Source organism: Epinephelus lanceolatus, chromosome 14 (genome assembly GCF_041903045.1).
Source record: "Epinephelus lanceolatus isolate andai-2023 chromosome 14, ASM4190304v1, whole genome shotgun sequence".
NCBI lineage: Eukaryota > Metazoa > Chordata > Actinopteri > Perciformes > Serranidae > Epinephelus > Epinephelus lanceolatus.
The window spans coordinates 43,472,886-43,533,833 of record NC_135747.1 but is presented as its reverse complement, the minus strand read 5'-3'; the positions used below and the strand labels follow the sequence as shown (position 1 = coordinate 43,533,833).

The window sequence follows — 60,948 nt, the reverse complement described above, 5'->3', positions numbered from 1 at the left end:
GGCACTATCGCCCAGGTATTATGATACAGGTTACAGCGCCCACATCTGACAACCTCCGCACATTGTGGGTCACTTACATCCTATATGAGCCGGTTTTATGGATTTTAATTATTTTTATCGCTGTGAGTTAAATGTGTTGTACGGCATGAAAAAGCGCTGTGTCAGTGTTAGAAAAAGTGTAAATAAATAATGTGTAAACTCATCATTATTAATATTTATCTCCTGGTTTGTTGGCCAAAATTGCCCCTCTGTTACAATTCAGGGAATTCCTTTTCACATGCAATCAATCCGTTGATGGGTGGGTATAAAAAGCAGTGTTCAAACAAAACTTCACACAATGTGAAGTTCAAGTTCTTTTTTGGGAGGTTAATAACAGAAAGACAATGTTGTTTGGTGGACTCAATATGGCCATTACTAAGGCTAAAACTGCAGCGGAGTGGCAGCTGGTGGAAGATGCTGTAAATGCTTCTACCTTAGACTGTGTCAGAAGTCATGAAGAAGAAATGGTCAGATAATAGGGTGTTAAGGCTATTTGCGGTGATTTATTTAGACAGAAAACCGAGCTGACTATCAGGCCGTTTCAGTGACTGTCTGAAATAAACGCTCTAAATAAGGGATACATTCCATGGTTGAAAACAATCTGATTTTCTTGACTCAAATGATTTCTTAAAATACATCTTGTTTTCAAAAATGATGCATCACATCCAGTCACTGACGCGCAGCAGCAACATTTGGCTCAAATGCCTATAGGGATAGAGGTCAAGGTCAGGGCATCCAGTGGTAGGGGCACGTTTTTTAGGTGTCCCACATTTTACAACACAGCACCGGCACAGCTTGGTTCCTGTGGGTGCTTCTCTGTAACGCCAGGCCTGACACAGCGCAGAGATCCGGCAGCACTGCATTTATTTATCTGCTTGTATTTAATCTCCTAACTCGTGTTTTTTTATGTGTTCACACCAGGGACTATCAGTCAAAGACATGTTTGTTCCTTTATTCATGTTTATCCATTTTTGCAAGTGCACTCTTCATATATGAAACGTGAGCGGTCGTGTCTGTCTTCATTTTACACACTGATGTCAAATTCACAACATTTCTTCCTTTTCATCTTTCTACCATGGGGGTTGCAGTTTCTCATGTCTACAGTTTTTGTGCATACACATGGGTCAGAGCTTCCGTGCAAGACCGCACATTTTCCTGTCAAGTTTGTTTTTTAAAAATCCCAAAGTTTGTGTAGAAAGTGGCGTGCACCGCCTTCTGTGCGTTTGCCACATTGATTAATTAGGCCCCAGGAGCCTGGCTGCTTTCATTTCCGATTTTTAAAAGGATAGTTTGACATTTTGGCAAATTCGCCTATTGCTGTAATCCCTGTAGTCATATGAGTAGGTACATTACCTTTAATTGTCAGTGCCTGCTTTTTTTAGATCAGTGGGGCAGAGTTGCCTGCTGAAATGGAGGTGAACGGTACAGCCCCCTCTCTCCCTCAAAACTAATCAAGTACACCATCAAATGACTCCAAAACACTCTAGTGGACAACACATGGCTTGCGCATTCCCCACGCTATGAAATAATAATAATGTATAATTAAGTAACATTATGACACATGAAGCAAATACTTGGAACTACTTTCTTGAGTAAAGCACTGGGCGGAGTGACACAGTGCGGTTGTTATTGCTTGTAGCCTTGCATTTGTGGTATCATCAGCTGGACAATGAAACAATGGCTATTTGTGCTGGACATTGACCCCAACACGCCTGTGGAAATGGTCCGGAAAATGTTTGTTTGCTCCAATCATTTTTTACCGGAGGACTACAGTGAAAGCATGGAGCGCAGAAGCTCAGGAATGGTTCCAACACTTTCTTGCATCACTAAAAGGGCAGACGTGGCATGTGATCGTTGTGTATTTTGCTCAGCAATCTCTCTGCTGTAACGTTACCTCCATGTTGAGTAACATTAGCCTACATTCCAAGAATGGTAAATAAGGCTAAAATGCAAATGTTGTTGTGGTTATGTTATGGATAAGTGCTTGCCCAGAGCATATAGTGAAGTGACTGGCATTAGTTCTCATTGTTGGAAATAAACAGACTGCTAGGGAACATTTTATGTTGTTGTTGCCTCAGGAGTTGTGGTGATTTAGGAGTGTGGAGTTAGCATGTTCTCCCCGTGTTCCGGTGATTATTTTGAGGTGTTGTCACAGTTTCATCCTCCCTGTCTCCCCTCCTATCCCTCTGCCTCAGTAATTTTCCACTCTCCCTGCCTTTGCTCCACTCTACCTGCCAGCCGCTCCCACCTAATCAGCCCAACTACACTCACCTGCAAGCTCAGCTGCAGCTCATTCCCAATCAGCCCTGCATATAAGCCTCTCCAGCACTCTCACCTTTGCCAGACTGTTCTACTGCATCCATGCGAGACTTTCCAGCACTCATTACCTACCTGATCTCCTGTTGCCAACCCTGCCTGCCTCCGACCTGCTCTCCTCGCCTGCCTCCTGGTAAACTTACCTGCCTTCTGTCCTCGACCACGTGCTTGTCTGTTGTTTCTGCTGACTTCGACTCCTCCGCCTGGCCCCGGCTCCTCTGATGCTCGCTCCTCACCGGCACCTCTGCATCATCAGCTGGCTCTTCCGGCTCTGGACACCACGCCTCAGCTACCTCGTCTCCAGTAAGCCCCTTACGTTTACTCCTAGATGCTAAAGAACTGAACTGTACAGGTCCAAGGACTCACGCCCCCCCGCCCGGCCCTGTGGCCAGGTTCGGCTTAATCCCTTCCTCGAGCCTGAGACCCAGAGACTGTGTGGGCTATTAGCCTGAAGATTGAACTGTCTGAGTTTATTCATCTGCTCAAGTTCCTGTTTTGCTGCCAGGATATTAAAGGTCATTACCAACTGTTCCCGATTTCCAGTGAACAGCTTTTGGGTCCAAATTACACTCGTGACAGGCGTACTCTCGTCCCATCCCACCATCAACATATGTATGTAACATACAGTCACTGGCCACTTTGTTAGGTACACCTGTGTAATCTAATGCAATCCAGTAGAACGACTATACCATGATTTTTTTTTTTTTTTTTTTTTTCCCCGAAGCTTATAAATTTTCGGTTATTGTTGACATTGTCTAGAAAGTGGTGATTCTACTTTGTTTATTATTGAGGTCATAGTGAGTGGTGGTGGTGTACTGGGGTGGCCTCCTATTTTTGTCTAATTGAGGGGGACAAAATATTAGGAACACTTTTCAATATATTGCAATCCAGTACACCAGCACCCCCCACTACAACCTCAATAATAAAGTAGAATAATTACCTTTCTGACAAAAGATGAAAATGTAAAAGCTTTGTAAATGTAGAATGTGTGGCAGAGCTGTTGTATTGGATTGTATTAGATTGCACAGGTGTACCTAATAAAGTGGCCAGTAAGCTCCTCATTTACACCACCAATCCATGCCTGCTCTGGGTCTCCCCGCAGCCCCTGGTTGCTCGGCAGCCTCAGCCTCTCTTCTTGCTCTCTGTTCTTCCAAAACCTGTAACTTTTCCTCTGTATATTCTGGCTTCTTCTCAACAAACTTGTTTTGATGACGGGAGTAACTGTACTAAACATACGCTGTTTGAATCGAAGCTTGTTAAAGCGCAGTTACAGGAGCGGGAACACACACCAATCACAGCCTTCTAGCCTACTATATAAGTGGAGCTAACCCTTTCCTCAGTCTCTCGCTCCTGCATTCGTGCGTTTGAATCATTGAAGCAACTACAGAGAGAGAAAAAAAAAAAAAAACTTACCGAGATCATGGATTTCTTATCCTTATCTCCTTCTGATGACGACATCTTCAGAGGCATTCAACACAGAGGTCCATCACCACAAAGACCATCCGAAAAAGCCCTGACATCTCCAGCGATCTCTGTGTCCGAGACCCCTTCTCCTGTGCTCCGAGCTCAGCAGCGGAGGAAGGGGACCTCAGCACGCACCGTGTCGTCCACGATCCACATTCCACCTGGTTCCTCCCTCCTGGATCTGCAAAATTATAACTCCTCTGAAGACTCCTCCACACCTCCCGGTACACCACCCCCACCAGCCAAAAGAGGTCGAGGTAGGCCTGCTTCGAGGGGTTTTTCCAGCGGGCGCCGCGGTCATTCTTCCCCATCACCTGCGAGGATGACAGCCGGCTGCAGTCATCAGGTCACTGGCGTCTCCACTCGCAGCCGGCCACAACGCCACCTCGCTCCGCCGAAATCACCCACCAGCCAACTATCCTTCAGGATCTCAGACTGGACAGTAGCCTCCCTCCAAAAGGCACTGAAGGACAGGCGAGTACAATTTCAACGCTCTGACAATAAGGCTAAACTTTTCCACAAACTCATGTCTGTTTGTTATCCTAGCCACGCTGTCCACTCCGGCGCACTTCCGCATGACGTCACCACGCAATCCGCAACCAGCCGTACCCAGACGGCCCACCGCAACCAGAAGAGGGCCTCCACCTGCCAAAATAAAAGTCCACCTCTAACCTCTTCTTTCCACATGCATGGTGACAGATTACCTGCTACCTCCAGGCCTAATTCACAGCCAAACCCTCAGTCTGTGTTTCCTGGGGTGCATGATGCAGCTGCCTGCAATTATCTCCTCCATGTTCCCCAAACAGCTGGGCTAGGGGAGCCTGGCACCTGGATGCCAGGTCCCCCGGTACCTCCCTCTCACTCTGTCCAGCCGTCTTTTTCTGCAACAGCTTCTGGCACCGGGTTGCCTGCCTTTCCAGGAACCTCTTTTTCCCAGCCTCACCTTATCTCTGCAGTTTCACGTGGCACCGGGATGCCTGCTATTTCTTCTATTCCTCCTAATCCCATTTCTCTCGGGGCACCTGGTACCGGGTTACCAGGTCCCATAGCCCCTCCCTCGTACCCACCTCAGCCTTTCATTCCGGTTGAGGCTAATGGCACTGGGTTGCCAGCCCAACATTCACACCCCGCATCATCATTTCAGCCCATGCACGCAGCAGATTCACACGGCACTGGGTTGCTGGAAATATCTGCTGGCCACAATCCCACTCGTTACGGGGTATCAGGCACCGGGATGCCTGTGCCCCCCGTAGCCTTTTCCTCAGCACAATGGCCATCCGCTTTGGCCGGAGCTAATGGCACCGGGCTGCCAGGTTCCCAGGCTGCTCACTCCTATTTGCAGCATCTTCCACCACCCGTCATCCCCGGCACCGACTTACGAGTCAGCTCCACCCTACCACTTTCTCAACCGTCCATAGTTAATGCTAACTTCACTTTATCCACAGCTAATCCGGCAGCGCGTCACCCCACTTCTTTTGTTTCCCGCCCTTCTCCCGTTCCCACCAACATCCGCAAGCTACTAGATACTAGACGGTAATTACATTGATCTAGCTATTCTACTCCTTCCTTCCCTCCACCAACCTCCCGTCGCCAGAGACCTCGACGACACAGATAGGTGCCCCCATTATAAAAAACAGACGTCCTCTCGTTCTAGGGTTCTCAATCCCACAGAATTTGCTTATGCTTTTTCACTCTATAGGGACGTACTTTGCTCCCAGTTTCCTGCCCGCCGCCAGGAACTGGACGACTACTTGTCCATCATCCTGAACTTAGCGCTCCGTTTTGGTGGTTCTGGCTTCTACCAATACCACATTCATTTCGCTTCTGAAGCCGCAGCTCGCCTAAACCAGTTTAACGAGAGCACTTACTGGGGCACCCTTGACACAGAGACTTATTGTCGCATCTTCGCTGCCCGTCTCGCCCAACCTTGTCCCTTGTGCGGTGCACCTTCCCATCCAGCATCTTCCTGCTCGGTCCCCGCTCCGTAACCACCCCGATCCTACTTTTGTAGAGTTCCTCACCACCGGCTTCACGGAGGGTTTCCACCCTGGCATTGCAGTGGAGCCGTCTGTCTCCTTTACTTGCAAAAATCTACAGTCAGCCATTAACAATCCTGAATCCATTGACCAATTACTTGCTGCTGAAGTTGAACAAGGCTTCATGATCGGCCCTTTTGCTCAACCCCCTTTTCCTACTTTCCGAATAAGCCTACTCGGCATCGCCACCAGAAAATATTCAGGAAAGAAGAGAATCATTATTGATCTCTCGGCACCGCACGGTAGCCATGTTCCCAGCGTCAACAGTCTCATTCCTAGCGAGGACTATTCCCTTCATTATGCCTCCATTAACCACATCATATCCCTCATCAAACTTGCTGGCAAAGGATCATGGCTCTCAAAAGCTGACATCGTCAGCCCTTTCAAGGTACTCCCCATTCACCCAGACTTCTGGCGGTTCTTTGGCATTTGCTGGCGAGGTAGGTATTACTTTGCAGTGCGACTTACTTTTGGTTGCAAAAGCAGTCCAAAGCTGTTCGACACCTTGTCCGAAGCCCTCTGCTGGATACTGTCCAACAACCACTGCATCCCATTCCTCGTCCATCTTCTGGATGATTTTCTCCTCATCACCCCTCCCTCTTCACCACCCGCATCAGGTCTGGCCACTTTATCCTCAGTGTTTTCTGACCTTGGCGTTCCTCTGTCAAAGGAAAAAACTGAGGGCCCGTCCACCTCCCTTGACTTCCTGGGAATCACACTCGATACAAACCTGTTTCAAGCATCTCTTCCCACCGAGAAGCTCAATCGTATATGCCCCATCATCTCAAACTTTCTCCAGGCCCCTTCTTACATTAAGCGTCAACTACTCTCCCTCCTCGGCCACCTCAACTTCGCTTTGCGCATCATTCCTCAAGGTCGCGCATTCATCTCCCACTTGTTGTCCATCGCTTCTTCCGTCCCATCGCTTCTCTCCACCATTTCCCTGAACCATTCTTGCCGTGCTGAGCTTCGTTTGTGGCTCCACCTTCTCACAAACTGGAGTGGTGTCTCCTTCTTTTACGAAGACCACCTGACCAACTCCCTCGACATCCAGCTGTACACCGATGCAGCTCCTTCTGCCGGTTTTGGGGGTTTCTACAATGGGAGATGGTTCGCCGCAGAGTGGCTCCCAGAACTCGCAAACCAATGCCAAGTAGCTTCTTCTGCACTCTTTGAAATCTACCCCATAGTAGTTGCAGCAATTCTCTGGGGACACGAATGGTCCCGCAAGTCAATCCTTATATACTCTGATAACCTTGCAGTAGTCAACATCATTAACAAAGGTCGCTCTAACTCTCCTTCCATCATGCCATTCATGCGTCTTCTCACCTGGCACTCCGTCACCCACCAATACATACTTCACGCAGCCCACGTTCCCAGTAAAACTAACGCCATCGCTGACACTCTCTCTCGGTTTCTGTTTCAGAAATTCAGAAGCTTAGCTCCACACGCCGACACTCTCCCGACTCCAGTTCCTCCATATTCTGCACTGACCTTCAATCTGTAAACTCATCCCTAGTACCCCTGATCATTGATTCTCAAATTCACATCATAAATAGTTATAGTCATCCTCAACCTTGTCATCATACTGGAGTGCTTGGAATCATTTCCACAACTTCCATGATAAACATAACATTTCATTTCCATCATTTGATCTAACTACCGTGGTCTGCTTTATTAACCATGCTCATTCAGTTCTAAACATTAGAACTCACATAATCAAATCATACCTCAGTGGCATCAGCTTTTTCTCCAAACTACTCACCGGTTACCCTAGCCCAGCCTTCAGCCATCCTCAAGTAACATCTCTTTTCAAAGGCCTTCTCCGACAAGAACCAGCAAAAACCCCTCATCGCCTTCCACTTACCACCGACCTACTTCTCATCTGTATTAGTAATCTTCGCTCCGGTTACAATACTCCCCACGTCGCTCTTGCCCTCGAGGCAATATTCACACTAGCATTCTCTGGCTTCCTTAGATGTTCAGAATTCACCGCGTCCTCACCTAACTTCATTCCTTCCTGCCATGCCTGCATCTCAGACTTATCTCAATACTCCAATGACATCATGGTATTCTACCTCAAGAAATCAAAAACTAATCAATCAGGTCATCCTACACCAATCTTCTATTTCAAAAATCTATCCCCACTGGACCCGTTCCGTACTCTCTCAAACTATCTAAACTACAGGAAATCCAACAGCACGTCGCTTTCCGACCCTCTCTTCCTCTCCGAATCTGGCCAAGTCGTCACCCGTTTCTGGTTCCACCATCACCTCCGCCAAATACTTATACAATCCAGCATATCTCCCACTCACTACTCAGGACATTCATTCCGCATAGGCGCTGCCACTTCAGCTTCCCGCAATGGCATATCAGAACACCTAATCCAAGTCATGGGTCACTGGACCTCGCTAACCTACCACCGTTACATTCGTTCAGACCTTAGCGATCTCAGAGCTGCACAAGCACTGCTTCATTAAATGGAGTTTTTGGGGGTTCATCGATGCCCGGGCGCCACTACGGACCTCCAAATCTCCCCACACCGCATTCAATAATCCATCCATCCATCCAATTCATTATTGTCCAATAAATCTTCTAAAACGTATCTGATTGGTTGCGTGTTCCTTGCTCGTGAATCGAAGCTTGTTAAAGCGCAGTTTCAGGAACGGGAACACACCAATCACAGCCTTCTAGCCTACTATATAAGCGGAGCTAACCCTTTCCTCAGTCTCTCGCTCCTGCATTCGCAACCCTCCCTCCCACCCTCTTTCACCTTGTCTCCCTGTCTCCTCTCCTCTAGGACACTAGGGGTTCATCGATGCCCGGGCGCCACTACGGACCTCCAAATCTCCCCATACCGCACTCAATAATCCATCCATCCATCCATCCATCCATCCATCCATCCATCCAATTCATTATTGTCCAATAAATCTTCTAAAACGTATCTGATTGTTTGCGTGTTCCTTGCTCGTGAAATCACTCCGCCCAGCAAGTACTGTGTGTCTGGAATGTATCCGGCTGTGCATTTGGCTTCAAAACAACTGTCTCGTAATATTACATTATTATTTCATAGCGTGGTGAATGTGTAAGCTACAAGTTGTCCACTAGAGCGTTTTGATTAGTTTTGAGGGAGAGAGGGGGCTGTACCGTTCACCTCCATTTTGTGCGCCGAGCAGCAGGCAGCTCTGCCCCACCGATCTCAGAACAACAGGCACTGATAATTAAAGGTAATGTACCTTCTCATATGACTATAGGGAATACGACAAAGACATTGGAGTAAAATAGTAATAAGATTGCATGGCTTAAGCGAGATATATCCAACACAAACACTCTCATATACAGAACTGTAATGACAGTGATGAATTCCACAGTGGCTCCTGACAGACACAACCTAACTGGTTGCTTTCAGTCTATTTTAATTGATACATATGCTCTTGTGATGAGATCTGCTGTGGGCTTTGCAGAGACATGAACAGTGTAATGAAGAGTCACAAGGCTTGTTCCAGCACCACCCACTACATAATTGCATTGCTTTGAACCTTGAGCTTTTTCTCTACTGTAGTTGATTATTTATATTTATTTATTATTTAATTCACTGAAAAAAAGGAAAAAACAATATAAACACAACATTCCCAAATCTGAATGAAAGGGAGCAGAAAGAAGAATAATCTTATTTAATCTGCCCCTTTATCCCAAAAAATCACTTTACAAAGCACTTAAATTAAAACAACAAAATAAACAAAAATAAAATAAATACAACACAACACAAACAGTCACGTTAAATCAGTACCTGATGCATTCATATTATCATCACACAAATATGAAAAAATCACACTTGTTAAAGTACTGAATATGAGGAAAGATTCCTCTGATCATCAACCAAGTACGATGGATTTTATTTAAGAATTGTTTTAAAACATTGGAAGGAAAAATTATCTTCAAACTAACTCTAATCTTGTTCTATGTTCTCTGTGTGTTGTTCATACACTTTCTCAGGAAATGAGTTACAGCATAAAACCTTTAGTCTATAATATACATTCATGTAGACACATGTATGCATTAAAATGTACACACAGCATAACAACAGTGATGTTTTCACTCATTCCACAGTGTCTCTTTACAGTATCACAGCCAAGTGGGAGTCAGACTGCAGTATCTGACATGTGACAACAAGTCTAATAGTTTTTCTAAACCATGGGTAGAAAAGGGCATAGATGACAGGATTTAGACAGGAGTTAAAATACATCAGAAAAATCATAAAGACCTCAGTTGAAGAACCGATCAAGATATCGTGGCCTATGAGAGAGACGCAGTAATATGGAGAGTAACACATCAGAAACACAACCACAAGAACACCAAGTGTCCTGGCTGCTTTTATCTCTGATTTCTTAACTTGCACAATCTTTGAATGCTTGTGAGATACAGTTGCAATGTGAGACCTCATGGCTCGAGCCTGAGACACAGCCACCACAAATACTCTCACATATAGAACTATGATGATAGTAATGGGTATGATAAAACCAACAGCAAGATCAACAACTCCTGTAATGTTGACCACACATTCTCCATAGCATGAATTATACCTGCCTGGTTGCTTCAGGTTATCATATAAAAGTATAATGCTGTAAAAAACAGAACAAATCCAACAGAGGAAAACACATATCGTAACAACTTTCTGAGTGACTCTGGTGGAGTAATGCAGAGGGTCACAAATAGCCACATAGCGGTCAATAGATATGAGAACCATGTTTCCTACAGAGGCAGCGATTGTAATGATGGGTAACAGATAATACAGTGCACACATGAGATCGCCCAGGATCCAGCAGGTCTCTGTCAGGAGGATTTCAACTGGCATAACCACAAAGCCCACAAGGAAATCTGAGACAGCCAGAGAGAGAAGGAGGATGTTGGTGGGGGTGTGGAGCTGCCTGCAGTGGAATATTATCATTGTGAGCATTGTCAGCAATATTATCAATAGCACTTGTTAAAAAAGCAGAGATGGAAAAACACACAATACATCAAAATAGAACATTAGTTGTAGTACAGAAAGTCATGTGCAAAGCTGAAGCCACTTCTTCATGTAAATGTAAAGACAGTGCAACAACATTTTAGCGTATGCTGTAAAGGGTTATGTGCCTGAAGTGTGAGATGGAGAAGACGACCAGCAGGTTGAGAGCTGCTCCAAGCAGAGAGATGGAGGACAGTAGACTGTAAAAAAGCACAACGTCAGAGTTAGGAGGCTCTGGCTTCCTGCAGGAGGAGTTGAGGAGTTGTGGAAAGCAGAGCTCAACTCTTTCCAACTGCATCATCAAAGAGAGGAAAAGGACAGAAGCTGCTTAGCTTGGGCAGCGCTCTGACCAAATGTCAGATAGCTTACTTATCTCTACTCCTGATGGATGATGATGATGATGATGATGATGAATTGAGGTAATCTTGCATCATACTCTTCATCTGCATTTCATCACTTTCTCCTTGAACCCCTCCCCCTGATCTTGAAACATCATCTGGGGCCTAATCAATTAACGTGGCATACGCACAGAAGGCGGTGCACGCCACTTTCTACACAAACTTTGGGATTTTTAAAAAACAAACTTGACAGGAAAATGTGCGGTCTGCACAAAAACTGTAGACATGAGAAACTGCGACCCCCATGGTAGAAAGATGAAAAGGAAGAAATGTTGTGAATTTGACATCAGTGTGTAAAATGAAGACAGACATGACCGCTCATGTTTCATATACAGTACAGGCCAAAAGTTTGGACACACCTTCTCATTCAATGCGTTTTCTTTATTTTCATGACTATTTACATTGTAGATTCTCACTGAAGGCATCAAAACTATGAATGAACACATGTGGAGTTATGTACTTAACAAAAAAAGGTGAAATAACTGAAAACATGTTTTATATTCTAGTTTCTTCAAAATAGCCAACCTTTGCTCTGATTACTGCTTTGCACACTCTTGGCATTCTCTCCATGAGCTTCAAGAGGTAGTCACCTGAAATGGTTTCCACTTCACAGGTGTGCCTTATCAGGGTTAATTAGTGGAATTTCTTGCTTTATCAATGGGGTTGGGACCATCAGCTGTGTTGTGCAGAAGTCAGGTTAATACACAGCCGACAGCCCTATTGGACAACTGTTAAAATTCATATTATGGCAAGAACCAATCAGCTAACTAAAGAAAAACGAGTGGCCATCATTACTTTAAGAAATGAAGGTCAGTCAGTCCGGAAAATTGCAAAAACTTTAAATGTGTCCCCAAGTGGAGTCGCAAAAACCATCAAGCGCTACAACCAAACTGGCACACATGAGGACCGACCCAGGAAAGGAAGACCAAGAGTCACCTCTGCTTCTGAGGATAAGTTCATCCGAGTCACCAGCCTCAGAAATGGCAAGTTAACAGCAGCTCAGATCAGAGACCAGATGAATGCCACACAGAGTTCTAGCAGCAGACCCATCTCTAGAACAACTGTTAAGAGGAGACTGCGCCAATCAGGCCTTCATGGTCAAATAGCTGCTAGGAAACCACTGCTAAGGAGAGGCAAGAAGCAGAAGAGATTTGTTTGGGCCAAGAAACACAAGGAATGGACATTAGACCAGTGGAAATCTGTGCTTTGGTCTGATGAGTCCAAATTTGAGATCTTTGGTTCCAACCGCCGTGTCTTTGTGAGACGCAGAAAAGGTGACCGGATGGATTCCACATGCCTGGTTCCCACTGTGAAGCATGGAGGAGGAGGTGTGATGGTGTGGGGGTGTTTTGCTGGTGACACTGTTGGGGATTTATTCAAAATTGAAGGCACACTGAACCAGCATGGCTACCACAGCATCCTGCAGCGACATGCCATCCCATCCGGTTTGCGTTTAGTTGGACGATCATTTATTTTTCAACAGGACAATGATCCCAAACACACCTCCAGGCTGTGTAAGGGCTATTTGACCAAGAAGGAGAGTGATGGAGTGCTGCGGCAGATGACCTGGCCTCCACAGTCACCGGACCTGAACCCAATCCAGATGGTTTGGGGTGAGCTGGACCGCAGAGTGAAGGCAAAGGGGCCAACAAGTGCTAAACACCTCTGGGAACTCCTTCAAGACTGTTGGAAAACCATTTCAGGTGACTACCTCTTGAAGCTCATGGAGAGAATGCCAAGAGTGTGCAAAGCAGTAATCAGAGCAAAGGGTGGCTATTTTGAAGAAACTAGAATATAAAACATGTTTTCAGTTATTTCACCTTTTTTTGTTAAGTACATAACTCCACATGTGTTCATTCATAGTTTTGATGCCTTCAGTGAGAATCTACAATGTAAATAGTCATGAAAATAAAGAAAACGCATTGAATGAGAAGGTGTGTCCAAACTTTTGGCCTGTACTGTATGAAGAGTGCACTTGCAAAAATGGATAAACATGAATAAAGGAACAAACATGTCTTTGACTGATAGTCCCTGGTGTGAACACATAAAAAACATGAGTTAGGAGATTAAATACAAGCAGATAGCTTTATTTTTAAAGAATTCCTCAGGTATATTCTTCAATCATAAGATAAGACCTACTGGCCAACGGTGATGAGTGGCTTATGAGCCGGTTCCGACTGCTCTGTGCAGTGCTGCTGGATCTCTGCGCTGTGTCAGGGCCGGCGTTACAGAGAAGCACCCACAGGAACCAAGCTGTGCCGGTGCTGTGTTGTACAATGTGGGACACCTGAAAAACATGCTCCTACCGCTGGATGCCCTGACCTTGACCTCTATCCCTATAGGCATTTGAGCCAAACATCCCTCAGTTTTCTGTCTATAGCTATAACACCCTATTATCAGACCACTTCTTCTTCTTAACTTATGAAACACACTGAGGTAGCAGCATTTACAACATCTGCCACCAGCTGCCACTCAACAACATTGTCTTTCTGTTATTAACCTCCCAAAAAAGAACTTGAATTTCACATTGTGTGAAGTTTTGTTTTTTACCTTTTCTTTCTACATTTGCCGTGCTCTCCCTTGTGCTGTTTCTTGCTCATGAAAAGTAATTCAGGGCGTTTCACTGGCCATTTATAGGCATCTATGGGTGGGACAAGATGCTCACTCACCTGCGTCACATTTTGAGTTGATTGTGATTTATGAAGAGAAACAGGCGTGGGACATTTGTGCCCACTGTATTATAAATAAGGATATTATTGTGCATAAGCACTTTCTGTGCTTTATTGGTGCGTCACCTTTAGTCAGCTCACAGTTTTATAAATGTAACTATCTCGGACAAGCAACACAAGCTTTGATGGTTTTTCATTCAGTAATTTCAAACAGTTTATTTCACTTAACCTCATCCTTTACGTTTTTTTTCTTGATAAAGTAATCTCTGGGAAATCTCCCAACTCCAATAGAACAATAGAGACAAGATGCTAACATTAGCCAAAACCTAATTATATTGCTCTTACTTGATTGTATTTTCAGCTTCAGTAACGCTTTCTTTGACTTAGTTTTATGCTGACTATTATATCAAACTGATGGAGACAGATGGAGGACAGCTCACCTCCTTCATGTAGCTGCACTGCCAAATGAAAGACATGGGCAGAGAGTGGAGATTTCCAGACTGGTAACTCCAGAAGCAAGGGAGGAAATGTGTCTTTTCATTTTGAATACAGCAGCAAAAGCGACAGAGCGCAACGCGTCATAATCTGAAAGCCACACCCCCAAAGGTGAAACAAGGCCCGCTTTCCCCCTCTCACTTTCCCCCTCCGTTTCCAGCCTGTTGAGTTTTGTTCCCTGTTTGAGTTTTCCCAGATGCCGAAAAGTTGCTGTGTGGTGGGCTGCACAGCCAATAAAAACCCAGAGCTTAACTTTTATCAGCTACCGAGCAGAAAAATGGAACCTTGTAGGAGACAAAAGTGGATACAGGCAATAAAACGTGAGGCTTCAACAGGGAAGAAATATCCTGACACTCGGTATGCCTATGTGTGCAGCAAACACTTTGTCAAACCCTCCAAATGTATTTGTTAGACTAACAGTTAACTGTGTTTATGTATGTTAAGCTAAAGCATTGACAGTATGAATGCAACTTCTGTTATAATTGTCATTTTGTTGGATCATTTTTCCAAGACGAGCAAGGTAAGGAAAAGGGACACTGAGGTAGACCGGCAATATTAAGCTTATCAATATATCGAAGCCTCTCTGATAGGCATAGCGTGCTTAAATAATCCTTTGCCATCTTATTATTAGCTAATTATTAGCTAGCTATAGCTAAAAATTTTAGCTAGCTAGCTAGCAATTCAGTCGTGGAGACTTGAAGGTGCAGCTGCGGAGGCAGAATGACAGGGAACGAGCGAAGAAGCAGAGGCGAAAGCGGGCCTTGTTTCCCCTTTGGAGGTGTGGCTTTCAGATTATGACGCGTTGCGCTCTGTCTCTATATGCATTGAATTCAGTATGCAAAGTTTATCTGCATAACCTTATTTGTGTATGACGACTTAATGTCTTAGTGTGCAAAGGCCTTAATGAAGGTTACACTATTGTAACTCTAGTTCTATTAGCACAGGTGGAGCCCTCCACTAGACTCTTTTGGGTAATACTCCTCTGTCAAGAACACACATTCACACAGCTGGAAATTTAAGAGACGCCTACGTGAAAATGTGTGGACCCCATTTCAGACATCCTACACCTTCTTCAGTGAGCAGCGTAGGAGCGAGAGGGCCCCTGGGCAGATGATTCTGCTTGTGCTAATAGAACTAGGGTTAAACTGCCATAACCTTTGTGCTGTCTCACATAGGCTCTGCCCCCTACTGGACTCATTTGGTACAGTGGATGGAGCCCGCTGAATGAATGGCCTGTTGCGACATAACATCGACCCGGCCACACTGATCCTGACTGGCTGAAGTTTAGTTTTGGCGTGCTTGCAGCAAAGGCTGCAGCTCATCGTGTTGGTGTGGGGGTCATAGGTCAGCCATGACCGCGGCTGGCCAGCGTTGTCTAGTTTTCATTTTTCAATAAAATGCCGTACGACATTTGTACTCTGTTTAACTGTCTGTTCTTCCTGTCCAAATCCAACATGTTCATCTTCGTTTTTCCTCTTCTGGCGGTAGCTTCACGGCAGAAATGTGTCGCCACATCTTGCTCAGAAGTTACCATAGAATGCCCAGGGTTCTGGTAGCTGATGTCATGCGTTCCCGGCACACGTACAATAAGCCGCAAGGGTCAAAATGGTCTGACACAGCTGGCAGAAATGGTCGAAGCACATAAAAAACCCACATGCAATTCAAAATTTTCCATCGGCCACTGGCGGGTGTATGTTTTTGTTTTACATGCCAAACTAATTTTTTACCTGCCATTGGCACTTGGCGGGTGTTAATTTTACGCCCTGCTGTGAACACTGTGTCCATGTGTTTGCTTCTGTCTATAACACACTGCAGGATGTAATAAATGCAAAGTGTATTTACCAGTGAAAAAAGTCCCTTTTACATCTCAGAATTATAACTTATCACCTATGGCACTAGTCTAATAAAATATATCTATTTTAAAATTTCAGTGATGTTCTCCTTTAAGAAAAGACTGCATCATGAGTTACTGTGTTGAGGTTGCATCACAAATGTTTAGTCATGAAGGATCATGATCGCATGATCTCAGCTAAAACAAATGTTTACTTTGTTGGTCTGTTTAGCAATGATTGCATCATGTGTTGATGTTAGAGCCTTTTTTGTCTTACAGTAACACCTCTGATTGAAGTGATGTCATCATGTGACACTAATGAAAGCAGGTGTGAAAACTTTCTGAGCCACCAAGGTATACAGCCCCGAGGAGCAGCCAGTGGAGCACACACTGTTCAGAGCCCAGTGGGTCTTAAGAACACACACTGTGTGTGTGTATGTGTGTGTGTGTGTGTGTGTGTGTTTTAACACACTGGTGAAACTCTGATCTTGTTTACGGTGAATGGATATTTTTCAAACTGAAACAACAACACTGTTTTCATGGTTACATTGAACTCTGTGACCTGACCAAGAAAAACACACTTGCTTCAGTGAGTGAATACTTTCTTCACTTCATGAAAAGAAAGTATTCATTTAAGGTATTAAAATATTATAATAATAATTATTATTTTTACTTCACGTTTGTCAGTGTTTATTATGAACATCCACATTTTGAATTCAAAACTGGGCCCCAAAAGTGCAGCTTTGCTGTGTAGCAATTTTTATGCCTCCGCGCTGGCAATAGCTGTGGTTGGAGGCATAATGTTTTCAGGTTGTCAGTCTATCCGTCCGTCCATCCATCCGTCATCAAAGTCCGGTGCTTGGTCAGTGACTTCTGGCATCAGAAATGCAGCTGTTCGCCATTATTGTTAGACAGTTAAGGCTGCAAAAGCCTTATGGTAATTTGTTTAAATTTGGCACAAATGTCCACTGGACTCAATGATGAACTGATTAGATTTGGGGGTCAAAGGTCAAGTCTTTGCAACTTTATCTATCTCATTATTGGGAACATGATATCTCGAGAATACCCTGAGGGAATTTCTTCAAATGTGGCACAAATGTTCACTTGGACTCAACTATGAACTGGTTAGATTAAGGGGGTCACAACATATGCTTTTGACCATGACTCAAGAATTCATATGATAATAAGACAAGACTTGAACCAAATGTCTAACAGGATAAAATAATGAAGTGATGACTTTTTATATCCAAAAGGTCAAAGGTCAGCTTGACTGTGACATCATCATGTTTTAACATAATATCTCAGGAACAGAAGGGGAGACGTTTGGTCAGATACTGAATTAGTGACTCTAATCTTGAAACTGCTGATTGTATAAATCTTCTATGCTACCTGGGGATACAATGGCTGTGACTACCAGTTAAAAACACCAGATTAGTTTGTTTTGGAGAGGAAGAGACCTTTGAAGAGACCCTGTAGAAGCCTCCTGAACGTCTAGATCTTAAGTTATCAGAGAAAAAAAGATGAGCAGACATCAGCAAGTGCAAGGCTAATGACTCGTCTCTGACATGCCAAACAGTCCCAAAGAAACATGGATTGGTAATATCAAACTGCTTTACTTTGTGTTTTAACTGGTTTAAACTATCTGGTCCATTTGTTTTGAAGAGGTGGAGACCTCTGTGGATAATCCAGCTCACTGTAGAAAACATCTGAATTTGTGCTAAACTTATTTCTGATCCAGTTATTTGAGAAAAAAGTTGAGCACACATAGCAGGCATTGGTCGGGCGGCATGTCTGTGATGTGTCGGAGCCAGACCAGGCAGGGGAGCTTGCCAGTGAGCATCTGGTGGCCAGGCTCTGACCCAACATGGAGTGGTCCCTGTGGGCAAGCAGCAGGCAATGGCTGAGAAGTTAATCTGACTATTGTCCTGGCCTTCTTGGATTCTCTATATAATTTATACTATAATTTTACTGTGGGACTTCAGTGCTCATGTGGGAAACGATGGGGAAACCCTCGAGTGGTGTGACTGGGAGGAATGACCTGCCTTATCTGAACCCAAGCAGGGCTTTATTATTGGACTTATACGGTCGGTATGTACTGATTAGACTGTCAATTCCAACACTGGTGTGAATGTACAGCACAGACTGTACAATCTATGGCGTATCTGCCAGTGGTTCTCCAAATTCACTTCCACAGCAGTCAGAATGAGCATCTCATGTCCTTGGTTGTGTCATCCCCAGCATATTGCTTCAACCTTGGCAACATCTAAATAGTTTCCATCAAGCTGACACTCACCTCAGCTCTGTTTAAATCTGTTGACTCTTGTTCTGGGGCCCTAATCACTTAGGGTGACTCCACCTCAGAGGTGGATGGCCCACACTGAGTGTCTCCGTGCACGGCCTTCATTCAGCCATTGCTTAATGGACAACCAGCACCCCCCTCCCCCCATACTACTCATTTCCTTCCACCTGAGCTTGGTGTGTTGATACCAGCATTACAACACAGGAGTAGAAATTAGATGTGAACAGTAAGCACAAAGTTAAATTGTTGCTGCTGCAGCTTTAAACATGAGGATTTATTTACTGTGAGTTGGATAGAAATTAACAGCTCTCCAGTTCATACATTAATAGTATTTGCAAGTCACACTGGTGTTAAATAGTCACTGTCTGGAGCTGGTGACTTAAAAGAACAATGTGGCCATTTATACCTGATGTTTGCATTATAGTAATTTTAAATCAGTGGTTCAGTGGTGTGGGAGCCCTTCTGTGCGGAGTTTGCATGTTCTCCCAGTGTCAGTGTGGGTTTTTTCCAGGTGCTCCAGCTTCCTCCCACAGTCCAAAGACATGCAGGTTAATTGATAACTCTAAATTGTCCGTAGGTGTGAATGTGAGTGTGAATGGTTGTCTGTCTCTATGTGTCAGCCCTGTGATAGTCTGGTGACCTGTCCAGGGTGAACCCTGCCTCTCACCCGATGTCAGCTGGGATAGGCTCCAGCCCCCCCGCGACCCTCAAGAGGATGAATGAATGAATGAATGAATGAATGAATGAATGATTGAATGAATGAATGAATGAATGATTATGCATTTTATTTATAGGCACCTTTCAACGCACTCAAGGATGCCTGGATAAATGTTTTCTGAAAGTACTTTTCTACACTTAAAAAAAGGAAAACATTTGGTGATGTTGTTATGCAATGGTTTTCACCAGTCCGGCCAACTTGAGATTAATTTTGGCCGCATGTAGCCTGTGAAATAAAATGAGTTTGACACCCCTGCTTTACAGTATTTTGGCCTCACAGGAGCCAGGCTTCAGTATATCCAGTGTAACAATAAGTTTAACCGATTTTTGAAACCATGGATAGAAGAAGGCGTAAATCACAGGGTTCAGACAGGAGTTAAAATAGAACAAACAGATTACAAAGGCAGCAGATGAAGCGTTGAGTAAGGTGTCCTGGCCTGTAAGTGTGACACAAAAGTATGGGCAGAGGCATAATAGAAACACAACTATAACAACACCGAGAGTCCTGGCTGCTTTCAGCTCAGACTTTTTTGCAGTTACTTTCACCGAACCCTGAAGTGTGACTGCTGTAACATGAGACTGCATAGCACGAGCCTGAGACACAGCCGTCACAAATACTCTGATGTACAAAACTATGATGACAGTGACAGGACTGATAAAGGACAAAAACAGATCTGCAAATCCAGCAACATAATCAATAACAATAACACACTCTCCGGTGCAGGAATGATACCTGCCTGGTTGTTTCAAATTATCCTTCATTATGAGACTGTCGTATAGAACAGAACAACCCCAACAAAGGCAAACACAGATTCTAACTCTTCTCACAGTGACTTTGGTGGAGTAATGCAGAGGATCACAAATGGCTACGTAGCGGTCAACAGATATGAGAACCATGTTTCCTACTGAGGAAGACGTAATAATGAAGTCTAAAACATAATACAGACTACACATGAGGTCACCGAGGAACCAGCAGCCATCTATAAGCATAATTTGAAAGAACATGAGGAGGCCCACGAAGAAATCTGAGACAGCCAGAGAGAGGAGGAGGAAGTTGGTGGGGGTGTGGAGCTGCCTGGATTGAAAGAAGAGAGGAACATACTCAACATTCTCCGTATCAGTTATTACATCAGTAAATAAAAGCAGATCTAAAACATGAAAAATAGTTTTTCAGAAAATGTTTTTCCCTCACAGTCATGTCTCTCTGTGCAGCTATGCTATAAAGCAATGAAATGTGTGGCTACTTGAAGTGTGAGATGGAGATGATGACCAGCAGGTTGAGAGTCGCAGTGAGCAGAGAGATGACGGACAGCACAATGTAGATAAGCACAGTGTCAGAGTGAGTACGATTTGGCTTCCTGCAGGAGGAGTTGAGTTGTAGGAAGCAGAGTTCACTTTCCTCCACCGTCTCCATCATCAGAGATTCAGGATGAACAGGCTGATGAGCTCTAGCAGCTTTCTGATGAAGTTCAGATGTTTTATAACTTATCTAACTTCTTTTGCCCCTCCTCTAAGATCCCCTCCTACCAGGGGACTGATGTCCCTCCTATCATGCCATCATCTTCATTAGTTGCTGATGTGAATCTTAATCATGTAAACTGAATTTGCCACAGTTGTATGCAAATTAAGCACAGCGTTAGTTCAGGCAGGACATCAGATCAAGCTCAACTCACATCCCAGCTACATCAGCTGATCTCCAACAGCCCAATCAACTGATAGATCAGCTGACTGATGGAAGGGAGTCAGCTGATAAATCACATGATTCTTTTCTACGCAACCAATTGGCGAATCTCATTCAGGGCGCCCTATTTAAACTGCTCTGGCCTGCCTACTGTTGCTGGAGGCTGGTTGCAAGCCACTTCGCAACCAGTCTCCAGCCCAGCTCCTCCTTTTCAGCCTGTGTCTGACTTATTTATGTCATTTCTGTTTGTCATTGATGCTGCTCTGCTCTGTACCTGGGCGGGTCTTTCCATTAAGTCCAAAAAAATGATGCTTGAATGTCCAAAAAATATTATGAGAATATCGAAAAAAATATGTGATTTAAATATCCAAAACTATTTTGGGAAAAAAAAAATCCATCTCTGAAAAATATTATTAAAATGTCCAAAAAAAGTTGAAAAATGCCAGTGAAATACTAATAAAATGCCCAGAATAATTGTTAATAAAAAGTCCTGAAAAAAAAATCCTGTTTTTTTTTTAACCATATGAAGTTGCTCATCACCCACTGAGTCCACCGTATTGTTCTACAATAGCTCAGGAGGGACAAACCAAAAACTAGCTCAGGCAGATGGTATCATTTGTGTTTTCACGTTGTCTTCCATACTGTTACATCCTTAACACAAAGGAGAAGTTCTGTAACCGCACCTCTAGATACCACTGAATACTTCTCACTGGACATTTAAACTGATCATAAATAAAAATAAGGAGGCACCAGGAAAACTCAGGCCTGTGACAGTGTTACTATTAGGTATACCTTAAAATAAACACTACAAAGCTCATGTTACATTACCACACATCTATGATGTTTATTGATCATAATAAAGGCAGATACAGTAAAGCATACATGTTCTTTTCTTTTTAAAGCTACAGATAGAAGCAGGTTATAATGTCAAACAATCCCAACATTGTTTGATTGCAGTTTTGTCCAAACTTGGTCAGAAGAATGCCACACATTCCACTGAAACATATTCCACATAAGATTTCCCTAAATATCACAGTATCCACGTTTATGGGATCAAGTAATCCCAGGTGCTTACTTCCAGACACTCTGCCGCCGATCAACTCAGTAAGTCTCCAGAGCTGTAGAAATCACTTTCACCGTCTCAGAGAAAGAAATCCCAGAAACCCAAAACAAGACCAAACAAATTTACAGATAGAACTGATTGGTTATTAGGATTATATGTGCTGGTATACATTCACAGCAATAATAACTGATCCCAGACTCAAGAAATGATTCACTATGGGTATTTGACTTCTTGGTGAGTCTGAATCTTCATGGAAACCTAAGGAAGATAAAATCCAAGTTATTGCTAGTTCTTAATCGATAACACAGATGTGTCTTTACCAAAGCAGCAGTGAAATTAAAGAAAGGAACTGCTGATATCATTAGCTGTTAGCTATTTTGGAGATATTTGTACTTTAATCTTTGGGAATTTGTTGTTATCTGTAACAGGGTGGGTGTTTTGTCAAGATCTGGAGGTTGAAGTTTATATTTGTTTGAATAGTTTCCTTGTTGCTGATGTTAATTTCTCCCACATTTCGGATCCTATTCCTGCTGGATCAACTTTTATTGGTGATTTTCCATGATAAAAAGTTTCTCTATTCTCTGTTACAGTCATTCCCCGAGCTGAATAACAATTGCAGAACTGCAGTGATTTGGAAGACCAGGAAATGCTGACCAATTAGAGCAGACTGCGCTTTTTTGCAAGGGATGCTTAAAGAGGCAAGAAACCTTAAATACAAGTACTAACCCTGAAAGTGGGCATAATAGATCGTCTTTAAAGTGAGCTCAGAAGTTGTTGAAGTAGGAAGAGTGAATCAGCTAGAGAGTTGCACTTACCCTAAAAAGTCCAGGCCATGGTGATAAAGGCAGGATTTTCATCCTCATATTTTGGCATGGCAGATCTACGCCTTCTCCTGGAGTGGCTGCATGTCTGTGCAGTTTAAAGACAGAGAGATTCAGTTTTAGGATCGGGTCGGCACAGGTTTTTGAGGCCCAACAGTGAGAAGCAAAACAACTGATGCCATTTATTACAAATATCTGTCTTTTTGTGCCAGTATTTCTAAATTTCACTATTTACATGTTTACTATTTATGTGAATATATTCATGCATACTGGGACACAAGCATCCCCATCCCGGACACACAGCTCCAATCTGCAGTGCAAGTAGACGCCATCATTCTTGCCAGAGAACTCAAACGCATTGAAAGAAAAGGAGTTGGACGTCCCCAGTCCATTGCCCTCGATCTTCACTGTGTCATCAGCAGGGTTAGGGCAGCTGCTCAAAAACAGGAAAGCAGACATGACACAGACTTGCAGACAACAATAAAGACAGGTTTAATTACCATGAGTATCTCTGTGTGTCTCACCCTGAGATTATGAGGTCGTATCTCAGGCTTCCACTTGGCGAAGGCTGATCGGTTGCCCAGCAGGAGTCAGTCACCAGAACAACCATTTGTTCATCCAGCCCATCTGACTCAAGGTCCACCCAGATTTTCTCATCCAGTTGGATGTCAGTGCTCGACTGGATAGCATTCATACGGTCAGCGCTGGTGTAGGCCTTCATGGTCAGATTGTAAGTCCATTCTCCAGAGGTAATCTGCTGGATCACTGAGCTGGAAAGCAGAGATACAGAGATGCTTCAGACTGCAAACAATAACCAAGTTTAGCTTGGTCAACTTGCTCTTGGTGACAGAAAGGTGACAACCATGAAACTACATGATGTACGTAACCACCACACACCTGTGTTTGAGTTTGATGGCCACGGTCTTGATATCCGGCTGAGTGTAATAACAGGAGAAGTCAATATGCACTGGGCTGTGACGGTTGATTGAGCCAAACGTGGAGATGTTTCGTGTCATGATGCTGTTCTTGTAGATAATTTGACTGTTATTTGCCTACATGGTCACATGGAGAAAGACATTGTCACTGCAATTTCAAATCAACCAAACAGTTCAACCTGTTCCCGCACCCAGGTTGTCAAATACCAAAAATTTGTCAGGACCTTTGGCGTGTGATATTGATGCAACATTACAAAACAAACACATTTATTTTAACCCAAATCTTTTCTTGAAACCTTATCAAGCAGATTTGTTCTTTGAAACCAGGTGTTGCAATGTGTGCGTCACATAGATACGTTAAAGGGTGCCCTGTGTGTTGCTATCAGTGCGTTGGTATTTGATGACCTGGGGATGAGTCCGAGTACATTAACAAATATGAAGGTTTTAGGCTGCAGCAGTTACTGTACTGTACAGTGACGCTTTTAGTAAGTACAACAATAGTACTTTCATATCTTTAACTACACTCATGCAACCACATAATGACTACAAACACTAAGTTTCTACTATAAAAAGGGATTTAGTATCTAAGGATACCCACCATGACCACTGTACCACAAGTGTTGCTGCTGTCGAAGCTGAACGTGACCATGTGGGTCATGTTGTCCATTTCCCCTTTGCAGTCCTGGTCATTGAGGTGTAAGACAGAGTAGTCGATGCTTTTGTCCTCCAAGAGACAATTAGCGAGAGACACTGAAGCAGATTTATGCCTGCAGACCGTTGGCTCACCTGACCATCAGTTTAAAAAACAATATGATATTCATTTAGCTTTTGTCCACAAAAGCAAACATCAGGAACATGTACACATAAATTCAACACTGATTTTTTTTCCCTGCAGTCTTTTTTCAGTTTTGTAAAGGACCCTTTGAGAGTTTTGTGGATTTTTAAATTGTATCACTTTAACACCTATTCTTAATGCTACTGCATGTGATTTTATGGATGAAATAATTTTTAATTGATAGCTCACTGTTATAAGTATTCTGTGCCCAAAAAAATTGCCTAAACATGTCAAATGAACACCTGTCTGCTAGCTATAAGGCCAAAACACACTGGTGGCAAATGCAAGAAATGCCAGGCGCACACTCTAAGACTCAATGCAAAAATATTTTCTTTTATTCAAGTACCAACGTTTCGACTAGACCGTCTTCATCAGGGTCATCAAAAACCCTGATGAAGATGGTCTGGAGGAAAGGTTGGTACTTGAATAAAAGAAAATATTTTTGCATCGAGTCTTAGAGTGTGCGCCTGACATCTTTTTTCAAATTTGTATTTTTCTCGTCAATGGTCAGCACCTCTCCAACCCTGGTGTGCACTCCCCCTTTCTCTTCGAATGCAAGAAATGTGCCACTATTTCAATGTACAACCCCACACCGGCGGCTAGATGCCCGTCGATGCTCCTAGATATGCTGCCCCGCGGCACTTCACATTACTGTCCTATTTCCAGCCTCACTGCCCCAGGAATTAAATGCATTATCCCCTCACTGCTATCTGCTTGTACAGACCAGCTCCCACCATAGCAGGTTTTTTTTTTTAAAATCTCAGCTCCTACAGCAGCTCAACTCCTCTCCTCACCCCTGATGTATAATGAGAACTCTTTAGCTGTTGCTGTGTGCTGTGTCTGACGATGAATCGATGAGGAGAGGCTCATTGTTGAGGTTGAGAAATCTCCCAAGCTAAATGACTCACAATACTGTCATTATAAAGACAATGGCCAAACAGATGCTTTCCTGTGGAGTCACAGCTCTGGAGATCGGCTCTTTAGGTGAGGCATCAACTTTAATTATGGGCTGAGTTTAAGCTAATGCAGAGATCTGTCAGTTAATGTAGTAATAACTTTGTGTGGTTATCTGTTGACCAGCTGCAGTGTGACACATCCAGTGTGTGCTCGCAGCGGCACTTGACGCATGTCACATGATGCGTTGTGGCGTGTTTTCACCTTCAGTCTGTAAAATTAAGAAAATTAAAGCCACATTTTATAAAGTTTAACATTTCTTACTAAGTGTTATGGGAGATGACAGCAACAACCAAAAGCTACTTGATTTTTTAAAAAGGAAAAGGTTGTCCCATCCTCTGGGTCCAATCCTCGATATATGGTCTGTGAATGTTTCACATTTAGTCAATGAATCTGAAACAGCTGGCCCTCTGAGAAATCCTTCCAGCTGCTAATGAAATAGCAGTTGACACAATTGTAATGGCTCACCAAAAGTGCCTGCCGACTTGTAGTTGGAGGCAAAAAGGGCCCGACAGATGCAGCGGGGTTCCCCACGATATCTCTCACTACAGAACTCATGAGCACTGCAGAACCTGTCCTGGCAGACGGCCTGATGCACAGCAGCTGCAAACACACATCAGGAAAGCTACAGATGAGAAAACAATGGCCCTCAGTTTGAAGATGAATTCAATTCTGAAATGGGATGGTACCAAACAAAGAAATCTGCCAATTTATAAAGTGGACATAGGCAAGGTTTGTGTTTTAACTCATCATGAGGTAAATATTAATTGGACAATGTCATGGCTGTAGAATAATGACACCATTGACAGTTGGATTGGTTCCCTATAAACCTCACTTTTATCATTCTGTCTGCCACCTGGAATAATCTCTCAGGAATGTGAAAGCTCTATTTCCAGCACAAAATAAGTGCTTCAACCATTTTGCAAGAAAACAGGAAGAGATAGCGCTTCTGTTTTCTCTGGTAGCTACTGATAGCTATTCCTAGATACCAAAAACTATCAGTGTAGGTTATTTGCAGTTACTATCCCCAGTAGCAAAAACCGAAGTAACTGTGGAAAGCAAATGCATACTGTGTTGTTGGTACTGGCAAGGCTCTGAGGAAAGCACCAACAATAACAATACCACTTGGAAACCCTAGCTGGGGTAAAGCTGTCTGTTTCCACTTTTAGCATAATGACTTGACAATACAATTCTGCTGTCAAACGCTATTCAAACTAAAGATAAATTAAAAGAGCAACAGAACTTCAGAAGACGAAGATGTGGCTTAAAATAAAGTTGTCATATAATAAATTAATTTATTTATTCACAAGGTACTGTCAGGCCTATTAGGTCATGTGAACAACCACAGATACTGAAAGACAGTCTTACGGCATTTGGTCTTTGTCCTCCAGCTCTCCACCGTGACATTGCTGTGGTGGCTGCAGGCCCAGGCATAGGCCTCCAGGAACTGACACTTGAGCCCATCCACTGCAGGGTATTTGCACAAAGTGCGTGTGCAGGCAGTAATGAAGGGCTGTGGGTCGATGTGTTTATTGCAAGCAGTGAAGGGAGCCTGCTTCAGGTGATTGCACCTGTTCAAGTACGAAATGTAAAAGTCCAGTCATCAAGGACAGTGAGACATGTACCATAGTAAACAAAGTAAAGGGGGTTTTGGGTGTTTTAAGTTTCAAATTCATCCCTATTTAAAAGAGACCACAACATGTTAAATGTGGTGAAGTGTGCCCTACAGGTTAATGATGCCTGTTTATTAATCAAAATAGAGTTTAATCTGTGTTTACCATTTAGTTGTGGTGTTGCAGTTGATTGAACTGTCAGCAGGGTCATTGTACTGTGTCTCACAGCTGTGGGGCAACAAACATTAAAAGATCAAAGACTGGTCAACAACTAATACTTTATCTGCAGTGTATTCCAAAGCTATTTGCTCAAATGAGAAGAAGCTGTCATCAAGTTATTGTCTTTGAGGTCTTACCCAGCAGCCGAGTGTTCGGTAACTCTGCCTTCAATCAAAGATGCACTGGAATTGCCACATAAGCCATGCATGGGTGATGCACTTGGTCCTGGTCGTTTTCAGGAGAGAACATATGACAGATGAATAAACTTTTAAAGTGGACACTCACAGGAGCACACTAAAGGACAGCCGGTAGTCAGTGGTTTTAAAAGCTTGCTTTTGCTAAGAATATAATTAGTTTCAGTATTGCTATTCTTGGTCCATTATGGTCCTTGGTCCATTAACATGATACATCCTGGAGGAATTATATATCTCATCTGGCCTGAGAACGCCTCAGGATCCCCCAGAAGGAGCAGGACAGTGTTGCCGGGGAGAGGGGTGTCTGGAATAGTTTGCTGCGTTGGATAAGCGGTTGAAAATGGATGCTTGGGTGGATGATTTCACCCTGCATAACAGTGCTGCGCTACCCCATGATTGAATTTGCCACATCTCATGCAAATGGTAAGTTAGCAAATCAACATGAATAAAACCTGCTATTACATTAGAATGATATGACATAACATGACTAATCCTAACGTAAATGAAACTTTCATAAATGTTCTTGTTTGTGAACATGATTTCTGCCTGAGTCACATCAGATCAGCAGGGAATGACCCCACGTTACTTGTTTGATTGAGAAATGGCAGATTTTACTAACTGTGGTTTTAACACTTGTACAGAAAGTACTGACCATGGTTGAGATTTTTCTTTTGTCTCTGTCTTTTGTTTAAATCGTCACAAAATGTTTGAAACCATCTGTACGTAAGGTTTGACGTGCTACTGTTTGATTAATTGACATTATTTTGATTAGAATTGTTTTGGATCTGTGGCATGGTGGTTCAATGGTTAGCACTGACAGCTCACACCAAGAGGGTTCCTGGTTGGAGCTCAGGGTGGGGGGTTCAAACCTGGGGGTGGGGGAGCCCTTCTGTGTGGAGCTGACCTGTTCTCCCTGTGTCAGCGTGGGTTTCCTCCAGGTGCTCCAGCTTCCTCCCACAGTCCAAAGACATGCAGGTTAATTGGTGACTCTAAATTCTTCGTAGGTGTGAATGTGAGTGTGAATGGTTGTCTGATAGTCTGGTGACCTGTTCAGGGTGAACCCCGCCTCTCGCCCATTGTCAACTGGGATAGGCTCCACCCCCCTGTGACCCCCAACAGGATAAGTGGTTATGGAAAATGAATGAATGTTTTGAATCTAACTCAGACTTAAGAAGTGTTCTGCTGTTTGGCAAACACTTGTCATGTTCTGATCTAATAGTTTAAACCATAACTACTTGTATGGTTTCTACAGTTTTCTCTGAGGAGCAACAATTGGTGTTTTAACTCAAAAGAAATTTGACATTTATCATGATAGTTATTGATATCAACTAATATGAAAATGTTTTATCATGTCAACATTTTCAGCCATCTCACTCAGCCCTCACTTCACCTGCATGCTATCGCCACATTGTCTCCAACACTGTGAAATGAAAAGAAAATGCAGGAAGAGGGCAGAGATTCTACAGGGAAACAAACCACCACTCAAGACTAATGGGTCATGAGTGATGACTGAGAGGGATTACTTCTGAATGAGTCTTCACATTATCTTCTTAGGAAAACCCTGCATAGTATGCCTCTAAAGTTGGGGTGTACATTTGTCATGGAATCGAAAGATCATGTACATTCATGATTTATCCACACAACTGGTTTTAATAATATTGGCTGATTAGACTTTGCCTCAGGCCTGTGTGGATATGTAAAGACTGCTTGACTGACATCTCTCTAATTCTCCTGTTTGCTTCGTTGAACCTGTTAGAGCTGGACAGACTGGATACCTATATAATTACCAGCACAGCTTTGCCCCCCTGCAACCTGAGTAGAGGTCAAATCAGCCGGAATAACAGAAAACACCTGTGTGGGTGTGCACAGCCTTTAATGTGCCTTCTGTCTCATCTGCAAAGAGAAAGCTCCCAGGAAAACTACACCAACCAACAGTGCTCTACTAAGCAAATATATAATAGTAATATCCGTGTGAGGAAGTAAACGGATATGACATGAACCCACAATTTTATCACAGCCCCTCGACCTCCTTTAGCTTTGAGTTCATGTGTACCTGTCATGTGGATTAGTGCGGTGTAACCATCAAAGAGAACAGACACCATATGGTTGGAGGCTGATATCTTAGCAGTCACCCCTGACCGGACCCTGGAGAGCTCCACACCGTGGACCACCTGAGCTGTGGCGTTGAGCGTCAGCACTTTGTCATTCAGCTTCATAACAACAGAGGAGTGAAGTGACAGAGGAGATATTTACTCACACATCACAAATACACAGTGACACTGGGTCTGTTTACATGCACACTAATATTCCACTATTTTTCCGAATGGGACAACATTCTGAATTCAACACATTCTCACTCCGACCTCATCACATATCGGTGATTGTACGTGCACTTTCCACGTCCACATATGACATCCATTATACCCTGGATGTGTTGGACGTTCTGGGACGCCGTGTCAACTTCAGCCTGTTACATGCATTGTCTGTTTTCAGAATACACTTCTGTTTTCACAGGAAATGTACAGTTTGCATACAGTCTCTTTCAAAAAAAGGCACTACGTGGGTACAACACCATAAATTGACATAAACCACTCGCATGTGGTTGAGTTTAGGAAGAGAGAACAGGGTTTGACTCTACAATCTTACAGGAAGTGAACACCTGCCTCTTCGGTGAAAGTCAGTGGTTGTTGGACCCATCTACCACACCTCCTGCCCGCCTTACTCCGACTTCTGCAGTTCTAATTGTCGTTGTTGTCCCACCGCATTTCCCCCTGCGCTGTTACACAAAAATGACAACTGGCCGCATATCATACCATTGTGAAAGGATGGCTTTTTTCGTTGTTGTCTGATGAAGTCACTGACCAAGCGCTGGATTTTGACAACTTCTGAAGTTGCTGAATTGGATATGGATCATGTAAGCAGCATATTCCATTTGGGTTTTCAGAATTAAGCCTTTTTCCAAATGTAGCATTTTCCAATTAAGACGTGGGATATGCTGATATTATTCAGGTTTTAATAGCATTATTTTGGCACGTAAACATTCAGTAAGTTAAAGTTTAAAGTTAAAGTCCCACTGATTGTCACACACCTGAGTGTGTGAAATTTGTTCTCCACATCTGACCCATCCCCTGAGGGAGCGGTGAGCAGCAGCGGTGCCGCGGTCGGGAATCATGTGGTGATGTAACCCCCCAGTTCCAACCCCTGATGCTGAGTGCCAAGCAGGGAGGCAATGGGTCCCATTTTCATAGTCTTTGGTATGACCCGGCCAGGGATCGACCCCACGACCTCCCAGTCTCAGGGCAGACACTCTACCGCTAGGCCACTGAGCTGCTGTGCTATGCGTCTCACTTGGGGTTTTACTGCAACAGTCTGCAACACACAGTCTCATGCCTGTTTATGGTCAGCTCTGTGTGTTGTACGCAAACTGACTAGCCAACAGTTAGCAAGAGTGGGGTACAGATGCATGTCCAAAAGAAAAGCCCATATTTCTGGTCAGAGGAAGACACACAACTATTTTTGAACCTTAAGAAAGACTTGGTGACTCGGTTTATGCTGCTGTGGAGTCTGTGTGTGATGGGCTGCAGGTGAGCTGATTGACTGTGTGATTGTGCAGGTAAATCCAGGGAGCTGAGTGGTTCTGGTCTCCAAGTTTGTGATATAAAAGGCCGGTTTCCCCCAGCTGCTGTGGGCTCCCCTCTCACCACCTCCAGCCTGACTGCCAGCACAAATGCTTCTGTATAAAATGTAGTCCATTTGATAATTGTTAATGGCCCAGGCTTGGTAAGGATGGGTAGCATTTTTGTTCAACACCTTTTCTCCTGTTATCAATGTGGACCCTCTTGTAAGTCTGAAGTAACATTTGAATTGAACTGAATCTGCCTTTTTATTTTGTCTCACTAAAAGTAAGACATTGCTGTATGCAGCCTGCATTACAGGCCACACTAGAGTGCGGTCATTTGTTATCCAAGCCTGCCTGTCTGTCTGTGCCTGTGTGTTTCTGTGGGTACAAAAAGTGCAGTCTGACCACCTTCACCAGCCACTGCCTGGACTGTACTAAATGTCAGCTACTGATGATCTAAAACACATTACTCAGGCAAATGTAATAATAGGTAACTTACCCGAATTCTGCCGCCTTGTTCCAGGAAAATCTTAACCCCTGCCCCGTCCAGCTGCAGTATGACATGATCCAAAAAGCTAACATCTCTACGGCGTCTTTCCTGAAAAACCCCTAGCACCCGGAAGCCTGGGATCGATGAGCACTCCATCAGAGTGTACCCGCATCGGTCCGGGACAGAGTGAACTCTGCCGATGAAATCGATGACAGTGGAGGCGGTCACAGTGCACATGGTGTTCAACATGCAACTGAAGGGGGCAGCGAGAGACACATACAAACAGAAAATAACACCATCAGTGTTTGGTAAAGACTGGAAGCAATATGCAGCCCAGTCACCAGAAAAAATGTTGGTATTTCCTCAAACCCCAGATAAGCTACACTTGCCATTGTCATTATGTGAGATATGTTGAAACTTTACATTTCAACAATGCTGTGGTTAATGTGTGGTTAGCTTGAAGCACAAAACCCAGCTGGTTATGGTTAGGAAACAATCATGTTTTGGATTAAAATACCAATATTTGGGGGGAACAATCCCCGCTAGACATGCATGATGTCTGGTTAAAAAACTACCATTTGTCATGGCGCTGTCCTGCTGGTAACACAGCAACAACTCGCTAAAAAACAACCTGTGTTTTTGGTTTGTTGGTCTTGAACAGTGGTCTGCAGCTTGGCAGGCATCTTGCCTAGGTGTCATATCATCCACCAGCGCCTCAACCTCCCAGTGAAATCATCAGCCCACTATAGAAGAGTTGAAGTGTAACTCATTTGTGGTTTACAGAAACATACAATGCCAACATTTTCTTCTGGCGACTGGGCTGTGACATGTGGAATGGAAAATGTATAGCGGAACTAAATCCATTTCAGTGGCACAATTTGTTTATCAAAACAGCATTTCAGTGAAGAGGTCAAGGTCAAAGGTCACAACACCTAACAGGAAAGCTGTTATGTCATTTTTCCAACAATTTTTCTTTGTATTTGTGCCGTCAAACTGATTAAGACCGAAAGACCAGTATCCACAAGCTTAGCTGATTACCGTAATGTGGTTGAATATTGTTGGCAATCATAATCAGCTGAAGTTGGAGAAATTGAGCATGTTAGTTCAACTGATGGATCAGCTGATTGATGGAAGAGAGTCAGCTGATCACATGATTCCTTTCTATGCAAGCCATTTGCTGCTGCTCCCCTTGCCTTAGACTTTCCACATAGGCGCATGGAAGGGCAGGGAGCCGTGCCCTCTCTGCCTCAGGCTTCTTCGTATGCATATGGAAGGCCCCAGAACAGAGCCATACTACGAAATATAATACTGAAAATGGAAATAAAGTTTTTGTTAACTGAAGTGGTCCCGACTGAGCTGACGTTTTTGGTGTGTCATTTTTGGGGGAAATTTCATTTGTACCATTTCCTCAGAGTGAGAGAGATAGAAAGAGAGAGAGAGAGAGAGAGAGAGAGAGAGAGAGAGAGAGAGAGAGAGAGAGAGAGAGAGAGAGAGAGAGAGAGAGAAATCTTTATTGTCATTGTACAGTCATACTTGTGTAGCACAGCACAACAAAATTGGGATACTGCCCACTTTGGTGCAAAAGAAGGCGTATAAAAAACAAGATTAAAAAAAGAGTAGAAAAATATATACAAAATATTTACCTCCCATCGCCCTTGCAACGCTCCATGGGACCACAGTCACTAACAGCAGTAGCGACTCCACTCACATCACAGGTTACAGTAGAGCAGATGTTTGGGTTCCATACTGTCGTGTTTGTCTTATAAGCAGCACCTAGGAGTTAAGAAAAGTTATGTCGGTAGCTTAAATAGTCAGACATAGTTCACGGGTATATAAACTGTAGGCCAATTAAACAAAATAAAATGTCCCAAATTTGCTTTTGAGTCATACAGCTCCACTTTAGGACCTCCTGGATTTACTAACCTGAGAGTCTGCACCCACTCACGTCTGTGATGACACCTATATTTGCGTCAGCTGTCTGGAATGTCTGTTTAGAAACCGAGAGGCCACTGACCTGTGAATCGGTCTCCTAAAAAGTAAAAAAAAACAAAAACAAAAAAAAAGTCATTGTCTGTTACATCAGCTAAATGTAGACAAAATAAACAGTCCCACTGATAGAAAAAAAGCCCATACACAGATTAAAACACATAGAGGAGGCTCATCAAATGCAAAAAGAATACATTTCTCCTTTGTATAGACAATGGCACAAAATGATGGGTCATTGTTTTTTGTCTGTTTTTATCGGGGCACTAGAGCAAGCTAGTCTAGGGTTCCAAATGTGCAAGGTCCAGCACTTTAAACATTATACTTACAACAGTAGCATTTGGGTATCCAGAATAAGTCCTGATTGCCAGAATCGCTTGCGTCCCAAAGTTGCCAAGTTCAACTTGTTCAATCTGTCAACAGGAAATGGACACAAAGACACAGAGACAACTAACAAATTTTTAGAAGAGGCCGTAATTTAAAATGGACCTTTCTTATACATCATTTCATGAAAACTACAATGACTGATCATAACACTGGTCAAAACCATAGAACTGAAACCAACTCACTTCAGATTGTTGACTGTCCTTTAAAGGAATTATGTTGACACATTTCCCAGCATTCTTAAGGTTTGGCAGAAGGTCATGAACCCCAGATCCTGTGGGTATTTCTTTAGTAAGTACTGCCAGGTCACCTCTATCAGCGGTTCCTCCAGACATCAGAATACAGTCGTTTTTGATTCCAGGTTTGTATAAGCCATTGAAGCAAACTGCAAATCTGTCAGCACTGAAGGCCACCTGTAACAAAATCACAGAAGAGACACAACCAATGAAAAGGCTTTTTTTTCTTATTCACGCAGCTGAACATTTTTGTTTGAAATATTTTTTAAAATCTTTATTTGCAGAAGCAGTGTGTAGGATTCATAGGATTTTGTGATGTCTAGCTGAAACTTCATGTACAGTACAGAGCATGAGCTCACATGTTAAATTGCTATAGTGTTCATTGCACGGGGTTGTGACTGGGAGTTCTCTGCAGAGGTCTCCTCCTCTCCAAAACAAACAGACCAGGAGCTGTATTCACAAACATTATGAGCATACTCTGAGAGAGCTCCTTACTCTGCCTATTTTTACCATTTTTCAAACATCTTTGTGTTTGTGTCTGTGTGATAATTTTGTTTCTGGCGTTGTATGTGTGTATCTCTGATAAGATCGACCAGCATTTCATTTACACACTGTCATTCAGTGTTTGGAGAATATTTCTCTGACCACTTTGTGTTTTCACCATTTTCTGCTCTGATTAATAACTCACCTTTAAAAGCCCTCCATCCGATTCCTCACAATTTTTCACCTTAGGTGCTCTCTGAAGGGCTGAGAAGCTTTGTAATTAACTTTTATCTTTACCAGATCTAGCCTTAACCTTAAGTTAAATTCTTCTAAATTCTTAGAAAACATCATAATTCTAAGAATTTTGTCACTAGGAGCAACTCTTTGTAGGAGGAACTTATATGAACACGGCCCCAGGTGATTTAAACACGTTTAAAAAAACCTCAAAGGCAGTTTCACATTTAAATGTTTTTTCTTACATTGCTTGTTGCAGAGGAGCTGCTATGTTCCCCAAGGTGAAAATGCGAATTGCCCTTTCTAGAGCCAATATTTGGTTTGTCCATTCTAGGCTACTGTAGAAACAAGGCAGAGCAACGTGGGGACCTCTGTATACGAGGACCTGCTCCCTATGTAAATATAAACAGCTCATTCTAAGGTAACGAAAAGACAGCGATTCTTATCATCAGGGAAATATACAGCAGAGAAAACAAAATTAATATAATGGCAGAAATGGATGGATATAATATATCACCCTGAATTCAACATACTGGACCTTTAATGACTCCAAATGTTTGATATCACCAGTCTGATTTTGGAGCCACATCTCTATTACTATGTATGTAACATGAAAGAGTTGAAGCTCTTTAAGGACACATCAGCTTCACAGGTGGGACATTTAACATGTATGAGGAAACCCAGATTTGGCTTTGAATAAAACAAAAAAAATAAAATGTCTTAATCACCTAAATTGTCCTGAAGGAGAGCAGTCTGGCCTCCTGTCAGCCAATTACTATGCGGAAAAAAAAATCTCAGTTTTGAAGTAAGTGAAGTATTTTTACTTCACAAAAAACTTGTGTCTTTACACTATTTTATATTGTGTAACAAAAGTATGTAGCAGGTCCTCATTGTTTGGTACCTGCTGTCAAATCCCTTTTTTTCACTTCATTTTTGGCTTGATGTCACAGCTCCCCAGAGTTGAGAGTAATTCAGGCCACCTGTTGTGCAGGTGTGGGCACTGACTGCTGATTAAGAATGGAGAGCAGCTTGGTGCATTTCCATACTGGGCCAATCAGGGTGTGACCACGCCCTCTCTGAGGGCTGAAGAGAGCTGAGAACAGGTACATTGTGACTCTTCCTCGATTGAATGCAGACCTCATGTTAGCAAACAGAAACTCTGGTCTCCAGGCCTGTTTGAGAATTCAACGCTGTCTTTTGCTGTTTGAGGGGATTTTGTGCATCTTAAAACTTCAGTGGAGGGAATATTAAAGAACCCCTTAACACTGGGTCACCTGCATCTGGGCTCCTCTTGGTGTTTTTGTGCAAGAATTTTTCTTGCGAAACAATCACTTGATGCCTGCTGGCTTTATAAAATGATTTTATTCATTGTTTTACCTCACTGAGATCCAACATAACCACTACTGTATATATAATTTATTCATTATCAAAGAGGCACTTGCTTAATATCATTGTTGCAGAGGCATCTCCATGGCAAACACTTGAGACTTGTTTCTAAAAGTAAATATTTTTTATTATATAGTTAGGAGCTGCCTCTCACACTTCTTCCCGACCTGTTGAAATCTAAAGAATGAAAACTGCCATAAGTTTAGATTGTTGTCTCACATCTTCTTCAGATGTGACGGTTTTCAGCTGCTCTCACTCTACGCCGCTGCATTTACAAGTTACCCACATCTTGGTCATATATTGTGCCACATCGTGAGTCACCGGTGAGGTGTAAATGGCACCATGTTCTGGTTTATTGAATCTTGTTTTTTATGCATTGGAAAAGGCCAAACGCAGACTTCAGTGCATTTATATTACTCACATAGACTTTATCATATTGCTGTCCATAGTAGGTGATGGGACAGGAGGCGATGTTTATCTCCCCAGACCTAGTAAATGCCTGGTTTGTTGCTGCAGCACCTGAAGATATGAAGACACATTAAACACAAGGTAACATTTTGTGGAGGTTTATCTCATATGGATTAAATTACAAAAAAAAGTAATTCAAAAGGTTCCAATCAAGGACCAATTAAGAAGTGATCTCTTTGGGGTGACTGGTAGCTCAGTCCTTAGTGGGCATCCAATATACAAAGACATTGTCCTTGCTGTAGTGGCTGTGGATTTGATTCCAGCCTGCAGCCCTTTGCTGTGTGACCCCCTCTCTTCCCCTTCACGTTTAAATCTGTCCTGTCTTGTAAAAGACAAAAAGCCCCCCGAAATAAAACGGCAAAAAGCTAAATTTGTAGCTGAAGTCAGCAGCTTCTTAGCTTATGTTAGCTCAGCTTAGCTTTCAAACTGGAATGAGGGGGAAACTGTTAGCTCTGTTCAAATGTATCAGAATCTACCTTTGACAAATTGACATTTTATGGGGGTAATGCACTACACTATTGTTTGTGAGGCAGAATAACTTTGGAGACCGTTCTGGTTACAAAATGGATGCAGTGTGAAGAAAGTCGGCTATGACTCAGCTGTGAAGCCTTCTTACCCGCCAGCAGGCTGAGTCCGGCCAGGTGGAGCATGAAGCCGAACATATTGGTCTGCTGACACGAACCTGAAACACAGTAGACATAATTAAGACTTTCTATACATGCATATAATAAATGTCTGAATACTCTCATGCAAAACACGTTAATTGAAATATTTAAATCACGTTCTTCTTTTCTTTATTTCCGTCTTCAAAATAAAGTCCTTGAAAGGGGAAGTTGTTTCAAGAACACGCTGATGGATGAATGGTAAAATGTACTCTGTTAAATCCTTATTGTGTGACTGAATAAATACTTTCATACTTAGGCAAAACTTTGTCTCTAAACAGTTCAAAATAAAGCTGCTTAATGACCATGAATGATTCCTGTCATGAACTAACTTTAATGCTGAAAGATAACATATTTCACTCTCAGCCAAAGCATTTGACCAACAGATCAACTGACTTTACTATTCCTATAAGCCCACAGTGACACCCCCAAAGCCAACCTGAAAAAAATGCTGGCTCCCCCAACAGGCCCCCCTTGTGAAAATAATTAGAATTAATTAAACTAGGACAGTAGTGGTATCTCATGAAACTAGACAACTTAAGGTGTTCATTGGTACCAACCATGTTGGCATAGCTCATCGGAAAGGGGGCTAAAAAGCAAAACTTTTGATGAGGGATGCCTGCTGCTTACGGTCCGGCACCTGGTCGCTACCTTTTTTATAAAGCCCCGCCCTCACCTGAGCGCTGTGGGGTACACGCCCATAAATGTCCCAAACACAGAAAAAGAAAAAAAAAATACAGGCAGAGGGCAGTCTCTGCTGATGAAACACCGCCACACATACATTTTTTTTTTTTTTTAAAGAAAATCCTGCATTGTATATCTTTATCTGGAACAGTATTGGCTTATATACATCAGATAATTAGTAATATTTATTATAAAATAAGAAAACAAAGAATATCAGTTTGCTATTCCTTAACTCTCATACTAATGTTGTTTCCAACTAGCTTTCACACTTTAGTTTCGTTACTACTACTACTATGTTTTGGTGTGCCACCCCAAGATTTTTAGTGCCCCATCTGGCTGCCCCTATGTAAAATATTCTGGAGGCAGCAAAATGTAGTCAGTTTTTCCAAACCTATATTCAGCAGATATTGGCCTTTTTGTCTGCTATTAGTAAGTGATGAACAGCCCCTTTTAAGATGCTGTGATTGCAACAATAAATGTAAATTCATCCAGACCTAATTTTATCTCCCGCACACATGTCTACATTAAGGTGTGTGTAAGAGCACTCTTTTTGCAGTAACAGTATCCAAATTTTTGGTCTCTCCGTGTGGCCAAAAATCAATTATTATCACAATTATTAATATGTTTTGTAGATTTTGTAAATTTTTTTCTTTTTTTTCTTGTCTATATTCAGCTCTCCTAAAACCTGTAGCAAGAATCAAACTGATTTAAAAATGTGAGATGTGAGCCAAAAGTCTCTAGGTTTTCTTACCTTCTGGAGGAACTGTAGAAGAGTAGGGACGTCAAGCAGCTTTCACTGGATGTGCTCAGACTGATGTGGCTGCCTCGTCTACCTGTGCAGAGGTCACAACAGACTCTTTGTCATTGTCCACAATTGTGTTTACTCACCAGCACAGTGAAGGAATTCTCACAGATTCTTCTTTTGTCTTTTGCAGAGTGGCTTCTGTCATGGAACATTCCAGTTTCCAAACACCATGTAATTACCCAAGAGATACTGATGCAGACTATGATAAGAACTTGACAGTGTCAGGTGTCAAATGTATTAAATGATTCATGACTGTCAGTGAAAGATCCATTCTGAGGGAGCACAGAAACATATGAGGCCAACTTATTTAGAACGATTTTGAGTCTGCTATTTATCAGCTATATTAATAAAATGTCTCCTATAACTTATTATGAAGAAATGCAGCTGAATGAGCCTTTTATATATTCATGAAAACCTTAAAATATCAATATAACACATGGCATAGACAATACAGTATTGACATATAAACATAAAAAGTAGTTATTAGTTACGGAATGGGTTCAGGGTCAGATAAGTTAAACATTTCTTTGATTCACAATAGAGCGTCTGAGTTATGTCCATATTTACTTTTCAAATCCACATTGCGTGATGTGCAACTGGTTGGACATGTGGTGTGTTAAAACTGCACACGACAAAAGAAAAACATCCTAAAGCTCAAATGTTCAGTTCAAACCAAAAGAGATCTAGTCTGGAATGTAACAGCACAAGAGAGAGCCTGACAGATCTATTATAAGTGCTGTCACTTTAGTTTTACCTCCAAGGAAGAATTCTGACAGATGCAAAAGCCCAGGTGTGGCTAGGTGAGGCCAGCCAGTCAGAAGCAACAAACAATAGTTGTGGTACTTTAGAGAGTTACATCATGTCACCAAAGTGTGTGCAGATATAAATTCCAGTCCAGATTCCAGAGTGGAAAACAACACACTGTTTGCATGGTTGTATTTAGCTCTGTTTGATTCACCTGGACTAAAGCCCAGTTCGGACCAAAGGTGCATGATGAGATGTGTTGAAACAAACAATTGTCAACACTCTGTTCTGCAACGTTCTTAAAAGCTGCAGGTTCACCCTAAGTCAACCAAGTCAGTTCAGACTTATTTTGTGGCTGAATATAATTTGTAGCTTCTTAAAATTTGAATGAGGATAGTGATAGTGAGATACTGGCTACAGTGATGAAACAAAACCAGCATCAGATGGACCTGCTGCTCTTGTAAGCAAGACAAGACTTCACTAGAATAAATACAGAGGGTTTATCACAAGATGCAAACCATTGGTTAGCCTTAAAAATGGAAGGCCAGATTAGAGTTTGTCAAAAACCATCTAAAAAGCCTGTACAGTTGTGGAACAGCATACTATGGACAGATAAAACAAAGATCAACTACCAGAATGATGGGAAGACAAGAGAAGGAAGAAGGGAAGGAACTGCTCATGATCCAAAGCACACCACCTCATCAGTGAAGCATGGTGGAGGTACTGTTATGTCATGGCCATGTATGGCTGCCAGTGGAACTGGTTCTCTTGTATTTATTGATGATGTGACTGCTGACAAGAGCAGCAGGATGAAAGCTGAAGTGTTTGGGGCACCATTATCTGCTCAGATTCAACTAAATGCTTCAAAACTCATTGGACGATGCTTCACAGTGCAGTTGGACAATGACCTGAAGCATATTGCAAAAGCAACCAAAGACATTTTTAAGGCAAAGAAGTGGAATGTTCTGCAACGGCCAAGTCATATCATCTGACCTGAATCCAACTGAGCATGCGTTTCTCTTGCTGAAGCCAAAACTGAGGGCAAAACACCCAAAACACAAGCAGGAAGTGCAGACGGCTGCAGTAAAGGGCTGGCAGAGCATCACCAGGGAAGAAACCCAGCATCTGATGATGCCTATGTGTCCAACACTTCAGGCAGTCATTGACTGTAAAGGATTTGCAACCAAGTATTAAAACTGACTGTTTAATTGATGATTATGTTAGTTTGTCCAAATACTTATGAGCCCTTAAAGTCGGGGGACTGTGTGAAGAAATGGTTGTAATTCCTACACGGTTCATACTACATTTTTGAAAAAAGCCTTAAATGAAAGCTGAGAGTCTGCACTTTAAGCAGGTATTCATTGTTTCATTTAAAACCCATTGTGGTGGTGTACAGAGCCAAAATGACAACAACTGTATCATTGTCCAAATAATTATGGACCTAACTGTATGTGGACGTGGAAAAGTCTATGTGACGAGGTCAGAGAATGTGTTGAAGGTTGGGGTGGTTGATAGATGGGTCACAAAAACCCAGACTTTCTCCCGGGATGATCCCCTGGAGATGTGTGTTTGGCACTATGTGAACACTGAGTCATTTTATAGATACGTCCTCACCATGTTTCTTTTCCTAAACCCAACCTCTGTAACTTTACATTGATTACCAGTGATGGGAATAACGGCGTTATAAATAAACGGCGTTACTAATGGCGCTACTTTTTTCATTAATGACTAATCAAAAAAGTTACTGTCTCCTAATGAATGATAAGTTATTCAAACACATGATACTATGTTGGACTGCAGGATGTTTCCACAGCTCCGCTCCCTCCACCCCTCTCCTTCTCCACATACACACAGGTGACGGTCAGCCAATGAGACTTTTCACATTGAAATTGTGCGATTAATGGAGGTTCTTTAACTATTTCGCTAACAAGTGGGCGAAATATGGAAAGAACACAATAAAGATATGCAGAAAGAGAGAGATTAAAAGATTCAACTTCAAGAGGGGGACAATTCAAAGGCTGTGTGCAGATTCAGATTCTGTGTGAAATATGTACTCATCATTCAGATCTTGTTCAGCATACCACCACTGTCAGTGAAAGTAAAATGGCTTGTTATATGCAACTTCTTTCATTCATTCATTTATTCTTTCTACGTTTTTGGTCGGCGAGTTGGTTTGGTAGAGTTACAGTTGACTTTCATCACATACAGTTCCATTAAGGGGGGGTGTCCAGGCAATTTGACATATTTGAGCATTTTATTTTTAAAAAAGTAATGCTATCGTAACTTTTCCAGGTAATTAGTTACTTTTATAGTGCAGTAACTCAGTTACTAACTCAGTTACTTTTTGGGGAAAGTAACGAGTAACTATAACTAATTACTTTTTTAAAGTAACGTCCCCAACACGGTTAATTACGTAACTGTACGTTAAGGACATAACGTCATTACTGGAGTGCATAGTCATCGGATATCATAAGAACCATGAGGATACATTGGCACGACACCTGGGTGAGACGCCTGCCAAGCTGCAGACTGTTTGAGACCAACATACAGCAAAACTGGTTGTGATCCAGCAAGTCATTGCTGTGTTTCCAGTGGCTGTTTAGGCACCAATGTGGGTGTTTTGAACTTCCAAACTGTGGACTGCTACCACATGGGCAAATTCAAGGTTCTGCTTCCAAAAGATGGTGAAGGAAGCAGAGCTGGTGACTATCTACAGAGTCCATTATGGTCAGACTGTACTGCAAAGAACTACATGGTCTCCATTCCCTGTGTGCACTCCCCTGGTGGGCTGAGTTACTGATCAGGTGTGTTCCGAGCACAAAGGCACTCCGAGTATTCTGCCTTTCTGTACTGTCATAATGAGTGTTGTTCTTGGGGTGAAACTTTGTCATTAGTCGACATGACACTGGAGAAGGTTTTACCCTCCACGCTGAGCAACAAGATAGATCTGAAATGCTACAGGTTTATCAAGTTTTACTCCTTGAGACTTTAGATACCCTCAGGTTGCCCCCACTGGTCTGCAACTGCTCCCTTGTGCCAGGTGACTGACAAGAAAGATGTTCCAGAGTGTTCAGAGGAGCTCCTTGCAGTGTAGACGTGTTCTGAAAACTACTGCTGTTGGACAATATATTGTCCAATTGTAAGAATTAAAATAAACAATATTATTGTCATTACGAAACCATTTTATGCCACTGATATAATGATACTTTAAGTATACACTTTCAAAGCACTTTGACCTCAAAAGAAAAAAAAAATTGAACAATAAATCTTGTCCAGATATCGCATGATAAGTCGATAAAGTAATTTTTGTGACAGGCCTTTTTTTGAGCACCATTTTTGCAATATAGTGATATATGGAACCTCTGATGATTCATTACAGCACTATTCCACAAACGTGCTGTACAGCACATTTCAAACTAAGGGTTATACAGCATCAAAGGAGGTTATTGTGACTACAAGCAAAAGAACCGGTCTGTGATACTGTTTAGCACCATTTGTCAAAGGTGTCATAAAGCACCTTTAAAGATGGGTGCCAGGTAGCTCCCAAACAAGTTGATTGGCTGCTAAAGAACTGATTTTGGCTACTATTTTGTACCAGTTTTACACCACTACATTATATTTTACGTTAGGCAATTTAATATATTTGGATACAGCTTTTAAATATTAAATAAGGAAGCTTAAAGCAAAGTTTTATATACAGAAGTTAATTTCAGGCTAACTTGCAACTCTTCACAATTTATTGCAATACATATGTGATGTTGAAGTATTCTCAACTGCCAACAAAAACAGAAACAAACTTATTATAAATGTGTGAAACAATTTCTGTAATAAAATGTTACTTGAATCATGTAAGCAAAAATGTTATTTAACCACATCATGATACAGAAATATGTATAAGCTATAGAGGTAATCAATATGAATTTTATAATTGCAGACTAACATATTTAAGTTGTGCAGTGCAATGCCAAATATATCGGCTATAGCTATAAGAGTACAACTGTTCCATAGGCAAGAGCTGCAGTGATCACTGTGTTGTGGTTGTCACTTGGACATTTCCACAGAAACAATGAAACAAACTTGAGGCCTGTCTTTCAGCAGCTTTTACAGCCTTGAAGTCTTGCGCCCTCGCTGACTTGACATGATGACAATAGACATGTTGCAGTGCAACTGAAGTCCACGAGAGCTCAATCTGCAAATCTAGTGGGTGGACACTTGGATTCAGCCACAGTCTCCCACTATAATATGTTGGCATCACAGGAGTCAGGCTGACATATTTTAAATGTTATAATGAGCTTAATAGATTTTAAAAACCAAGGGTAGCAAAAAGCATAGATCATTGGGTTGAGACTAGAATTTAAATAGAACAGCCAGGTTTCTATGGGCACAGAGGTCACGCCAAACAAGCTGTCCTGGCCTGCAAGAGAAGAAGAGAAATATGGGCAAAGGCATGTCAGAAACACAACTACAACCACACCGAGAGTCTTGGCTGCTTTCATCTCAGATTTCTTAGCAGTTATTTTCACTGAACGCTGAAGTGTGACTGCTGCAATATGAGACTGCATGGCACGAGCCTGAGACACAGCCACCACAAATACTCTCATATACAAAACTATAACGACAGTGACAGGACCAATAAAGGTTAAAATGAGGTCAGCAACTCCTGCAATGTAGTTAATGACAACCACACACTCTCCAGAGCAGGAATGATACCTGCCTGGTTGTTTTAAGTTATCCATCATTATCAGACTGTTGTGTAGAACAGAACCAATCCAACAAAGGCAAATACAGATTTTAACTCTTGTCACAGTGATTTTGATGGAGTAATGCAGAGGGTCACAAATGGCTACATAACGATCAACTGATATGAGCACCATGGTTCCTACTGAGGCAGCAGTAATAATATAAGATAGATACAGATGCAGGACACACATGATGTCACCGAAGAACCAGCAGCCGACTGTGAGGAAAATCTCAAAGAACATGAGAAGGCCCACAATGAAATCTGAGACAGCCAGAGAGAGGAGGAGGAAGTTGGTGGTGGTGTGGAGCTGCCTGGATTGAAAGAGGGGCATTGTGTATCATTATTAGTTGTTGTACAATGAATTGCAATTCCACTGTGATATATAGCAGATATAATCCACAAGTAAAATGTAACAGCATTAGAAAACATCATGAACACGTCACTGTTCTGACAATGTCTATTTTCTTTTCAATGCACAATTAATTCCTGTATGTCTGTCGTTTTAATAAATGAATTAGTATTTTGTTACTTGAAGTGTGAGATAGAGATGATGACCAGCAGGTTGAGAATCACAGTGAGCAGAGAGATGAAGGAAAGGAGACTGAATATAAGCACAGTCTCAGTGAGTGGACGCTTTGGCTTCCTGCAGGAGGAGTTGAGGAGTTGTGGAAAGCAGAGTTCACTTTCTTCCAGAGTCTCCATCATCACAGATTATGGATCAGACAAGAGGCTGCTGAGCTCTGACCAAACCTCTCTCACATACAGCTGATTTATCACTTTTCTCCACTCCATCTCATCGTCCCTTCTGCCCTACAACAGGCGTGGCCAGTTGTGTCCAGCCAGTTACAAACTGAGCACCAAACACAGTTGTACCACTTTGGAAAGTTACATCACACACACTCATGAACTCCAAATTCTAGTAAGATGTAACAATTGTGAACAGCTTTCATGGGCATTTAACTCCCTTGACTCAGAGAAACTGACATTCCTTGTTTTTCTTAATCCTTTTGAAATCAGGTTTCACATGCAAGGCAGGAGGGAAAGATCAATTAATCTTTGTATTTCACATATTTCAGAATGTATATTCAGAGAAAAGAGATTTAACCTAAACACTCACAATTGACTGAGTTCCGCTTGTTTTGGGTTGGGATACTTCTATGCACTATCCTTTCCTCAGAGAGGATTTCAGTCTGTCCTAAGACAGCTTAATCATCTCCTTTTGAAATGCTGATTCATCAACTACCACTGGGACTTTCAAACAGTGAAAGGGTCGAAGACAAATGTTATTTGCAGTCTTATCCACATGGATAAGCATGCATATATCAAATTTCCTTAAGTAAGATATATGTACATATGACGTAAAAAAAAAAAAAAAAAGCACATACATGAACACTCTTAGAATTAATGGTTCTCTATATAACTTTTAAGGGGTCTATACAGCAGTGGTTCCAAACTGGTCCAACCATGAGTCCAGATTTCTCCTTAGTTATTAGTTCAAGGTCAACACCATTTTATATATTCAGCATCATACTTGCATTTGGCCATGTCGTCAAGCTAGTTTTATGTCTCTGTCAAGTCATTGTCCATTAATCATTCAATGTACAGCAGGAAATGGCTCTTCAAAATAAAAGCTATATGCACCAGAAATTCACTGTACTTCAAATTACAGTGTGTATTTTACAAACTTTACACATTGGCGACTCACTTGCAGTTAATTTAGATTGGATCCGCAACCAACTTTTGGACCATGACCCACCAGTTAGGAACCACTGCTATATAGGTTTCTGCAGATATAAAAGGTTGGTACTCATTTAACATCCTCAAAAGGTTCTATATAGAACCGATTCAAGGGTTCATTAAAAAAATCCCTTGGGGTTCTTTTGTTGCCAAATAAAATGGTTCTATATAGAACCTTTTGAAGGTTTCATCAATATGCCAAACCTTTTATTGCTTTTTTGCCTTGGTTGGCCACATATTTTAATAATTCTGCAGAATTACCAGGATATGAAATTAATTCAATAATGCAATGCGCATACCAACCTAATGTAAATTGAAGAAAAAGAAAAGAGGGGTGGTTTCAGCGTAGATGTTGGGTTTCGAAGCATCCATATATTCCACAACCTCTGCATGTAGCCCCTCTCGCTGGGGTTACTTGAATAGTAGCATTCCAATAGGTCCATATTCTCTGTTCTAGTCCATCTAGTCCATCTATGTCTTGTTCCAGTAGCCCATTTCTCATAAGGTTGCCCTGGTTCCTCAATAACGGACACAGACCTTGCTGACCACGAGCGATGTCTGAACCAATGTGCACATACCTAGATCGGAAGTTGTTGAAATCCGCTGCCTGAGCAATGCCTTGCGGTGTCAGAATCCAACAAAAACCTGACTTTCACCCAGGAGAGATTCTAAAGCAAAACCCTGTTCTTTTTTCCGCAACCCAACCACGTGTTTATGTCGCTAAACCTAAAAACATGTTTTTATTGCCTAAACCCAACCATGTGTTTTTGTAGTTGAAGGGAAAAAAAACATCAAGTCACATTGTTGTACCAACTTAGTGCATTTATATTGAAAGAGACTCAGTACGTTTACATGGACAGTTTAATTCCACTTTCATTCGGAATGAAAGGCCATTCCGATTAAAAGTGGTAATGTAAACGGTCATTCCAATTGAAAATTTAATCTGATTAAAGGGGGTGGTTTATTCCGTTTGTCATTCCGAATGAAAGAATTTTGTGTGCATGTTTACAGTCATTCCTCTTTAAGTTCATTCCGGTCTTTCCGCTCATGCTCGTTTCCTTGCCCTTCTGGTGCCATGACGTATATAGCGTGCATAGCAACGGGCTGAGATAGAGCAGTCAGACTCATTGCACTCACCGGTTTCCATTCGCCACAGCACGGTCTTCTATCTCCCTTCTTCAACCTTCTACCTCCCTTCTCCTCCTCAACAGACGAAGCATTAGCAGAACAAGGTTGTTGTCGTACTGCTGCTTCAAGAATATCAGCAAAACAAGCCTGAAAAAGGCACTAAGAACGGCGGCGTCAAGCATCTTGTTATTCGGAGCGAGGACTACAGTGTTTTCTTCCGGTAAATTTAAACACGTAATATCCGCCCCGCCCCCTATCCAATCAGAAACCTTCCCTGCCCCAAACCTTGCGTGGACCCGAATAAAGGCGATTAAACTGATCTCTGTGTAAACCCTCATTCGGAATGAATATTTCTCATGTAAACTACCTGGAAAGACTTTAATTCCGAATGATTTCATTCAGATTTATTTCATTCTGAATGAGAAGCCATCATGTAACCGTACCCAGTGTATGTAAACATTAAATTTCCTGTGAAAATGAAAGTGTATCTTGAAAGAGAGAGAACTTGACATGGTGTCCTAGAACGTCAACAACCAACGCACCCAGGGTACCCTGCACGTCAGATGTGGACATGAAAAGTCCATGACCAAAGGTTGATATGTGATGAGGTCAGAGTGAGAATGTGTTGCTGTGCTCTACATACTGCATGTTTCCTATTCTTACTCACTTACCTACTTACTCTTAAGGCCTTTGCACACCAAATCCATATTTTTTTGCCAAAAATTGTGGCACATTTAAAAGATAAATACAATCTCATGTTGTGTCAATCATGTTTTCACAGCAACTCAGAAACTTTCATCTGTCAGGGTTTTTGGAATAGCATCAATTGAAAACCCAGAGATTTGTTCAACGTGCAAATGTGTTACAACCTGTGATCAGTGAGGGAGAATCAGACATGAGTGTATCATAGGTATTTTCCAAAAGGTTTTTTTATGTGGCTAAATAATTTAGAGTAAAATGATTGGACTCTTTGTCTATAACCAACTCTTTACGGAGTCTACAAGGAAGTTAACAGTACAAAATTGTGAATTAAATTATGCTAGATTATGTTATACTGTCATATAACTATAAATATCAGGGTCAGGTATAAATGGATCACATGTAACAGATTACTGCCATTATCACCATCACCCCAACTTCAAAAATATGGATGCTGTACAATACAGACACTATTTTGTGCCAGTACTGTTTTGGTAGGAGTACTTTAATTTGACCAACTACCGACAAAAATGTCCATGTAGTTTCTTTTCAGTAACCGACTACATTTCAAATAATCTCACCCAACCCTGTTACCTTTTAATAGTTTTCTATATCTATTACTTGCTTAACTCATTGTCATATACTAGATTTACTGACCGCTGCCATTAATCATATCACAGCACTTTTTTTCTTGTCATTTTTTCTGCACTTTTGTCTGTAATTGTTTCTATGATTACTACTACTCCAATTTTGTTTTATGCAACACATACTATTTATTTATTACTTTCTCTCTCTGGACTTATTTCTGTCCTTGTGCTGCTGCAACAACCAAGCCCCTCTGGACCTTACGAAAGGCTTATCTTACCTTATTATCTTCTTAAAAGAAGTGCACCTGTAAGTTCACAGTGACATAAAGCTTATTTTGTTCAGATCTGATTTTTAGGCCACCATGAAAACCAGATCTAAGTGTTTACTCCTTTTGTGGACAACAATAAATGGAGGCTGGTGTATCAACAGAAAATGAATGACAATATTAATATGAATGTATTAAACTAAAATATGTCTTCATGGGAGAATTGTTGACAAATACGCTACATAAATGGACACTTAAAATGTCTTGGTAGCCATGTAGAATCAAATTATAGTCTGCTGTAAATTATTACATATTTGTTTACAGTTTAAACATAGTAAATAAGGGTGCAAAGTGTTACTTGTAAAGATTAATTCAGCCTAAAAGTTGTTCATGGTGGTGATGGCAAGACTAGAAGACATTATTACAGTTAGCCTAACTCCACTGAGTAAATGTGGAAGCTATTTCTTCAGTATCTGACACTGACCAAGCTCTCTGACTGTCAAATAACTTAAGGCAGTCATATAACAGACTAATGCCCAATAACAGGGCAACAGTCCAAGGAGAAGACAAAAAAGAGGTAGCATATTATTTGGTATTTACTGTGTATGACACCACATTAAGAGATTGAAGAGACGAGGAAACATGATCACAATTTCTGCAGATTTCTGTGACACACACTTTATAAAATGCAGACTGCTTATTTTACATTTGTCCTGATTTTAAGATTCATTAACGTCAAAAAATATTTCATTCCTTCTCCAAAGAAAAAGTTAAATGTCAGTGACTACATTGGCATCACAGGAGTCAGGCTGAAGTATCTTAAATGTTACAATGAGTTTAATAGATTTTAGAAACCAGGGGTAGCAAAAAGCATAGATCATTGGGTTGAGACTAGAATTTAAGTAAAACAGCCCGGCCTCTAAGGGCATAGAGGTAAAACCAAACAAGCTGTCCTGAATTGCAAGAGAAGAACAGAAATATGGGCAAGAGCATGTCAAAAACACAACTACAACCACACCGAGAGTCCTGGCTGCTTTCAACTCAGATTTCTTAGCAGTTCCTTTCACTGAACCCTGACGCGTGACTGCTGCAATATGGGACCGCATAGCACGAGCCTGAGACACAGCCACCACAAATACTCTTACATACAGAGTTATGATGACAGTTACAGGACAAATAAAAGTCATAATAAGGTCAACAACTCCTGCGATGTAGTTAAGGGCAATCACACACTCTCCAGAGCAGGAATTATAGCTGCCTGGTTGTTTCAAGTTATCTTTCAATATGAGACTGTCGTATAGAACAGAACAGCCCCAACAAAGGCAAACACAGATTCTAACTCTTCTCACAGTGACTTTGGTGGAGTAAAGCAGAGGATCACAAATGGCTACGTAGCGGTCGACTGATATGAGCACCATGGTTCCTACTGTGGAAGATGTAACAATGAAATTTAAAACATAATATATAACACACATGAGGTCACCGAGGAACCAGCAGCCGTCTGTGAGCATGATTTGAAAGAACATGAGAAGGCCCACAAAGAAATCTGAGACAGCCAGAGAGAGGAGGAGGAAGTTGGTGGGGGTGTGGAGCTGCCTGGATTGAAAAAGGAGCATCATGTATTATTGTTTGTAGTAACAAATTAAAGTTCATTATAATATTTAGCAGATGTAATCCATGGGTAAAATATAAAAGCAGTGTTTATTAGCAGTTATTTATCAACACATAACGAGATCTGACATTTTCTATGAACAATTTGTTTCTGTACATCTAACACCATAATAAATTGAATTGATAATTTGCTACTTGAAGTGTGAGATGGAGATGATGACCAGCAGGTTGAGAGTCATAGTGAACAGAGAGATGAAATAGAGAAGACTGTAAAGAAGCACAGCCTCAGTGAGTGAACGCTTTGGCTTCCTGCAGGAGGAGTTGAGGAGTTGTGGAAAGCAGAGTTCACTTTCTTCCAGGGTCTCCATCAGAGAAAAAGGATGAGAGGCTGCTGAGCTCTGGCACCGTTGTGACCAAACCTCTCTCACATACAGCTGATTTATCACTTTTCTCCATTCATCCCATCGTCCCTTCTGCCCTACAACAGGTGTGGCCAGTTGAGGCCAGCCAGTCACAAACTGAGCTTCAAACAATCGTACCACAAGAGCAGTTCAATTTAAATAATGTATTCAGCCAGCAAACAAAAAAGCAATCTTGCTACTGATGTAGTGCTTTTATTTTGAACAAGACTGCATGCAAACTCTACATACAGTAATAAACTGTATTTTGAAAACAGACAATGCATGTAACAGGGGAAGACGCGGCAGGACAAGGACAAAAGTTAAGGTGGCGGAAGTCCAAGTGGGGCGGGCGGGAGTGTTGCTTAATGGGTCCAACAAACACCCGACTTTCAACCCAGAGAATGGTGGTTGTGTCCGATAAGATTCTAAAGCCAAAGCCTGTTCTTTTTTCCTAAACCCAACCACGTGTTTTTGTTGCCTAAACCCAACAATGTGTGATTGTTGTGGAAGGAAAAAGTTTGCGGTGAATTTGCGGTGTTGTACTGATGTAGTGCTTTTATTTTGAAAGAGACTGTACGTAAATGTTAAATTTCCTACGAAAACAAAAGTGTATCTTGAAAGAAGAGAACTTGAAATGGTGTCCCAGAACGTAAACAACCAACACACCCAGGGTACCATGTTCATTGTATCTCGACATGGAAAAGTTGATATGTGACAAGGTCGGATCAAGAATGTCTTCCTTTTCTTAAAGGTAGTGAAGGAAGCAGAGCTTGTGACTGTCTGCAGAGTCCATTATGGTCAGACTGCACTAGCAAAGAACTACCAGGTCTCCATTCCCCGCGTGCACTTCCCTGATGGGCTGAGTTACTGCTCAGGTGTGTTCCGGGCACAAAGGCACTCCAAGGATTCTGCCTTTCTCTACTGTCATAGTGATTGTTGTTCTTGGGGCAAAACTTTGTCATTAGTCGAGACATGACACTGGAGAAGGTTTTACCCTCCACGCTGAGCAACAAGATAGATCTGAACTGCTACAGGTTTATCAAGTTTTACTCCTGGAAAATTTAGGATGTTTTCACGTAGTCCTTTTTTAACAGATCGAACTTAGTCCTCTTAAAGTGCACCAACAGAAAAGGGACTTAGCTCTTTCCGTGTTCACACTGTCAGTTCATTTGAAAGAGGACTCAGTTTCTCTTTTTGGTCAACTTCAGCTCTGATGGGGCCTCAGTCCTCTTTCTGTTCACGCTATATATAATATATATTGACATAGTTTTGTTTTTACTTTGACGTGGCACTGCAATGAAGTTATGAAGCCCCTTGCTTTCAGTTGAACTTAAAATTGGAGGAAAACCTTAGTGTCTCTGTGTGCTGTAGACTGTTACATTCTACATTCCACATTTGGAGATGTGCAGTATCTGCTAGCAAACTACTCACTGTCTTGCATTCTTGCAAGCATTACAGGCCAACGTGGTTTCGTCTGTTTTGTTTTTTTTTCAAGCATCCCAGGTCAAAAGCATGTGATCTAGAGGGCTGGATACAATGGCAAAGAGCAAAGTGAACCTGGAGCGCTTTGTGTTCACAATACACAGGTTAAGTGAACCACACCACGGACACTGCTTGATGATGTCCCCTGGTGGGTCAGCAAATCTCCTTCTCTGCTGAGCACAGCCTGAGACAAGCCTTGTTTTCCCTACCTGAGGCATCTAACAGGCCGAGTGTCCTGGACACTTGGCCACAGATCTGATGACACAACCACCATGTCAATCATCAGTCTTTGGCCTGGTGTTCTGGTACCAGGTCCAGCAACCTGCTGAGGTATCTGCTAATCTTCCTCTCCAGCATCTCCACTGTCACTCGGAGTACCTCATAAATCCACAAAGGCCAGAGGTAGGATGCTGTGTTGGTATATCCTAGTATTGAATTGTCTAGTAAATCTGACTTGTCCACAGTGGTGAGCTGTGGCTCAAATTCCCTGCTGGTTGTTTGGATAACAGCTGCATCCCTGATACTATTGCTGATGATTTTGCCAATGATCTTGACTCCTTTCTCAGTGAAATAGTACTTGTTCAACACTTTGCCCCTCTTTCACACCAGAGACATGGATTTAGCTACTTTGAAGCTCATCTAAGCCCAGGCAATGAACCTTACCAGGTCCTGGAGGATCTGCCCACTGCTAGATGCCGATGTGGTGGTGACAGTCAGGTCATTCATGTGAGCACTGATGGGAGGCTGCCACACACCAAACTTGGTCAGTGGGCTGTTGCAATCGACCTATGGCTGCCTTGAAATGCAGAGTGTCAATGAGACAGCAGGATTACTTCAGTGGTTTTATGTAGACAAAGCTTACATGTGGCATGGCCAACTGTGGTTCCATGGCACTGGGCAGCTGAGTCTCTGTGGCATTGGTTAGCTAAGTCTCTGAGGCTCTAGGTAGCTGAATATCTGGGGTGCTGGGCAGGGGAGTCTCTGAAATGCTGGATAGTTGAGAGGTATGGTGAGCCACTGGGATCCTGCCCTCATGGGGACTCCACAGTACCTTGTGAAGATTACAAGGTGAGTTCCTTCAGAAAGTGCCATTGAAATTTCAGGGTGGCTCCTCAACATATCCATAGAAAGTTCAGAGAATGCAGGATGCAGGGGATAGAGGCCAGAGTGAAGGCTGGAGGCTAGCAAGCTAGAGTGCAGACTCAAGGCTACCAGTCAGAGAGCACTCTGGAAGCTAGGTGATTGGGATGCAGAGAAGACTGGAGGGACAGGCTCACAAGCAACAGGATAAGGAGCAAAGCTGGCATGGAACTTCCACCTGTAGAGCGCTACTGTGTGGGCTACTGATGTTTCCACAGCTCCGCTCCCTCCACCCCTCTCCTTCTCCACATACACACAGGTGACGGTCAGCCAATGAGACTTTTCACATTGAAATTGTGCGATTAATGGAGGTTCTTTAACTATTTCGCTAACAAGTGGGCGAAATATGGAAAGAACACAATAAAGATATGCAGAAAGAGAGAGATTAAAAGATTCAACTTCAAGAGGGGGACAATTCAAAGGCTGTGTGCAGATTCAGATTCTGTGTGAAATATGTACTCATCATTCAGATCTTGTTCAGCATACCACCACTGTCAGTGAAAGTAAAATGGCTCCTTATATGCAACTTCTTTCATTCATTCATTTATTCTTTCTACGTTTTTGGTCGGCGAGTTGGTTTGGTAGAGTTACAGTTGACTTTCATCACATACAGTTCCATTAAGGGGGGGTGTCCAGGCAATTTGACATATTTGAGCATTTTATTTTTAAAAAAGTAATGCTATCGTAACTTTTCCAGGTAATTAGTTACTTTTATAGTGCAGTAACTCAGTTACTAACTCAGTTACTTTTTGGGGAAAGTAACGAGTAACTATAACTAATTACTTTTTTAAAGTAACGTCCCCAACACGGTTAATTACGTAACTGTACGTTAAGGACATAACGTCATTACTGGAGTGCATAGTCATCGGATATCATAAGAACCATGAGGATACATTGGCACGACACCTGGGTGAGACGCCTGCCAAGCTGCAGACTGTTTGAGACCAACATACAGCAAAACTGGTTGTGATCCAGCAAGTCATTGCTGTGTTTCCAGTGGCTGTTTAGGCACCAATGTGGGTGTTTTGAACTTCCAAACTGTGGACTGCTACCACATGGGCAAATTCAAGGTTCTGCTTCCAAAAGATGGTGAAGGAAGCAGAGCTGGTGACTATCTACAGAGTCCATTATGGTCAGACTGTACTGCAAAGAACTACATGGTCTCCATTCCCTGTGTGCACTCCCCTGGTGGGCTGAGTTACTGATCAGGTGTGTTCCGAGCACAAAGGCACTCCGAGTATTCTGCCTTTCTGTACTGTCATAATGAGTGTTGTTCTTGGGGTGAAACTTTGTCATTAGTCGACATGACACTGGAGAAGGTTTTACCCTCCACGCTGAGCAACAAGATAGATCTGAAATGCTACAGGTTTATCAAGTTTTACTCCTTGAGACTTTAGATACCCTCAGGTTGCCCCCACTGGTCTGCAACTGCTCCCTTGTGCCAGGTGACTGACAAGAAAGATGTTCCAGAGTGTTCAGAGGAGCTCCTTGCAGTGTAGACGTGTTCTGAAAACTACTGCTGTTGGACAATATATTGTCCAATTGTAAGAATTAAAATAAACAATATTATTGTCATTACGAAACCATTTTATGCCACTGATATAATGATACTTTAAGTATACACTTTCAAAGCACTTTGACCTCAAAAGAAAAAAAAAACTGAACAATAAATCTTGTCCAGATATCGCATGATAAGTCGATAAAGTAATTTTTGTGACAGGCCTTTTTTTGAGCACCATTTTTGCAATATAGTGATATATGGAACCTCTGATGATTCATTACAGCACTATTCCACAAACGTGCTGTACAGCACATTTCAAACTAAGGGTTATACAGCATCAAAGGAGGTTATTGTGACTACAAGCAAAAGAACCGGTCTGTGATACTGTTTAGCACCATTTGTCAAAGGTGTCATAAAGCACCTTTAAAGATGGGTGCCAGGTAGCTCCCAAACAGGTTGATTGGCTGCTAAAGAACTGATTTTGGCTACTATTTTGTACCAGTTTTACACCACTACATTATATTTTACGTTAGGCAATTTAATATATTTGGATACAGCTTTTAAATATTAAATAAGGAAGCTTAAAGCAAAGTTTTATATACAGAAGTTAATTTCAGCCTAACTTGCAACTCTTCACAATTTATTGCAATACATATGTGATGTTGAAGTATTCTCAACTGCCAACAAAAACAGAAACAAACTTATTATAAATGTGTGAAACAATTTCTGTAATAAAATGTTATTTGAATCATGTAAGCAAAAATGTTATTTAACCACATCATGATACAGAAATATGTATAAGCTATAGAGGTAATCAATATGAATTTTATAATTGCAGACTAACATATTTAAGTTGTGCAGTGCAATGCCAAATATATCGGCTATAGCTATAAGAGTACAACTGTTCCATAGGCAAGAGCTGCAGTGATCACTGTGTTGTGGTTGTCACTTGAACATTTCCACAGAAACAATGAAACAAACTTCAGGCCTGTCTTTCAGCAGCTTTTACAGCCTTGAAGTCTTGCGCCCTCGCTGACTTGACATGATGACAAGTCTAGTGGGGAGACACTTGGATTCAGCCACAGTCTCCCACTATAATATGTTGGCATCACAGGAGTCAGGCTGACATATTCTAAATGTTACAATGAGCTTCATGGATTTCAAAAACCATGGGTAGCAAAAAGCATAGATCATCGGGTTGAGACTAGAATTTAAATAGAACAGCCAGGTTTCTATGGGCACAGAGGTCACGCCAAACAAGCTGTCCTGGCCTGCAAGAGAAGAAGAGAAATATGGACAAAGGCATGTCAGAAACACAACTACAACCACACCGAGAGTCTTGGCTGCTTTCATTTCAGATTTCTTAGCAGTTATTTTCACTGAATGTTGAAGTGTGACTGCTGCAATATGAGACTGCATGGCACGAGCCTGAGACACAGCCACCACAAATACTCTCATATACAAAACTATGATGACAGTGACAGGACCAATAAAGGTTAAAATGAGGTCAACAACTCCTGCAATGTAGTTAATGACAACCACACACTCTCCTGAGCAGGAATGATACCTGCCTGGTTGTTTTAAGTTATCCATCATTATCAGACTGTTGTACAGAAGAGAACAGACCCAACAAAGGCAAATACAGATTTTAACTCTTGTCACAGTGACCTTGATGGAGTAATGCAGAGGGTCACAAATGGCTACATAACGATCAACTGATATGAGCACCATGGTTCCTACTGAGGCAGCAGTAATAATATAAGATAGATACAGATGCAGGACACACATGATGTCACCAAATAACCAGCAGCCGACTGTGAGGAAAATCTCAAAGAACATGTGGAGGCCCACAACGAAATCTGAGACAGCCAGAGAGAGGAGGAGGAAGTTGGTGGTGGTGTGGAGCTGCCTGGATTGAAAGAAGAGCATAATGCATTACTGTTTGTAGTTGTAGAATGAATTACAATTTCATTGTAATATATAGTAAATATTATCCACACGTTTAATGTAACATCAGTATAAAAAAAGCATAAACACATAGCAAGACATGTCTATTTTTCTTTTCTTTTCAATGAACCATTCATTTCTGAATGACTATCATTTTAATAAATGAATTAGTATTTTGTTACTTGAAGTGTGAGATGGAGATGATGACCAGCAGGTTGAGAATCACAGTGAGCAGAGAGATGAAGGACAGAAGACTGTAAAGAAGCACAGCCTCAGTGAGTGAACGCTTTGGCTTCCTGCAAGAGGAGTTGAGGAGTTGTGGAAAGCAGAGTTCACTTTCTTCCAGAGTCTCCATCAGAGAAAAAGGATGAGAGGCTGCTGAGCTCTGGCACCGTTGTGACCAAACCTCTCTCACAGACAGCTGATTTATCACTTTTCTCCATTCATCCCATCGTCCCTTCTGCCCTACAACAGGTGTGGCCAGTTGAGGCCAGCCAGTCACAAACTGAGCTTCAAACAATCGTACCACAAGAGCAGTTCAATTTAAATAATGTATTCAGCCAGCAAACAAAAAAGCAATCTTGCTATTGATGTAGTGCTTTTATTTTGAACAAGACTGCATGCAAACTCTACATACAGTAATAAACTGTATTTTGAAAACAGACAATGCATGTAACAGGGGAAGACGCGGCAGGACAAGGACAAAAGTTAAGGCGGCGGAAGTCCAAGTGGGGCGGGCGGGAGTGTTGCTTAATGGGTCCAACAAACACCCGACTTTCAACCCAGGAAACGGTGGTTGCGTCCAATAAGATTCTAAAGCCAAAGCCTGTTTTGCGGTGAGTTTGCGGTGTTGTACCGATGTAGTGCTTTTATTTTGAAAGAGATTGTACGTAAATGTTAAATTTCCTACGAAAACACAAGTGTATCTTGAAAGAAGAGAACTTGAAATGGTGTCCCAGAACGTAAACAACCAACACACCCAGGGTACCTTGTTCATTGTATCTCGACATGGAAAAGTTGATATGTGACAAGGTCGGATCAAGAATTGTCTTCCTTTTCTTAAAGGTAGTGAAGGAAGCAGAGCTTGTGACTGTCTGCAGAGTCCATTATGGTCAGACTGCACTAGCAAAGAACTACCAGGTCTCCATTCCCTGCGTGCACTTCCTTGATGGGCTGAGTTACTGCTCAGGTGTGTTCCGAGCACAAAGGCACTCCAGGGATTCTGCCTTTCTCTACTGTCATAGTGATTGTTGTTCTTGGGGCGAAACTTTGTCATTAGTCGAGACATGACACTGGAGAAGGTTTTACCCTCCACGCTGAGCAACAAGATAGATCTGAACTGCTACAGGTTTATCAAGTTTTACTCCTGGAAAATTTAGGATGTTTTCACGTAGTCTTTTTCTAACAGACCAAACTTAGTCCTCTTAAAGTGCACCAACAGAAAAGGGACTCAATTCTTTTCGTGTTCACACTGTCAGTTCATTTGAAAGAGGACTCAGTTTCTCTTTCCGGTCAACTTCAGCTCTGATCAGCTCTAATGGGGCCTCAGTCCTCTTTCTGTTCACACTATATATAATATATATTGACATAGTTTTGTTTTTACTTTGACGTGACACTGCAATGAAGTTATGAAGCCCCTTGCTTTCAGATGAGCTTAAAATTGGAGGAAAACCTTAGGACTCTAGTTTCCCGGCACAACGCAGGGTGGCGCAGGGTGGCGAACCCTGCGCAGAGCTAGTTTCGAGCAGCGCAACCCGAGGCGCGCTCAGTTTGATAGTTTGGCAGACCGAGGTGCGCTGAGATGGGTGTGGCGGCGCAGCAGGGGGAGGTGTCGACAGATCCAGCTTGGCGCAGTGACAGTTTTGTGCCAAAAGGCTTTGCCGAAGGTGCGCTAAAAGCTTGCCAGCTGAAACCAGGTCTACTGTCAGCGCAGGCGGAGCGCAGCCGGTGTAAGCCAAAGTTTGGCTGACCGGCGGACAGTGCGAACACATCACCAAAACCTCACAGGCAGGTTTCCAGAATATTAGGCACATTAATAATGCAATAAATAGCCACAAAAACCACTATTCAATGCAACTATCTGCAATCAGCTGTCTGACTGTCCTGTCACATCTGATGTCAGATCAAAGGGGATTGGCACCGTTTGGCACGCGTAATGGAAACCCAACCTGATTTGATTAAGACAGCTGCAAACTAATGAGTTCACATCCCTCTCAGCCAGCCACAAACAGCCACAGCATCAGATAGGGAGTATATATTCAGCATCTGTCATCTTAGAAAAGTCAAAAGAAAAGAAACAGAGTGAGACTGCGAGAGAGAAAGAGAGCGCGCGCACGAGAGAAACACAACATTGATTTACAGTTGTGGTGACCTCCTCCCAGGCTACCTTTGCATCATCAGCCCGTGGAGGTCTGCTCGCAGTTCCGTATATTCGGACACTGCGAGCTTGGACCTCCCGGACCAAAACATCAGTTTCCTCCTAGGAGAAGTTTGGCCGTCTGACGCTGCTGCTCTCTTCTGCCATGGAAAATTGGGTAAACTCTCATTACGCCTTCGCGCAGCGCATTTAAGGGTGAGGAGAGGGGCTCATTTGATTGGTGTGATGTGTGTAAAACCCACTCCACGCCTTCTCTCCTCCCTCTTTCCGACTTGCGCCGGTAGGAGGGACGGAGGTGGGAAAGAGGAGTAGCTGCGCCAGGCGCACGGTGTGCCAAACTTGCAAAATCCGCCTGGCCACACCCAGTTGGCGAAGCGCAGGTGCACTGCGCCCCCGCCTTGCCTGGTCTGCGAAACTAGAGGCCTTGGTGTCTCTGTGTGCTGTAGACTGTTACATTCTACATTCCACATTTGGAGATGTGCAGTATCTGCTAGCAAACTACTCACTGTCCTGCATTCTTGTAAGCATTACAGGCCAACGTGGTTTCATCTGTTTTTTTTTTTTTCAAGCATCCCAGGTCAAAAGCATGTGATCTAGAGGGCTGGATACAATGGCAAAGAGCAAAGTGAACCTGGAGCGCTTTGTGTTCACAATACACAGGTAAAGTGAACCACACCACAGACACTGCTTGATGATGTCCCCTGGTGGGTCAGCAAATCTCCTTCTCTGCTGAGCACAGCCTGAGACAAGCCTTGTTTTCCCTACTTGAGGCATCTAACAGGCCGAGTGTCCTGGACACTTGGCCACAGATCTGATGACACAACCACCATGTCAATCATCAGTCTTTGGCCTGGTGTTGTGGTACCAGGTCCAGCAACCTGCTGAGGTATCTGCTAATCTTCCTCTCCAGCATCTCCACTGTCACTCGGAGTACCTCATAAATCCACAAAGGCCAGAGGTAGGATGCTGTGTTGGTATATCCTAGTATTGAATTGTCTAGTAAATCTGACTTGTCCACAGTGGTGAGCTGTGGCTCAAATTCCCTGCTGGTTGTTTGGATAACAGCTGCATCCCTGATACTATAGCTGAAGATTTTGCCAACGATCTTGACTCCTTTCTCAGTGAAATAGTACTTGTTCAACACTTTGCCCCTCTTTCACACCAGAGACATGGATTTAGCTACTTTGAAGCTCATCCAAGCCCAGGCAATGAACCTTACCAGGTCCTGGAGGATCTGCCCACTGCTAGATGCCAATGTGGTGGTGACAGTCAGGTCATTCATGTGAGCACTGATGGGAGGCTGCCACACACCAAACTTGGTCAGTGGGCTGTTGCAATCGACCTATGGCTGCCTTGAAATGCAGAGCGTCAATGAGACAGCAGGATTACTTCAGTGATTTTATGTAGACAAAGCTTACATGTGGCATGGCCAACTGTGGTTCCATGGCACTGGGCAGCTGAGTCTCTGTGGCATTGGTTAGCTAAGTCTCTGAGGCTCTAGGTAGCTGAATATCTGGGGTGCTGGGCAGGGGAGTCTCTGAAATGCTGGATAGTTGAGAGGTATGG

General features: G+C 42.4%; 7 protein-coding genes across 7 annotated transcripts; 1 reads left to right on the top strand and 6 right to left on the bottom strand.

Annotated features, from left to right (window-relative positions):
* The first annotated feature begins 5,979 nt into the window (after positions 1-5,979).
* Positions 5,980-7,397, top strand: LOC144466793 (uncharacterized). Its single transcript, XM_078174209.1, has one exon. It carries the CDS (start codon positions 5,980-5,982, stop codon positions 7,360-7,362), a length of 1,383 nt encoding a protein of 460 aa, XP_078030335.1. The 3' UTR covers positions 7,363-7,397.
* A 2,575-nt stretch (positions 7,398-9,972) lies between these two features.
* Positions 9,973-11,164, bottom strand: LOC117248254 (trace amine-associated receptor 4-like). The gene is made up of 2 exons (XM_033613165.2): positions 10,992-11,164; positions 9,973-10,783 (listed from the first exon to the last, which is right to left on the bottom strand). The coding sequence occupies exons 1-2, from the start codon at positions 11,162-11,164 to the stop codon at positions 9,973-9,975; spliced, it is 984 nt and encodes a 327-aa protein (XP_033469056.2).
* Positions 11,165-19,355: 8,191 nt separating this feature from the next.
* Positions 19,356-20,810, bottom strand: LOC117251698 (trace amine-associated receptor 8a-like). Its single transcript, XM_033618198.2, has 2 exons — positions 20,517-20,810; positions 19,356-20,347 (listed from the first exon to the last, which is right to left on the bottom strand). The coding sequence occupies exons 1-2, from the start codon at positions 20,687-20,689 to the stop codon at positions 19,531-19,533; spliced, it is 990 nt and encodes a 329-aa protein (XP_033474089.2). The 5' UTR covers positions 20,690-20,810; the 3' UTR covers positions 19,356-19,530.
* A 962-nt stretch (positions 20,811-21,772) lies between these two features.
* Positions 21,773-39,076, bottom strand: LOC117248980 (alpha-tectorin-like). Its single transcript, XM_033614254.2, has 19 exons — positions 38,968-39,076; positions 37,487-37,552; positions 36,824-36,921; positions 34,249-34,476; positions 34,009-34,092; positions 33,620-33,725; positions 33,340-33,469; positions 31,706-31,949; positions 29,641-29,797; positions 27,531-27,618; positions 27,340-27,402; positions 26,930-27,132; positions 26,030-26,164; positions 24,371-24,558; positions 23,735-23,889; positions 23,362-23,607; positions 23,108-23,270; positions 22,832-22,925; positions 21,773-22,274 (listed from the first exon to the last, which is right to left on the bottom strand). Exons 2-18 carry the CDS (start codon positions 37,530-37,532, stop codon positions 22,833-22,835), a joined length of 2,427 nt encoding a protein of 808 aa, XP_033470145.1. The 5' UTR covers positions 37,533-37,552; positions 38,968-39,076; the 3' UTR covers positions 21,773-22,274; position 22,832.
* Positions 39,077-44,000: 4,924 nt separating this feature from the next.
* Positions 44,001-45,211, bottom strand: LOC144466830 (trace amine-associated receptor 13c-like). The gene is made up of 2 exons (XM_078174239.1): positions 45,036-45,211; positions 44,001-44,817 (listed from the first exon to the last, which is right to left on the bottom strand). Exons 1-2 carry the CDS (start codon positions 45,209-45,211, stop codon positions 44,001-44,003), a joined length of 993 nt encoding a protein of 330 aa, XP_078030365.1.
* A 4,482-nt stretch (positions 45,212-49,693) lies between these two features.
* Positions 49,694-50,982, bottom strand: LOC144466792 (trace amine-associated receptor 13c-like). The gene is made up of 2 exons (XM_078174208.1): positions 50,730-50,982; positions 49,694-50,519 (listed from the first exon to the last, which is right to left on the bottom strand). The coding sequence occupies exons 1-2, from the start codon at positions 50,900-50,902 to the stop codon at positions 49,694-49,696; spliced, it is 999 nt and encodes a 332-aa protein (XP_078030334.1). The 5' UTR covers positions 50,903-50,982.
* A 5,168-nt stretch (positions 50,983-56,150) lies between these two features.
* On the bottom strand, positions 56,151-57,440 carry LOC144466829 (trace amine-associated receptor 13c-like). The gene is made up of 2 exons (XM_078174238.1): positions 57,188-57,440; positions 56,151-56,967 (listed from the first exon to the last, which is right to left on the bottom strand). The coding sequence occupies exons 1-2, from the start codon at positions 57,358-57,360 to the stop codon at positions 56,151-56,153; spliced, it is 990 nt and encodes a 329-aa protein (XP_078030364.1). The 5' UTR covers positions 57,361-57,440.
* Between the last annotated feature and the right edge of the window lie 3,508 nt (positions 57,441-60,948).

Bases quoted from the DNA above. Each gene is read 5' to 3' on its own strand.
- LOC144466792 (XM_078174208.1), bottom strand. From the start codon at position 50,902: ATGGAGACCCTGGAAGAAAGTGAACTCTGCTTTCCACAACTCCTCAAC. The intron at 50,520-50,729 runs GTAGCAAATTAT...TTTTCAATCCAG, and splicing joins ATCTCCATCTCACACTTCAA to GCAGCTCCACACCCCCACCA.
- LOC117251698 (XM_033618198.2), bottom strand. From the start codon at position 20,689: ATGATGGAGACGGTGGAGGAAAGTGAACTCTGCTTCCTACAACTCAAC. The intron at 20,348-20,516 runs GTAGCCACACAT...CTTTCAATCCAG, and splicing joins ATCTCCATCTCACACTTCAA to GCAGCTCCACACCCCCACCA.
- LOC144466829 (XM_078174238.1), bottom strand. From the start codon at position 57,360: ATGGAGACTCTGGAAGAAAGTGAACTCTGCTTTCCACAACTCCTCAAC. The intron at 56,968-57,187 runs GTAACAAAATAC...CTTTCAATCCAG, and splicing joins ATCTCCATCTCACACTTCAA to GCAGCTCCACACCACCACCA.
- LOC117248254 (XM_033613165.2), bottom strand. From the start codon at position 11,164: ATGATGCAGTTGGAAAGAGTTGAGCTCTGCTTTCCACAACTCCTCAAC. The intron at 10,784-10,991 runs GCACATAACCCT...ATTCCACTGCAG, and splicing joins TTCTCCATCTCACACTTCAG to GCAGCTCCACACCCCCACCA.
- LOC117248980 (XM_033614254.2), bottom strand. From the start codon at position 37,532: ATGTTCGGCTTCATGCTCCACCTGGCCGGACTCAGCCTGCTGGCGG. The intron at 34,093-34,248 runs GTGAGTTGGTTT...TCCTGTTGACAG, and splicing joins AGGACAGTCAACAATCTGAA to ATTGAACAAGTTGAACTTGG. The intron at 29,798-31,705 runs GTAAGTTACCTA...GTTGTTATGAAG, and splicing joins AACAAGGCGGCAGAATTCGG to CTGAATGACAAAGTGCTGAC.
- LOC144466830 (XM_078174239.1), bottom strand. From the start codon at position 45,211: ATGATGGAGACTCTGGAAGAAAGTGAACTCTGCTTTCCACAACTCCTC. The intron at 44,818-45,035 runs GTAACAAAATAC...CTTTCAATCCAG, and splicing joins ATCTCTATCTCACACTTCAA to GCAGCTCCACACCACCACCA.
- LOC144466793 (XM_078174209.1), top strand. From the start codon at position 5,980: ATGATCGGCCCTTTTGCTCAACCCCCTTTTCCTACTTTCCGAATAAGC.